We start from the raw sequence: 72,089 nt of genomic DNA on the forward strand, positions 1-72,089 counted from the left end.
AGCGCCCGTTGTATCCTTCCTCAACGGGCCATTTTTCTCGTATAATATTAGTGGCAATTTAAAAAAACAGGGACATTTTGTAAAATGAAACTTTTGGCTCTTCGTCTCAAAAAGAAAGCCGACCCCTGAGTCTAAGATCCGTGTAGATTTGTCCCGTTTGTAAGGGATCCAGAAATTTAAATAACAAGGAATATCACGGAAACTGTGGTTGAGCATATTTTAACGCTACTTAAATAATGATTCTTGAAAAAAGCTAATGTGTGTCTATTTTAAGTAGACATATGGTACAGGTTGTATTTTATTTTTATCTATAACTAATACAAAATTGTTTGCATAATGTACAATCGCATACATTTTAAAATTAAAACATTAAATACAGATGGTGTATTTTGTTATGAGTTATTGGATTCGTATTTGTTTGAGCTATTTTATTAAGTTATTTCCCTTGCCTTGCAAAAATATGTCCCTTCTGTAAGGGCTATAAAATTATTTTTAAATAAAGGGATTTTCGCGTATTTATGCATCGTATTATTTTACATGAAGATTATTTAACATTAAAAAAAATAAGTAAATGTTTATTCTGAGTGAAAACGGTACACATGACAAAGGTTCTGGATCCCTGACATAAGGGACACAAGTGAATTTAATTTTGTTAGTACTAATTAGTTACATTATGTATTTAGTTGGGAGCTAAAGTGTCGAGGGTCACAAAGTCATTTTATTAAAGCCAAAGGGTAGATGACGTTTTGTCATGTTCCTCTATCTGGTCAGACATGTGGAATAGTTTTGTGGTGTAAATCTATCTCATTAATCAAGTATTGAAAGAAAAACTTAGCAAAAATGCTAGTGGTGTGGATGCGAATCTTTTTTAATCAGAGTTCTTTCAAACATTTATCTCTATGTGGCAATTGAAACTTCCACGAGAGGGGGGAGAAAGATTTGACCAATCGCCTAAAATAATATTATTACGACTCGCTTATTAAACCCTTAAAGTTTAAAAAAAAAAAGCGAAATGTTACAGGTTTATCTCTTCAAGCAAAAAAATAAAATGTTTTTAGAAAAAGATAAAAAAAATATCAAGGGCAAGAAATGTATACACTGAAACACTGTGAGTAATTTAAGTAACAGTTTCCTAATACTAAATCTTTTTCTTTAGATATTAAAATTTTAGTTTGGAAATCAAAATACGCAACGGTAATGTATTATATATATATATATATATATATATATATATATATATATATATATATATATATATTGCTAAACATATTCTTGCTGCGTTACTATATTAACCATTTTTAAATTATATTTGTCCCTTTATTGTAAGGGATCCAGAAATATTTTATTGGAATTTGGAAAATTGCCCTCGATAAGCATATTTGAACCGTACTTAATGTACAATTCTTAAAATAAAGCTATTGTGTCTTATTTCTAATTGAAAATAAGATACACATTGTACCTTTTTTAAAATTCTAAAACTAATTCACATTTTATGACTACTAGAGGATTGGCGTTATTAAATAATTAAGTAGATAATAACTATGGAATATTTTTAAATTTTGTATTCTTGAATCTTATATTTTTAAGTTCGTTTTAAGTTATTTCCCTTGAATGTTAAACATGTTTTTTAACAAATCGAGGGTGATAATACATTCTGTCTTAACCCGCGTTTTTTTCTAGCATTACACTTAAAAAGGGGGGGGGGTGTTATTTGTTACCTTTAGAGTTTCATATGAGATGGCTTTGTTATGATTATCATGACCAAACAGTTTAACAAACCATTGGGTCAACTTGTATAATGCACAATGTACAATTTACGATTAATGTAGGTACTTACTTTATTAGTCAACTATACCTGGATGTTTCTAATTTACATCTAAATGTAAGTATTTTGTAATTTTAAAAAAATTCTTTACGCTGCTATAAGCGTAAGCATATGGTTTCCTCAATATGTGTTGTTGACATCATGTTGTACTACCTAATTTATACAGATGACTATGTTTTAAAGGTGGACCCATTTGATTACGTTACCTGCCCGTACATAATAAAATTTGAAAAACGAGGTAATTTATTTGTTTTAATACCAGTGTAATATAATGATTGTTACTGGTTGTAACGACGCCATTGCTGTCCACTAATTGTTACACATTCCCCATCCTTTCTCACCTCTTGTTCAGTGGTTCTAACTACCTTTTCATCTAGACCAGCAGTAGCATGTACCGTTTTAACTGAATAAATGCGCTCCATAAAACCCTCAACAAGAGGGGAAACAATCGAACCTATGTATCATCATACAACTTTCTAACGCTAACACAGTGGACACAGACGACACCTGAACAAAAACATATTAGTGGAAATAATATTTTCCGTAGGCCAACCAGAACAAGCCGTCGCCGTTTTGAGGGTTGACAAAGGGAACAACTGGACGTAGGATTGTTGCTCTGTCGTCCACACTAAAATACATTAACTATAATTTAATTTCCCTTTTTCAAGGGAGCCAGAAATATGTACGTTAAGTAACAAAAATCACGCAAAGTTAAACGTCCACTGATGTCATGTGATGGGGTCCACCTTGTGAGGCTAAAGATCTGTACTGTATCGTAATACAAAAACTCTAGACGATAGTCATAATATCTATAGAGTCGATGGGCCCGTTGTTTAAACGACTGTACATACGTCTGGCCTTTCGCTCAATAAGTTTTAAAAAACGGTAAACAATAACGGCCTCGTTTTAAACAGCTGCATTCATTGGATATTTATAAAATATCACAATTTTGATGTACTTACAGGTAAAAAGACGTGCGGTTATCTAAAGTGTATGATACCTTTTAAACTGCTTAAGGGTCAATATTTCAGTAAAGAAGGTTTCAGTACTGTCGTGAAAGGGTATGGCTGAAGGGACAGAATGAGTTCAAGTCAGTGTTCTTTGAATTGACGCCTAGTCAACCGCCCTTCACTATGTAGTTTATCATATTGCAGGTTAACATGTGCATTCTGCCCGTGTCTTCGCGTGGTACTCGAGTACTTAGTTGATTTAAATATATTCCAGGTATAGAAGTAGCATAAGAACATCCCGCGATTGGAATACAGTATTATTTAATACGGTGTAGATACATATTTTATCTACCGTCGATGCCGGCTTCTATGAGTGAGAAAAACTAAGACAACTATAATTTCTTTATCAAGTAATTCATTGTCATAATTATAAGATCGTTATAAACTGTTACAATTATAGCGTCGTTGTAAACGGTCACAATTATAGCGTCGTTATAAAGTGTTAAATTATAACGTCGTTATAAACTTCCGTTCGTGTGTTTTAAAACGACACAGACGAATAACGTAAGGTTTGGGAGTGTGGGTGTGCTTCCCGCTTAAGGCTATGGAGATGTGTTTGGTTTTCTGTTCAGTAAATCGAAATTTATTCGACTTCAAATATATCGTCCCTTTTTTTTAACTATACGAGTCTTAGTGTACCCCACTGACAGTGGTGTGTGTAGGATTTTTTTTTAATAAGAGTTAACCGGGTATCTCTAAATAATCTGTGGTCGAGAAACACGTAAACTCTACTTCATCTTCACGATGTACTTTCGTGTCTAAAAGGAGAACGTAATTACGAGAATGTTTTTTTTTTCTTTTTATTATTGGTGGTGACCTAAGAGTAGTGGATTGCCTCCTCTTGTATTAAAAAAAAACATTCTTACATTGCAGGGGAAATTACTTACTTAAAACTGCTACTTAAACTTTTGAAAAATAATGTATATGTAGATAACTTAAACTATATGTTAGTTTTATTCAAAAATAAAAATTAATTTGTTTTTAAAACTTAATAAGGAGAAAAACTAAATATTTTACGTTGAAAATTTTCGAGATCGGTCTCATACAATCAGTCGTGTTTGTAACACACGGTAACAAGTAGTTATAGTGTTATAGTTTAGTTTTTCTTCATCAACCCCCCCCCCCCCTTTTTTTTTTCCACATAATAATCACAAATAACATCGAGCAGAAAACAGTGGCTACTATAGTGAACTAAACTCTACTAACCTGGTATTAGGAAGTTACTAGACTGAGACCACGTGACCGAACCCCTATTATACCCGTACAATAAACAAGAACAAACAGGAGAGGTCAACGTGACAACAGACATCACATAACACGAGGGTTGAACATGAACAATACGGACAGGTAACATAAAACACGAGGGTTGGACATGAACAATACAGACAGGTAACATAATATAGCACGAGGGTTGAACATGAACAATACAGACAGGTAACACATAACACGAGTGTTGAACATGAACATTACGGACATGTAACATCGTTTAATGAACGTTTATCCACCCGTACTATTCACTACAAGAATACATTGATCTACAAACTCAAGAAAACAGTGGCATCTAATCACACCAGATTATCCTACAATACTCGCACTATATAATATGGACTGACTGCTAGCATAAATATTGGAGTGCAGTGATTAGTTCATATTTATCGCTATTTATTTCAAATAAAATATCAATTGTATTTAACTAATCCTTATGAAATACCAAAATATTGGAAAACGAGCCGACCCGCTGCGTATCATACGCCGCTATTTAGTTTTTTTTTTCTACTTTTCAGTAATGTATAATTTGTGAATTCGACAGTACCAATGCTGCCACTGAAAATATTTGCTTAAAAACAATACCCCCCCCCCCCCACGTGAAAGCAGCATCCTTAGTTACCTCCTCTAAGTTTAAAATCGTCGTTTCAAACTAAATTATCTGCCCCTAATAGCCGTCACCAAACCCGTCTCTGTGATTGTAAAATGTAAACATAGTGAACACCGCTCACCAGATCATGTGGGGGTGGGGTGGGGGTGGTAGTGATAGTGATAGAGAGGAAGAGAGGGGACTGCAAAGGCGCGCTTGCAGCTTGTTTTCTAACTGATCCCAGAAGAGAATTATATATATAGATAATATTAGTGGTTATTTAAATACTGGGAAATTTTGTAAATTGTAGCTTTTGGCTCCTCGTCTCTAAAGGTAGCCGACCACTGGGATAAGATCAGGCAAGATTTGTCCCTTTTGTAAGGGATCCAGAAATTTATAATGAAATACATTGTTATAAATGTTGTTCCTCATATTTTAACACAACTTAAATAATGATTCTTAAAATAAAGCTAATGTGTCTCTGTTCTAATTGAAAATATGGTACAAGTTTTGTTTTATTTTTATCTATAACTAGTACAAAATTGTTTGTATACTGTAAAATTGCATACATTTTTAATAAGTAAAACAATAAATAGAAATGGTGTATTTTGTATGAGGTGTTCGATTCGTTTTTATTTGAGCTATTTTGTTAAGTTATTTCCCTTGCATTGTAAAATTGTGTCCCTTCTGTAAGAGATATAAATTTAATATTAAATAAATGGATTTCCGTGTAGTTATGCATCATTTTTGATTACTTAAAAAGCATTTAACATTTTAAAAAAAATAAGTAAATGGCTATTCTGAGTGAAAACGGTATTTAAGATAAAGGTTGAAAAACTTGATATTACTGTAGGACATTGTGATTTGTATATTTGTTTTTTTTTTTGTTTATCCTTGTTTTCAATTTTTTTTAAGTTTTCTGAATTAATTCGCGTGAATTTTATAAAATTGTGTATACAAAAGATGTAAAGTAATATGTTAGTCAGAAAAGTGCTAACAAACTAGATATAATACTCTTTATCGGGCAGCAGTAGTAAATTTATTTTAAATTTCGCTATCTTTTAACAGTACATATCGTACTTGAAAACAGGTCGTATATTATCGTAGTAATTCTTCTGCGAAAACACGACAGTAGCGTATTTTCGTTTAGGCATAGCTTTAGTTGTACACAAATACTATCATGGTTTCTAAAGACACAAGCCATCTGTACCCGTTACACGTCAATTATAGTAATGCTGAAGTGATTATGTTGATAGTAGCATTGGTTTATCACGATATTTTTTTTTCAGATTTTTCGAGATAAAGTAATTTCTACCGCTCTCCGTGTCTTCAACAAAATGAAGTATTTTTTCAAGCAAGGCGAAGGCTAGGTTTTCCTTTCATTGCATTTGTACATTAAACTCGTTTTGTTTCTTTGCGATATCCACCATGAAGTTGAATGTTTCAATTTGGAATAGACAAGTTAACATTAAGTAGGTCTTCATTGAAATAGGGAGTAGCTAAATATTCTAAAAGAATAGGAAGTGTTATATCATTGTATCGTTCACTACCGAGTGTTGCAGAACAATATTTTTGTGAGTTTTGAAAATAAAATTAAATAAATATTAATATGTGTGCGTGTAGCTGAAGAGCCGCATATCGACATCAAAAGAGCCACAGGCAAGCCTCAGGTTGCCGACCACTGGGCTAAGATCAGTGCAGATTTGTCACTTTTGAAAGGGATCCAAAAATACTCAAAAGCAAGTATAGAGCGCATTTCATGAAACAAATTTTAACATTACTTATATAAAGAATCTTATAATAAAGCTAATGTGTCTCTATTCTAAGTGAAAATATGGTACAAATTGTATTTTTTTAATCTATAACTAGTACACTTTTTTGCCTACGGTACAATTGCATACATTTTATAAGTAAAACAATATATAGAGATGGTGTATTTTGTTATGAGTTGTTCGATTCGTATTTCTTTGAGCTATTTTGTTAAGTTATTTCGTTTGCATTGAAAAACTGTGTCCCTTCTGTAAGGAATATAGATCTAGAATTATTCTTAAATAAAGGGATTTTCGTGAAGTTATGCATCGTTTTTTACATACATAAAGGACCATTTAAAAAAAAAATCATTATTCTGAGTGAAAACGATATATAAGATAAAGGTTGAAAAATCGATATTACTGTAGGGCAGGGGTCGGCTAGTGGCTACCTTTTGAAACGGAAGAGACAAAAGTTACAATTTTCAAAGTTTTCAAGTTTTGTAAAGAGCAACTAATATTTTTATATCAATATTTTATTTGATTAGAATTAGTTTAATACATTTTTTTTTAAAAATTGCCTTAAATATGAAATTATATTTATTCATAAAAAAAACAGAACATGTTTCGCACAAAACATTAGTATTTTAGTTAGCTCTGTTAGAATAATAACATTTGTAATTAAATAATATAGCTTTAATACTATCCCTATCCACTTTAGAAGGTAATAACAAAAAAACAACGTCACTCCGGTCAAACTAAAGCATACTGACGGATAGAGATATCCATTCTAAATTCAAAAAAATTCCCCATTTAACGATATTCGAAAAAAATTCGGCGCTTTGGCTGTGGCAGCCATGGAATTGTAGACCGGGGCTGGTCACTACACGACTGTGGTGCTGGGTCTGGTGCCCAAGCGGCTGTCCATATACTTTCTACTGCACCTATTCTCACTGTTCTCTGATGCGTTTTTCTCTTCTATTTAAACTTGAGTTTCCTTACAGTTTAGTTTTGAAAATGAAATAATATAACTATTAATATGTGTGCAAGGATCTGGAGAGCCGCATCTTGACATCAAAAGAGCCGCATGTGGCTCTAGAGGAGCAGGTTGCCAACCCCTGATCGTAACCATCCTCTACCTCCCGCTCTAAGACCTCCATGTGATGCTTGGAGAGACAGTCCAAAATCAAACAACTGCTGCCTTGTAGTTTGTTCTTGGTTGCACAAAGGCTATGGAAGCAAAGCAAAAAAGGAAAATAGGGTGAAATTGGAGTCAAATGCCACAATGGCGCATAATCTGTTGACATGTATACTTGTGTTGGAGGTGATCCCTTCCAACACTAAAATGAACGAAGAAGAAGATCACGGAGTTTCTTAACAGCCAATCAATGTTTTTGTCACGAAAATGAAACAAACAGTTATAACATGGGCTTGATGAAAATAAATAGAAATGTAACCTTAAACTCAAACAAATCTTTACAAGTTATCTGGATTTGCAACTTTTAAAACATTGATTCTATAAATATTAAATTTCTAAATTTCTTTTTGGCATACGTTTTTATTTTTTTTTTATTTTTTTTACTGCCTCTATGAAGTAAAACAAAAACACATTATTCATTTCAACAATGTAATAAAACGATTCTCGTCAACTTTGAGGACTCCGTTTTGTACTAGAAGTCAGTCTACTACAGAATAGTGTGAGTATTGTAGGAATGGTATTTGAAGTTAAGTGCCACTATTGTAGATCAATCTATTATCGTTGATAGATATATATTATAGTTGATGTTAAAAATAATACATTACCCTATATCATGATATGAGTGAACTATGTGAGATAGTAGAAAGTCTGGGCAGTTGAAGTAAAGGGTGAGCGACCACTCTATATGTTGTTTCCGTGATTTCGCTCTTTGATTTAAACAACCTTAGTTTTATTTTAATACATTAAAATCAACAACAACAGAAAACAACACTATTTACTCTCAAGTGCAATATTACTCCGAAATCAGACACGCTGATTTTATTGAAGTTTTAATTTATAAATAATGTTTATTCATGTTATTAGAGCCAGAAGTTGTCAAAGCCAACAGTTAAATATTGCATCAAAAATGGGACAATGATTTGATAAAGAAATACACATAGGAGCATCATTGTAAAGTTTAACCCAAATTACAACAACCCGCTACCAACCCGTTCTCAGATGTCACATCATCGTGGCCCATAGGCTGAGATTTATACTGCCTTTGGCCACCAGTGTTGTGGCCCAATGTGTTTGGGCCATCATGTCGAGTCAGACATGTCAAGTGGCCAGTGAACAAAACTAATATCTTTAAAATGTTGAAAGTCAATAATAGCGATGTGTTAATCTTTAGTCAGTGATTAACACAGAAGGTTCTAGCATTGTTTTCTCTAATATCAGCTCAATCATTCTAGAAGTCATCCTCCCCAACAATTCATGAGTTTTTCAATTTTAGTTGAATGCATTTTGGAACTTCAATTAAAATCTACGTGTGTATATGTTTTTTTTTTGCTTTGATGCGATCCACCCACCCCCTCCTCCAAGCGTGTAACGCTACAATGTCTGGTTATATTTAATTTGACAAAATGATATTTGTTTGTGAACTTTATTTAATTTTAAAAAAGCAAGAACATTTGGGAAAAGTAAATTAATCTTTTAAAAAAATTGATATATTCTGAAAAGTTCATAGCTATTAAAACGCAGTACAAATTTCATTGGAAAAGTAGTAATATAATACGATGTTATTTTTTATGTTTCAAAATTTTAATTTAGATAATTTTATATAAATCACACTTTTATGCAATATCGATCGCTTAAACCTTTATCTTATATATCGTTTTCACTCAAACTAAACATTTACTTTATTAAAAAATAACTACACGAAAATCCCTTTTTTAATATTAACTAGAATACCCGTCATCCGTTGGATAACTGTGGGTTTCGGGGGTCATCCATAAAAAAACATCACGTCTGTCACTCAGAGGCATAGCGACCCTTCCCGGCGCCCGGGGACAAACTTTTCGATTTGAACCCCCCCCCCCCCCCGCAAGATTTCGATTTGCGACCCCCCCCCCCTCAAACTTTTGATGTGCACCCCCCCCCCCACTCAAACTTTCGATTTGCACCCCCCTCAAACTTTCAATTTATTTTTCCAAACCATTTTGGCGCCCCAACATATGTCCCCCCCCGCCCCCCTCCACCTCCCCTCCCCCCCGCCTCCCCTCCCCTCCCCCTCCCGCCCCCCCCCTGCTCGCCACGCTACTGCAGTGTCACTTATCGTCACAAAAAACAGACCCCACATTCAAAAATATGTTTTTTATCTTTTAAAAACACCGAAAACACCGATTTCGGACTATCCCTTCACATACTGACCTACTCAACTCTACTTCACCTGCCCAGTGTCCCGCCAAGTCTCAGACAACATGTTTTAATCGTTTAAAAAACGATTCCAGCCGAGCATGTCTCTGACCACACGATCCTTTCATATGCTTAGGACAAAGAAACAGATGAACTCTACTTCACCTGCCCTGTTTCCTGCCAAGTTCAGATAGGCAATTTTATCATTCACGTCTAAAAAAAAAAATTTAAAAAAAATATCATTGACATATTGGTCTAGAACCTGTGCCACCCGCATGAGAGCCGGCTACACTACCAACTTAGCTATTTACTCGTGACGTCACAAGTGAATTTTTATACTATACTTTGAGTCTCCTTATGCAACTTGATTTACGCGCATAGATCTAGATCTAAGTCTAGTAGTAGTAACTTTCAAATTAAATTTTATCTTAAATTAGCCAAACAAAGATTTATATAAAATAATTAAGGCCTGAAATAGATTCTAGATGTATTAAGGCCTGAAATAGATTCTAGATGTAGAATTTACATTAAGTCTAGATCTAGAATTTACATTGAGTCTAGTGACCTAGATCTAGGCTAGATTCATAACTTTCCTTCGACAGCTGATCTTTAGATCTAGAGAAATTTATTGTAAAACTAAATGAAAAAAGACAGTTTAAAATTGATATAAGTGTTGGAACGTAATAAATACAGCAAACGGACGTATTGTTAAAGTTAAAGCCGAAAATTAGCTTTAGAACGCGTTAAACATTGGAATGGGAACACAATCTTCTTCGATAGGCTGCCATTATCGATGTAAAAAAATAAACACATCATGTGACGTCACTGTTTCCGTCGAGTCTAGTGGCTTTTCAAATCCTTTTAAAAAATTGTGGTTAATATACGTATGAATAAATCAATAAATTAATTAACGTCTTTAAATAAATGTGTGATTAACAATCTGTCTGCATTAAAAAAATTATTCTCTACCTACATACTATTTTACAGCTCTCCAGATAGAGTAGAACATATCACATCACTCGATCGGACAAACAAAAAAAACAAACAAAAAAATATTCAAACATGTAAACAAACTTGGCTTTTAGTAGTATATAGATAGATAGATTATGTACCCCTTACAGAAAGGACACAATTTTTAAATACAAGGGAAATAACACAATAGCTCAAACAAATACGAATTGAACAACTCATAACAAAATGCGCAATTGTTGATAACTGTTTTACTTATAAAATGTATGCAATTATTCTGTAAGCAAAAAATTGTGTACTAGTTATGGATAAAATAAAATACAACTTGTACCATATTTTCACTTATAATTAATAAACATTAGCTTTATTTTAAGAATAATTATTAAAGTAGTGTTAAAATTTGATTTATCACAAGTTAGTTATTTCTATTTTGTTTATTTCTGGATCCCTTACGTAAGGGACACATTAAAATAAAATAAACGGCATCGCTAGGTTTGTGTGGAAAACATACCACTACACATTTTATTTGTTTTATTAAGCTTGATCAAAAATATTAAAACAATAGAGTACACTTGTGTATTTTGGGTATTTAGTGACTTCAGCATTTTCTGACATTATCTTTTAGAAACGGTATTTGCTCTTGTCTTTATTCTTTATGAATTTTACAACAACCTATTTGCGGTAATGAACAAGAAACTAAGTTTAAAGTCAAAAGAGTCAATTTTTGCATTCTTGCCCAATGTGTATGTATGTGTGTGTGCGTGTGTATGTGTGTGTGTGTTTAAACATGATGAATTCCGTGCGTTTTAATTATATATTTAATTATACATATATAAAGAAATGCGTGGGTCACTTTAGTATCTATTGGATACCTTTACTTTATATTTAGGAAGAGACCCACGCTTTTCTTTATAGTAATTTAAATAATAGTGCATAATTTATTTTCTACTTTTGAGTGCATTATTACATAAAAGCTTGTAATTAAAACGTTTTTTTATGATTTTTTTTTTCATCAAGACCCGATTTGGGAAAGCTGCAACAGCTAACACAAAAAGTTAAATTTTCCCTTAGGCTTAGCCTGGACAAAATGTATTACTTCCCCTTTGTATTTGGGAAAAACTAGATAAGGGATACAACTTATAAAAATTGATAATTAAAAATAAATGAATAAATAACTAGTAAAATTTGCCTGACATATATATTAATTAAATAATTATTTATGAACACATTTATAGAAAACTGGAATAATGCAATTTTAAATATGTTTTTGTAAACAGATTGAATATTTTATACAACTTTAAATAGTAACAACTTTAGCTTTATTTTAAGACTAAATTTATTTTTAGGGTAATTCTTTATTAGAACAAATACAGACATAATACGAACATAGACAAATTTTGGCTCCCTTTAAAAAGGGACAAATTAAACTAATAAATCGGTATCGTTGGGTTTGTTGTGAGGCGACGTGTAATAATTTTATTTTTATGAAGCCATTTTATTCTCAAGTCTGTACTAAGTCAATTTATGTAGAAAAACATGAATGTCATTAGGCAAGAGCTGCCACCTATATTATATGTTTAATTAAGCTTGATTAAAAATATTGTTTAAAGGTACAGATAATGTGTCTAAGTATGGTATGGTAGGTAGTACGGTTTTAGATAACAAACATTGGGTTCATATAGTACACTTGTGTATGTTGGGTATCAATTTCGATTTCAGCATCTTTCTGTCATTATCTTAAAGAAAGGATATTTACTCGTGTCTTTCGTCTTTATCAATTTTACGATTATAGCCAATGAAAAAGAAACTAAGTTTGACGATGAAATGTAATGAATCAAAACGGCCCAGTTTTGCATTCTTGCCCCATATGTGTATTTCTGTATGTATGTGTTTTTAAACATGATGACTTTTTACTTAAGTGGACACATGGACATGTCTAGTTGATCACATTCTCATTAGAACGATACATCAATAAAAAATACAGCGAAACTAATTAGAAGCCGAAAATACAAAGCTTACAGATGCAACAACATATTATAAATTTTACTTTTGTATTTATTTGTTTTACATTGATAGCATTTAAGGTACTTTGGTATATACAACGAATATGTAGTTGGACAATCAGTAATGGAAGAAAATCACAATTTTGTGTTATCAAACTCAGAGTTGTTTGATTGGTCTGTAGGCGGGATGGGTGCGTCACATGCGTCAAATATAAGTGCCTCAACTCGCGACATTTCTTTTAGAACTGTGCACTTGCGAAGTGTAACTTGCATGCTTTTCTTAACCTCTAACTCTTCCAACTTGCTCTTGAGTTCTGTGAATTTACAATTCCACAGACATTTGGTTTTCAAATCCAGCGTTTGCATTTGAAGCGAACCAACATCAATCAGAGTTTCTTCCAGGCATCTCTTCGGGGGGGGGGGGGGGGGGGCGAAGTTCCCCCGAAAAATTTTTACCGCCCCCCCCCCGGACGAAATGAAATTTATATAATTTATATAGAAAATATATACTTTTAACAGTGTCCGCCCCCCCCGAAGAAAGTCTACCGCCCCCCCGAAAATTTCAAGTGCCCCCCGGAGAAAAAAAGTCTGGAAGAAACACTGACATCAATTCCAAATGGTTCAATGCTTATTTTTTTTGTTTTTGTGTTGAGAGGATTTACTATGAACGCCATCTGTTTTCAAATGGTCAAATCTCTCAGCGAAAACTTTCTTCTTTTTGGTATTATTAATGCTGAAGTGATTCATGTTAACAGTAGCTTTGGTTTCTTCACGATATTAGTTTTCAGATTTGTCCGTGTCTTCAACAAAAACAAGTATTTTTTACGAAACAATCCACGTGTTCCAACAAATGATAGCCACCATGATGTTGAATGTTTTTAATTTTGGATAGACACTTTCACTGTTTCTTCCAGACTTTTTTCTCCGGGGGGGGGGGGGGGGGGGGGGGGCACTTGAAATCTTCGGGGGGGGGGGGGGCGGTAAACTTTCTTCGGGGGGGCGGACACTGTTAAAAGTATATATTTTCTATATAAATTATATAAATTTCATTTTGTTCGGGGGGGGGGGGGCGGTAAAAATTTTTCGGGGGGGCAAAGCCCCCCCGAAGAGATGCCTGGAAGAAACTCTGGACACTTTAATAGGAAGTACATTGAAATAAGGAGTAACGAAATGTTCTAAAAGAATAGCGTGTATTTATTGTTTATATGCATTGTTATATCGTTCGTTATTATATGGTTGCAGAATAATATTTTATATGCGTTTAGAAAAAAAATAATATTATTATTAATATTTGAATATGGGAACATCTTGGCATCTAAAGAGCCGCATGTTGCCGACCCCTAACATACACTCAACATAAGTAATTTTGTCCCATTTTAAGTTTTTTTTTTTTTTTTTTTTTTTTTTTTTTTTTTTTTTCTTCTTTTTTTAATTTACAGCGTCAGTTGTGTGTGTTCGCTTTAGTATTACAGTTTTCATCACCGGCTTGTGAGGACTGACACAGATTTACAATAGTAATATTTCTTTCTTACTTGTAGCCTACTTTCATTCATTTAAGATGGTTTACTTATACATAGATCTAATACCAAACGTCTAAATATAAAGAAAAAAAATAAAAATTAAAAATTTAAAAATTTTAAGGGATCCAGAAATAGCTATAACTAAATGTACAACCTCTGTGGTTTTGCAAATTTTAACACGTCTTAAATTACAATTCTTAAAATAAAGCTAATGTGTCTTTATTTCTAAGTGAAAGTATGGTATAAGTTGTATTTTCTTTTTATTTATATCTAGTACACAATTATTTGCTTACTAAATAATTACATACGTGGTATTAGTAAATGAGTAATAGAAATGGTGTATTTTGTCAAGAGTTGTTCGATTAATTTTTCTTTTAGTTATAATACAAAGTTATTTCCCTTGCATTTAAAAATTGTGTCCCTTTTGTAAAGGTTCCAGAAATAAATGTAAAAAAAAAAAATATATTGTTGTTTAGTCATGCATCGTTTTTGTTAATGAAAGAAATTTTTTTAAAATAAAGTAAATGTTTATTCTGAGTCAAAACAGTATAAAAGAAAAAGGTTGAAAAAAATCGATATTACTGTATGATATTGTGATTTATATAAAATTATGTAAATTAAAATTGTTAAACATAAAAAAAAAACCACATTGTATTAAATAATTCCTTTTAAAATGATGTCTATACTGTGTTATAATTAGTATCCCCCTTTTTGAATATAAAAGGTTTTAAAAAAATGAAAAATAAATTTTTAAAATACGCACAATTTACTTTTACCAAATTTTTCCTGCAGTTATGAAACCTTTTAAAATTCACAAACGAATATCTTATAGTCTTAAAGAGTGTGGGTTTCAAATTAAATTTGACCATACATGGTAGCGTTACACGTTTATAGTGGGGAGGGGGGGGGGGGGAGTGGTTGATCGCACTAAAGCACACACAAAAAACTTATACACACATATCCATTTGAGTTCATATATATATATATATATATATATATATATATATATATATATATATATATATATATATATATATATATATATATATATATATATATATATATATATATATATATATATATATATATATATATATATATATATATATAGTTACAAATAGCCTTTGGCTAAAGAAGTCCACTTTGGCATCCAGACACAAACCCTTAACTAACAGACTTTTCTTTCATCCTCAAATTAACTTCTTCAGTCTTGCCGTCAAAGGGAAACAAATGTGGATATACCACGAAAGCCAAAAAAGTATTGTTTCTTTCCCTTTACTGATGTAAACTTTCCAACTCCCAAAGCATTATCGAATGTAAATTGTATTAGGTCACCCCATCTCATTACATATTTATTGTATTAATTACTTTAATTATTCGCCTATGCAATTACTTTTAGTTTTGCTTTTTACGCTTCAACAAATAAATATAATGAAACGTTTAAACATGTTAAAACGAAAGATGTGGAAGGACATTGATCAGAATGTAAAAAAAGGATACGTTTGTTCGTGTTTTACCTAAACTTTTTTTTTTTTATCAGTCACATATCATGTACCCTTTCGATTACAGGAAAAAAGTATATCCATAATATATTAACCTGATAAAAAAATTGTCCCGCTGCAGCTACCCCCCCCCCCCCCCCCAACCAGCAATAAAGTTTTAAATTAATACTAATAATTATTACTAATTTTGCAAAAATGGCAACATTGAGATCAAGCGATACACAGTGTGGGCTCTAAGTATAACTAAATAAAAACTCATTTGAAAATTGTTATCACTTTATGTTGATTTCGTAACTTATATACATGGTTTCATTCCATACTATTAACAATATATATATATATATATATATATATATATATATATATATATATATATATATATATATATATATATATATATATATATATATATATATATATATTATACACATGTAAAAAATATAGAAGTAAATTCCATCATTATCATACCCAACGAAATATAATACAAGTTACGGACAAATTAATAATAGACAATTTACCCGATATAATGTATGGGGCTGAATAATTTCAACCATCGGCTCGCCATAGCCGAATCACTCTCCCTAACAAACTGTGTGTTTTAAATAAGGCCTTAATAGTTATTTTTACCACGCTGTGAAATCATGATATTATGTTGACAATACCCTGGCCACTTGACATGCCTGACTCGACATGATGGCCAAAATACATTGGGCCACAACATGGGCGGCCATAAGCAGTATAGCTCTCAACCTATGGGCCACTACATGATGGCCCAAACACATTGGGCCACAACATGGGTGGCCATAAGCAGTATAGTTCTCAACCTATTGGCCACGACATGATGGCCCAAACACATTGGGCCACAACATGGGTGGCCATAAGCAGTATAGTTCTCAACCTATGGGCCACTACATGATGGCCCAAACACATTGGGCTACAACATGGGTGGCCATAAGCAATACAGATAGTTTGCCTATTGCCTAATGGTGTACTACCTAATCTCTACAGATGACTATGTTTTAAACGTGTAACCATTTGATTACGTTACCTGCCCGTACATAATACAATTAAAAAAAAAACCAGGTAATTTATTAGGTTTAATACCAGTTTAATATAAAGATTGTTAGTGGTTTTAACGACGCCATTACTGTCCACTAATTGTTACACATTCCTCATCCTTTCTCACATCTTGTTCAGTGGTTTCATCTAGACCAGCAGTAGCATGTACCGTTTTAACTGAATAAATGCGCTCCATAAAACCCTCAACAAGAGGGGAAACAATCCAACCTATGTATCATCATACATTTTTCTAACGTTAACACAGTGGACACTAAACGACACTTGAACAAAAACATATTAGTGGAAATAATATTTTCTGTAGGCCAACCAGAACAAGCCCTCGCCGTTTTGAGGGTTAACAAAGGGGAAAATTGGACATTGGATTGTTGCTCTGTCGTCCACACTAAAATACATTAACTATAGTTTAATTTCCCTTTTTCAAGGGAGCCAGAAATAGCTTATTAAAACGATATAGGCACCCGAATATTAAGTGAAGTGCACAAATTATAATTAGTATTTTAAAAAAAAATGATGTAGTGTTTGTAATTTATAATGTAAAATTATGTTATATTACATATGTAAAACTTTAAGAAAGTAATAAAAGTTTCATTAAAAATTTAAAAGATGTAAAAATTGTCTTCACTAGTTGTAAATGTTTATTGACTGCTATATTAAAGCAATCATTTTTTTAAACCGATGGCAGGTGGACGAAATATTTGTGTGTAAGTATTAGCTCATATACATGTTTCTATCAAGTTTTGGGAGATTTTCGGTAACTGGAAGTGGTGTAAGTTACCGGTTAAACGTCCACTGATGTCATGTGATGGGGTCCACCTTGTGAGGCTAAAGATCTGTACTGTATCGTAATACAAAAACTCTAGACGATAGTCATAATATCTATAGAGTCGATGGGCCCGTTGTTTAAACCACTGTACATACGTCTGGCCTTTCGCTCAATAAGTTTTAAAAAACGGTAAACAATAACGGCCTCGTTTTAAACAGCTGCATTCATTGGATATTTATAAAATATCACAAGTTTGATGTACTTACAGGTAAAAAGACGTGCGGTTATCTAAAGTGTATGATACCTTTTAAACTGCTTAAGGGTCAATATTTCAGTAAAGAAGGTTTCAGTACTGTCGTGAAAGGGTATGGCTGAAGGAACAGAATAAGTTCAAGTCCGTGTTATTTGAATTGACCCCTAGTCAACCGCCCTTCGCTATGTAGTTTATCATATTGCAGGTTAACATGTGCATTTTGCCCGTGTCTTCGCGTTGTACTCGAGTAGGCCTACTTAGTTGATTTAAATATATTCCAGGTATGGAAGTAGCATACGAACATCCCGCGATTGGAATACAGTAATATTTAATACGGTGTAGATACATATTTTTTCTACCGTCGATGCCGGCTTCTATGAGTGAGAAAAACTAAGACAACTATACTTTCTTTATCAAGTTATTCATTGTCATAATTATAAGATCGTTATAGACTGCCACAATTATAGCGTCGTTGTAAACGGTCACAATTATAGCGTCGTTATAAACTTCCGTTCATGTGTTTTAAAACGACACCGACGAATAACGTTAGGTTTGGGAGTGTGGGTGTACTGCCTGCTTAAGGCTATGGAGACGTATTTGGTTTTCTGTTCAGTTAATCGAAATTTATTCGACTTCAAATATATCATCCCCTTTTTTTAACTATACAAGTCTCAGTGTACCCCACTGACAGTGGTGTGTGTAGGATTTTTTTTAATAAGAGTTAACCGGGTATCTCTAAATATTCTGTGGTCGAGAAACACATAAACTCTACTTTATCTTCACGATGTACTTTCGTGTCTAAAGGAGAACGTAATTACGAGAATTTTTTTTTTTCTTTTTTATTATTGGTGGCGACCTAAGAGTAGTGGATTGCCTCCTCTGGTATTAAAAAAGAATACATTCTTACATTGCAGGGGAAATTACTTACTTAAAACTGCTACTTAAACTTCTGAAAAATAATTTATATGTAGATAACTTAAACTATATGTTAGTTTTATTCAAAAATAAATATTAATTTGTTTATAAAACTTAGTAAAGAGAATAACTACATATATTTTTTTTTAAATGTATAGAAATATTTTAAAACATGGTTTCATACCGAATATAGAAAATGAGTTTTATTTTTTTTTTTTAATTTTGTTTTTTTTAAGAGTCTATTACCTTGTCATGTTTGAGAAAGTTATAAGCATTTAATTTTTGGCTTCTATGCTATTGGAGAAAAAATATGAATGGAGACTAACAGAAGTTTATTTCTTCTTTAATGGGCAAGTTGTAAGTAAAGTATTCTAAACTGTCAACTATCTAGAACTTTTTACACTGCACAATTATCAAGGTTGCTTGTTTTGTAAACTTTCATGAAGTAGCATGGCTCTTCTTCTTCTTCTTCGTTATTAGAGTTGAAGGGGATCGAGATTTATCTGCCAGTGGGTTTGAACTCGAGACTTTGTTCGAATTTATCAACCATGAGCTTTTTGCCGACTCGACCACGCCTCCAACACAATTAAGCGGTACGTGTCAACTGGTTATGCGCCATTGAGGCAATTGACTCCGATTTCAGCCTGCTTTTCTTTTTGGATTTGCTTCCATAGCCTTTGTCCAACCAAGAACAAACTACAAGGCAGCAGTTGTTTTAATTTTGGAGTTGTCTCTCCAAGAAGAGTGGCTGTCCTCAGCTAACGAGCCTCATCTGCCCGAGGGTTCGAACTCGAGACTTTTCGGTTTAGCAACCATGAGCTTTACCGACTCGACCACGTCGACCCCCAGTAGCATGGCTGAACGACCAGAAGATTTAAATTTGCCCAATGCAGTGGTCACTCGAATAATTAAAGATACAATCCCAGAAGGTGTTAATGTTTCTAAGGAAGCCAGGCTAGCTATATCTAAAGCTGCCAGTGTATTTGTTCTGTATGCTAAATCGTGTTTCAATAACTTTGCTGTAAAAAACAAACGAAAAACAATTAACGCTCAGGATGTATGAAGTGCTATGGAAGACATAGAGTTTGAGCAGTTTATTGAGCCTCTGCAGCTGTGCCAAGAAGATTTCCGTTTTGAGAAATCTGAGAAAAAAAAAAGACAAATCACCCAAGCCAGCTCCAGCTGCCCCAGAGATCATAGAGGACAGTGACAAGGACGTGGTGGAAGTCAGTGATGAAGATGACACAGCACATGGCCAGTCTAAAAGCGCAGACTTTGAAATCACATTAAACAATGACACCAGTGAGAGCAGCCCAGATATTGTGGAGGATGTGGATGATTGATGTGGGTGTGGTAGGAATGAGTGGTGTGGGTTTTTTTATGTTACAGCAAGTTGAGGTAATGTTACTGTGTGGAGGGGGGAGGGGGGGGGGGGCTTGTTGACAGTTTGAACAAGAAATATGTGCGAAAACTAAGACATTTTGAATTGCATGAATGTATGCTAGGAATTTACATTATTCATACCATTTTGTTTGTATTGTATCCGTGTAATTAAATGTAATACTACGGAGATAGTATGTTCAATGTTATTCAATATTTCGACTTTTAGTTTAACCTAAATTCGTGTTGAATATAATTAGAAAACAGTCCATATTTCTTGACCTTTCCGATAAAAATGATAATATAATAGTATTTATATATATCTATATATATAATTCTCTTCTGGGAGCCATTAGAAAACAAGCTGCAAACGCGCCTTGCAATCCCCTCTCTTCCTCTTTATCGCCACCACACCCCCCCCCCCCCCTCACATGGTCTGGTGAGCTGTAGTTCACGCTAAATGTTTACATTTTACAATCATAGAGTCGGGTTTGGTGACGGCTATTAGGTGCAGATAATTTAGTTTGAAACGATTTTAAACTTAGAGGAGGTAACTAAGGAGAGGCTGCTCTCACGGGGGGGGGGGGGGGGAAGGGGGTTTAGTGTTTTAAAGCAAATATTTTCAGTGACAGCGTTGGTACTATCGAATTCACAAATTATGAATTACTGAAAAGTAGAAAAAACAACAACTAAATAGCGGCGTATCATACACCGCGGGTCGGCTCGTAGTATATATTTTTTTTTTATTTTACAGGTAGTTTCTATAATAACATTAATGTTTTTTTTTTCTACGTCCTGTTTTCGTGATAAAAGAAATCACACAATATTTTACGTTGAATTTTTTTCCCGAGATCGGTCTCATACAATCAGTCGTGTTTGTAACACTCAGTAACAAGTAGTTATATTGTTATAACTTAGTTATTCTGATTTTCTTTATCCCCCCCCCCCCCTTTCCACATAATAACCACTAATGACATCGAGCAGAAAACAGGGGCTACTATAGCGAACTAAACTCTACTAACCTGGTATTAGGAAGTTACTAGACTGAGACCACGTGACCACACCCCTATTATACCCGTACAATAAACAAGAACAAACAGGAGAGGTCAACGTGACAACAGACATCACATAACACGAGGGTTGAACATGAACAATACAGACAGGTAACATATAACACGAGGGTTGAACATGAACAATACAGACAGGTAACATATAACACGAGGGTTGAACATGAACAATACGGACAGGTAACATATAGCACGAGGGTTGAAAATGAACAATACAGACAGGTAACATATAGCACGAGGGTTGAACATGAACAATACGGACAGGTAACATATAGCACGAGGGTTGAACATGAACAATACAGACAGGTAACATATAGCACGAGGGTTGAACATGAACTATACGTACAGGTAACATATAGCACGAGGGTTGAACATGAACAATACAGACAGGTAACACATAGCACGAGGGTTGAACATGAACGATACGGACAGGTAACATTGTAAAATGACCATTTATCAATCAATACTATTCACTATAAGTATACTTTGATCCACAAACTCAAGAAAACAGTGGCATCTAATCGCCCCAGATTATCCTAAAATATTAAAACTATATAATATATACTGACTGCTAGCATAAATATTGGGGTGCAGTGATTAGTTCATATTTAACGTTATTTATTTCAAATCAAAAAATCTTAATTTATTTACCTAATCCTTATGAATTACCAAAATATTGGAATATAATATTAGTGGCTCTATAAAAACTGGGAAATTTTGTAAATTGTAACTTATGACTCTTCGTCTCAAAGGGTTGCCGACCGCTGGAATAAGATCAGTGCAGATTTGTCCCCTTTGTGAGGGATCCAGAAATAATAGAATTTTAAGCATCAAAGTCGTCAGTTAAAATATACTTTAACACTACTTAAATAATGATATTTAAAATAAAGCTAATATATCTCTATTTTGAGTGAAAATATGGTTAAAGTTGTGTTTTATGTTTTTCTATAACTAGTACAAAATTGTTTGCATACTTTACAATTTGCATTCATTTATAAGTAAAACAGTAAGTAGAGATGGTGTATTTTGTAATGGTTTGTTCGATTCGAATTAAATTGAGCTATTTTGTTAAATTATTTCCCTTGCATTGTAAAATTGTGTCCCTTCTGTATGAGATATAGATTTAATAAAGGGATTTTCGTGTAGTTATGCATCGTTTTTTCTTACTTAAAGAGCATTTAACTTTAAAAAAAAATAAGTAAATGGTTATTCTGAGTAAAAACGATACATAAGATAAAGGTTGAAAAATTCGATCTTACTGTAGGACATTGTGTTTTATATACAAAATGTTTAATTGGTTTTTACTTTTTTAATTCTTGTTTTATTTTGAAAGTTTACTGAATTAACTCGCTTGAGGTTTATAAAATTGTGTATACAAAAGATGTAAAACATTATGTTAGTCAGAACAAAAGTGCTAACACACTACACAATACTCTTTGTTGTAAATTTATTTTAAAAGTCATTTCGCTAGTTTTTAAAAGCACATACCGTACTTGAAAAAGGGTCGTTTATTATCGTAGTAATTCTCCTGCGAAAACACGACAGTAGCGTATTGTCGTTTAGGGAAAGGTTTAAGTGTACACCAGGGGTCGGCAACCCTTTGAGACGGAAGAGCCAAAATATGCATTTTACAAAATTTACCAGTTTGTTAAGAGCCACTAAATTTTTTTTTCAATATATAGGAATAGTTATATATATATATATATATATATATATATATATATATATATATATATATATATATATATATATTCCGTGATTTCGCTCTTTGATTTAAACAACATTAGTTTTATTGTAATACATTAAAATCAACAACAACAGAAAACAACATTATTTACTCTCAAGTGTAATATTAATCCGAAATCAGAATCGCTTATTTTATTGAAGTTTTAATTTATAAATAATTTTTACTAATGTTATTAGAGCCAGAAGTTGACAAAGCCAACAGTAAAATATTGCATCAAATCTATACATGGGACAATGATTTGATAAAGAAATACATTTAGAAGCCTCCTGGCAAAGTTCAACCCAAACTACAACAACCCGCTACAACCCGTTCTAAGAGGTCACATCATTGTGGCCCATGGGTTGAGATCTATACTGCCTTAGGCCACCCGTGTTGTGGCCCAATGTGTTTGGGCCATCATGTCGAGTCAGACATGTCAAGTGGCCAGTGAACAAAACTAATATCTTTAAAATGTTGAAAGTCAATAATAGCGATGTGCTAATCTTTAGTCAGTGATTAACACAGATGGTTCTCACATTGTTTTCTCTAATATCAGCTCGATTGTTCTAGAACTCATCCTCCCCAACAATTCGTGAGTTTTCAAATGTAGTTGAACGTATTTTGGAACTTCAGTTAAAATCTACGTGCGTATATGTTGTTTTTTTTTTTTTGCTTTGATGCGATCCACCCACCCCCTCTTCAAAGCGTGTAACGCTACAATGTCTGGTTATATTTAATTTGACAATAAGATATTTGTTTTTGAACTTTAGTTAATTAAAAAAATTGCAAGAAAATTTGTGAAAACTTAAATTAATCGTTTTAAAAAATGATATATTAAAAACAATCATAGCTAATTAAAACACAGTACAAATTTCATTGGACAAGTAGTAATATAATATGATGTTATTTTTTTATGTTTCAAAACGTTAACTTACATAATTTTATATAAATCACAATTTCGTGCAGTAATATCGATTTTTTGAACCTTTATCTTATATATCGTTTTCACTCAAAATAAACATTTAAAAAATAACTAAACGAACATCCCTTATTTAATACGAGAAAAATGGCCCGTTGAGGAAGGATACAACGGGCGCTAGGTTGATAGTGCTGTCTATTTTCTCGGTACTTTAATTTATACAAAATATAGTCATAGGCATATCCCTAAACCAAGCACCTAATCTCATTCATGACAAAAGCCCCATTTAGAGTTTCTTTCAGGCAACTCTACTTGGGATAAATTAGCAAAAATTACCTGGGAAAGTTTATTGACGGCTGAAGGTAATATATTCGGTGATGTCAGGTCGGTAAAGCTCATTGATGTTAAACCTAAAAGTTACGAGATGAGGCTCCATAGCTTGAGACAGCCACTCAACTGATGGAGAAAACTCCAAAACTCAAACAACTGATGGTAGCACGTCAACAGAATGTAATGGCCATGGTATCAGTATAGAACAGTGTTTTATTCAGGCAACACTCCGGGTAATGATGACGTCTATGTTTACAAAATTAATACCTATATAGTAATCGAACAATGAAGGAAATAGGAAAAGGGTTATGATACCGATGTGAATATTTTACTATTTTTATGATTTAATCATTGTTTTATTATTTCTATTGTTAACTATGTAAAAATGAAAAACACATTTTAAAACTAAAAAGATCATTATTTAGAGCTGTTAGTGCACTTTTAAATATTTTTTTCCTCAGACTTTATTCTTCTTTAAAATAAATTCATCATATATTTCCGGAAAGAAGAAATTACTATAAAATAATTTTTATTATAACAAAAAACAGAAAAAATATGATAGGAAGAAGAAAATCGATGTGACAACAGTGATTCAGATGTTTCAATTATTGCGTTCTTGTACGTATATGTTGATAGCTGTATGTGGCGTTGTCTTTGAAATAAAAACAGCGCTTTATGTATCATCATACAACTTTCTAACGCTAACACAGTGGACACAGAGGACACTCGAACAAAAACATATTAGTGGAAATAATATTTTCTGTAGGCCAACCAGAGCAAGCCTTCGCCGTTTTGAAGGTTAACAAAGTGGACAACTGGACATAGGACTGTTGGTCTGTCGTCCACACCACTTGGTGGTTGACATAGAGGGTGATACACACACCCTCCTCACCCAGCTCAATGGTTGACATAGAGGGTGATACACACACCCTCCTCACTTAACTCAATGGTTGACATAGAGGGTGATACACACACCCTCCTCACCCAGCTCAATGGTTGACATAGAGGGTGATACACACACCCTCCTCATCCAGCTCAATGGTTGACATAGAGGGTGATACACACACCCTCCTCACCCAGCTCAATGGTTGACTTAGAGGGTGATACACACACCCTCCTCACTTAACTCAATGGTTGACATAGAGGGTGATACACACACCCTCCTCACCCAGCTCAATGGTTGACATATAGGGTGATATACACACCCTCCTCACTTAACTCAATGGTTGACATAGAGGGTGATACACACACCCTCCTCACCCAGCTCAATGGTTGACATAGAGGGTGATACACACACACACTCCACACCCTCCTCAATGGTTGACATAGAGGGTGATACACACACCCTCCTCACCCAGCTCAATGGTTGACATAGAGGGTGATACACACACCCTCCTCACCCAGATCAATGGTTGACATAGAGGGTGATACACACACCCTCCTCAATGGTTGACATAGAGGGTGATACACACACCCTCCTCACCCAGCTCAATGGTTGACATAGAGGGTGATACACACACCCTTTCATCCAGCTCAATGGTTGACATAGAGGGTGATACACACACCCTCCTCATCCAGCTCAATGGTTGACATAGAGGGTGATACACACACCCTCCTCACCCAGCTCAATGTTTGACATAGAGGGTGATACACACACCCTCCTCACTTAACTCAATGGTTGACATAGAGGGTGATACACACACCCTCCTCACCCAGCTCAATGGTTGACATAGAGGGTGATATACACACCCTCCTCACCTAGCTCAATGGTTGACATAGAGGGTGTTACACACACCCTCCTCACCCAGCTCAATGGTTGACATAGAGGGTGATACACACACCCTCCTCACCCAGCTCAATGGTTGACATTGAGGGTGATACACACACCCTCCTCAATGGTTGACATAGAGGGTGATACACACACCCTCCTCACCCAGCTCAATGGTTGACATAGAGGGTGATACACACACCCTCCTCATCCAGCTCAATGGTTGGCATAGAGGGTGATACACACACCCTCCTCACCCAGCTCAATGGTTGACTTAGAGGGTGATACACATGCCCTCCTCACCCACCTCAATGGTTGACATAGAGGGTGATACACACACCCTCCTCACTTAACTTAATGGTTGACATGGAGGGTGATACACACACCATCCTCAATGGTTGACATAGAGGGTGATACACACACCCTCCTCACCCAGCTCAATGGTTGACATAGAGGGTGATACACACACCCTCATCAATGGTTGACATAGAGGGTGATACACACACCCTCCTCACCCAGCTCAATGGTTGACATAGAGGGTGATACACACACCCTCCTCACTTAACTCAATGGTTGACATAGAGGGTGATACACACACCCTCCTCACCCAGCTAAATGGTTGACATAGAGGGTGATACACATGCCCTCCTCACCCACCTCAATGGTTGACAGGGAGGGTGATACACACACCCTCCTCACCCAGCTCAATCGAAGGTGGACAGGTTGTTCCCTATGTTATATAAGCAAACACGGTCATGTTGCCTGTAGAAATGTGTTCATATGTGATAGTGACAATACAGTAAGAGATTAAGATAACAACTAAAGCGAGGTCTTAGAGCAGGTAGAGTCAGGTTAATTATTTAAGAACCATCCAAAAAAAAAATATCATTAAACGGAATTTATATTTTTAATTTTCCCTTTCAAAAGGGAGCCAGAAATAACTCTGATACATAATCCACCCATGATTAAGCGAAGAGCAAGTTTATAGTTATAGTGTAACTTTTGAAATAAAGCTAGTGCTTCTTACAATATAATTTAACCTTTATTTTTTAATAGGTATGCACAAGTTTTAAAGTTTAAACATAAATCAATAACAACATTTTAAACGTCTAAATATTATTATTTAAGAAAGATATTTGTATAGATTATTTAATTAATTACTTATTTAGTAGTTATGGTAAAAAACTGACATAAGTTTTCTCCCTTACTGGTTCTTTCTTCATATTTACAATGGGCGGAGTAACACTTTGAGGCCAAACCTACTTGTATTATCCGCTGATAAAAAAAAAAAGATGAACATTTTACAAACAATGAAACATTTTTTAAAAAATATTATCGATCTCAAATTAACAAAGTTTGTTTAGATTGAATGCATAGGCGTCTTGAAATTAAACAATTATTTTTTTTTAAACTGAACAAATGTTGCGTAGAGGGTTTGTAAGTAAGCAATCCGTTTTTCAATAAGAAGGCAGTTAGGTGGACGAATTGTTTTTGTTGATATTTATTAGCTCATATACGTGTTTCAAGCTATGGGACCTGACTGTCTATGTGGGTAATGTAGTAGAGCTCATCTGTCTCTTTGATCTCAGCTGTTGAAGGGATAATTTAACCAGCTCTGTGATGATCCGTCTTTACGTTGACGTTGTCTAGCATAATTCAGGTACCCAACAGACAGAGCTGAGTAGACTCCGACCTACCGAGTCATACACGGAATCCGAACTCGAGATTTTTCTGTTATCAGTTACAATCTAGAATTTATAAACAAAATTATAATTACATTATTGCCCCTGCAAATGAAAACAAGACTTCAACTTATAAAACCAAACTCTTTATGTATGAATGTATTTATTTGCCGATTTATTATTATATTTATGTCTGTATTTATGATAAAACAAAAACTTATTTGGATAAATTGTATTAGACTATTAAATATGTATTACTGTAAACTCTTATAACAAGTAAAAGGCAATTTAAACCCTATTCCCACATCCTTTCCAATTTTACAAAATAATAAACCTACGTATCAAACACCCCCATCCCCACACTGATATAAATCATCTCTTTCAAAGATACCATCATGGAGGGAAAAAAAACATCGTGAACGATAAAAGGGAAATAACTGCTTAAATATTCCACCGTCCCATCATTACATCGGTTATATCCCCTTATCAAACGAGTATCTAAAATTCGAATCACTTCTTGTTTACAAAAAGATACAGAACCTTGAAAAAGATCGACCCCAGCTCCAAACTACTTAAACTAGATTTCTGGTCTGATGGTTACTAACATTGTACTTATAATATCAACAAAACATATTTCAACACATTGTATTAAACTGTCAAATTATGCATTACTGAAATCCTTTTTACAAGTGGAAAATAAACCCCGTTGTAATATCTAGCTTTATAGACTGCAATCTTTACAAATATACATGTATTCACCCTTTTACTCCTTTCATGATCTTGATGTTTATTTCTCTTTTATTATTATAACTTAATTTTTTGCCCTACACATTAGATCAGACATTGTTAAACTAGTTTCTTTTCCTTGTGTGTAAATAGAATACTAGTTGGTAAACACGTGGTTTATCTATCTATGCTGTGGTGGCCATAGGTGCAACTAAAAGACGGCGTGTTTGATTGGGGATTGTGACCAGCTCGGTCATAGAGTACCTTGAGTGCAGCACTCGCAGAGAACAGTGTCAGTAGATCGTGAGATACGGAGCGATACAGTCGGTGTGTCTTCCAGACTTTTTTCTCCGGGGGGGGGGGGGGGGCACTAGAAATTTGGGGGGGGGGGGTCGGTAGACTTTCTTCGGTGGGGGGGGGGGGGGTGGACACTGTTAAAAGTATGTATTTCTATATAAATTATATAAATTTCATTTAGTTGGTGGGAGGGGGCGGTAGAATTTTTCGGGAGGGGGGGGGGGGGAGAAACTCTGGATACAGTGTGTGGACTAGTGACATTGGAGGTTTATTGATTTTCATGTTATTTTTGGAATTGATTATTCATCAAGAAATAAAGTGTTGTAATCTCGAACCTGCAGTCAGAGTGTGATTCTTTAGATGAGGTGGATGTGTCAATGCCGAATGAGGTGTCCACAGCCTAGCGACAGAATTCCTAAGTCGTGGACGAATACCTACACGACAGGTGGTAAGACACCTCTGTCGCATCTAGGTGCTGCGAGAAGGTGTACAACACAACCTATCAAGGTACGTCACACGTCTGTCACATTTGGCGTCGTCGGCAGCATGGAAACGAGAAACACACACAAACAACCAAGAATCATAAATCAATCACAACAACACACAATCGGTTACACATGTAAACACATTGGTATAAGGAAGGCGCCGTGATACAATATATATATATATATATATATATATATATATATATATATATATATATATATATATATATATATATATAATTCTCTTCTTGGAGACGATAGAAAACACCAAGCTGTAAGCGCGCTCCCTACCACCCCCACCCCTAACTGTGGTTCACGCTAAATGTTTACAATCGAAGAGCTGGGTTTAGTGACGGCTATTAGGGGCAGATAAAGTAGTTTGAAACGATTTTAAACTTAGGGGAGGTAACTAAGAAGAGTTTGCTTTCGGGGGTGGGGGTGGGGTGGGGTCGTAGGGGTCGGCTCGTATTCAATATTTTACCTCCCTTTAATATTTTGTTTGTTATTACAGGGGAGACTATCAGATTACAATTTGCTATTTTTACAAAAAAACTTGTAAAAAAAGTAAATTACAAAGTATACCATTTGTCGCTCTCTTCACACAAAACGTTATTTTATCAAGTTTGTTTTAATCGATATTATGTGTAATTTATTTATTTTCAAATAGTTATTAATTTTATCTTAATTTAGTTCCGATGATAAAAACTTTAATATTATTTTTTAATTGGTAATATTTATTTCAATAGCTTCTCAAAATGGTGTGTGTAAATTAAAATTAATTATCAAAATTTTGGATCCCTTAACGGGACAAATTTTAATCAAAAAAAAAGAGAGGTGTGGGAGGACTCAACAGATACAGATATACATACAGATGTTTAAAAAGGAAGATTGATTGATCTGTTGTGTCTCATTGTACTCTACATAACATACCAGCTGCTTATAAAAATTAAAACATTTATTTCAGCTCTACTTTTAATTACACATTTGCAATTTTAGGTTAAAAAATAAGATTGTAATTAGACGTTTTGTATTAGTTCTTTTATAAGCAAACCATCTTAAATGAATTTAAGTAAGCTACAAGTAAGAAAGAAATATTACTATTGTAAATCTGTATCAGTCCTCACAAAACGATGATGAAAACTGTAATACTAAAGCGAACATGGCAAGGCAAACTGACGCTGTAAAATACATGTCTGAGGCAAAAAAGAAATTCAAAAGGGACAACATTCACTATAACTTTCAAATATATTACACTTAACTAAAGGGATAAGGTTACCTTAATTAACTGATGTTGAACTTTGTAGCAATTACCAATAGCTCAAATTTTTCGAGTAACGCCACAACCGCTAGTCTGGTGCAGAGGCGTTGCACCCTTACCGTCGCCCGGGGAAAAAAAAATTATTTGCACCCCCCCCCCCCTCAAACTTTCAACTTGCACCCCCCCCCTCCCCATATATTTTTTTGTATTTGTAATTCTAAACTGCTGCTAGAATCAGATTTTAATTTGTTTTTCCAACCCATTTTGGCGCCCCCTAAGGTCGGCGCCCGGAAACATATACAACCCCCCCCCCTCGCTACAACTCTGGTCTGGTGCTGCTAACGAAAATAAACCATTACGTCATAATCCCTTCGTGTATCTACTTCTACAAAAAGTTTTTATAGTTTACCACTCCTCGTGTTACCAGACTGGAAATAAACAATAAGAAAAGTTACCCTTGTACGAGCATTCAGGCTATTCTTAGAAACAAGAGACACAACACAAACAAAGCTTTGTCTAAAAAAAGAAAATTATCCAGTTTCTTACAGGCATCTCTTCGAAAAAAAGTCTATTCCCCCCCCCCCCCCGACGAAATAAAAGTTATATAGAAAATGTATACTTTTATACTTTTAACAGTGTCCCGTGACTTCCCGTTGGGTCGCCAGGATCAGTGCTGTGTAAAGGGCATAATATAGCACCGATTCTAGCCGGAAAAAGATATGCATGCGCGATGGCGATGTTTTCGATGGTAATGCGCATGCGTGTGTTTTCAAACAAACCGCAGAACCATAACCCTCTCCCTAACCCTAGCCCTAGCCCGAACCCTCGCGCAGCTATGAAGGCCATTGCGCATGCGCAGAACTATTGTGTTTTTTGTCTTCAGCCGAAAAAATATTTTTCCGAGTAGTCACTTCTTATTTATTAATTGTACACACTCCACCATTCAAATCATGTAATACATCATTTGATATTGAGCCTTATACTGTGTTTTAATAATGTACAGCATTTTATGTATGTTCTCTCGTTGATTAACTGGCGATTGAAAAAGAAAAGATAGTTAATGAATAATAATCATTAAAAAAGTTTAAAAAAACCCACGTTTTCTGATTGAACTAAAAAGTAGAAAATAAATACTATACATCACAATAATGCAAGCGATCACTCTACTATAAGCTATCAAAAACGTGGGGCGCCGAAGTAAAAGTTATATTACTATTGATTAGGTAATACTATTGACTTTTATTAGGGAGCTTGTAGAGAGTCAACAGTATTAGAAACTGTAAGAAAATCACGGCGCCCCACGTTTTTGATCGCTTATAGTAGAGTGATCGCTTGCATTATTGTGATGTATAGTATTTATTTTCTACTTTTTTAGTTCAATCAGAAAACGTGGGTTTTTAAAAACTTTTTTAATGATTATTATTTTCTACTTTTTAGTCTTTGTCTGTTTGCATTAAAATCTTGCTATCGATTTTATCTTTTCACTTTTTTTTGGGTAAACGAAGACAACTCGTAAAAAGACAACTCGAAAAAAAATCGTTGTGTGAATACGTTACTGACTAGAACACACAGATTTGAACCCGTGTCGAGTGGGATAGCAATCGTGTGCCCAACCACTCCCCCAAACTGGCCTACATCCTGTAAGTTTAAACTCGGTTCAAAGTAAATTATTTGCCCCTAAGCCTGTGGCAACGTGGGATCGTTCGCTTCACTGCGCGCGAGGTACGCGTCGCTGGTTCTTTTTTCTAATGGCTCACAGAGGAGAATTATATATATAGATTATATAGCGGTCTAAAATGCTCAATAAAATGTTTCCATTGATCAATTAATAAGTAATAATAACAATTGCATATTCTATGGTCATCCAAAAGAAAGCTTCCCTGAAAATTTCAGCGCGCTAGCTAACTGGGAAGTGCCAGAAATTTCGATCGCAAGATTTGATTCGAAAGACAAACACAGAAACACAGACAAAGCAAGTTAAAGAAAACGTGGGAAAGAAAAAACATATAATTATATGCCGATTTAATTAATAGAACCCAATTTACTACCCATACGATATGATGCATGCAACGCATGCTTTTTTAAAAGATATTAACGCGCTATCTACTAGGTATTGTTAAATTGTACTTTAGCGAAAATATGACTTTAATGAGCAACACCCAAATATCAGATTCGTATTAGGAAAAAAAGGAAATTGCCCCCAGTGAGGATTGAACTCACGACCCCTGGTATACAAGACCAGTGCTCTAGCCACTGAGCTATGGAGGCTTTGTTGTCTGAAATAATAAATTCCATTTGTACACTAATACCATATACAAATATTGTTCATTTGATTTTGTTGAAAATGTGCCGAAATAAAATGTAGATTTAAAACCTGAACTTTAATTGAATTCGTTGTTGAATAATTAAGGTAAACTTTAAGGATAATCCTCTATAATGCTTTATTTTGAACTCAGATTTTGTTTTATGTAAATGTAATATGATAAAGTAAAACTAAAACCTTAACACTCCCCACAAGCGTGTAGTATGAGCTATGTGTTAAGTACACAGAAACAGTCTATTGTCATCGATTATCCGCTAATCTCATTCAAACAATTTTATCGCTTTTAAACTTGTAACTAGAATAGTAATTTTTTTCAGAACTACTTTGGTTTACTTTTGGATTGCTTTATTTTTTAAAATAGTTTTTTTCACCAAGTTATTTATAGTTATTTAATATCCTTAAAAAATCTGAATATAGTTACGTTTTAATAACTTCGTTTATGATTAGGTTAGTTATATATATTTAATGAGTTAAATAACAAATGATTTAAGCAAAAATAAGACTAAATTTTACTAGTAGCCTACAAGTTACAACACACATGTATTATTTTATTCTTGAATCTGTAACGAACAGCACATTTACTTTTGTTCTTTATTTCATCAACAAGAAAGGCGTAGAGACAAATGGATAAAAGGTTAAAAGTGCATGCTCAAAACGCTGTAACAATTTTCAGATAAAAGGGAAATAACCAAAGAAAATATTCAGATTTAGTTTAAAATCTGTTATTTCCGCAGTTTATAGAGCTACAGTTTATAGAACTTCAAATGCTTTAAACAGTTTGTGTGGAGTACATATATCTAACATAATGTCCATAATTTATTGATTTTGTTTTTAATTTAATTAAAGAATAGCTAGTAGTATGTTATCACCTTCTTGTAATAAACATGTTGAGTTAGAGGGGGGGGGGGAGGGGCGAAGTTGTAAAGAGGTGGGGCGGAGAGGAAAAGGTATTTCCCTTTCCAAAGCGAAATTTAAAAAAAAAAATGATATAGAAAATATACATACCAGACATTTTGAAAAGAGCAATTATTGTAAAATGCCAAATTTTACTTAAAATAGAAGATTTTTTTTTTACTCATTAAAGTCTATTGTTAAAATTAGTTTCGTGTTCATTACCGCAAAAAAATGTTGTTGTAAAATTCATAAAGAAGAAAGACAAGAGCAAATACCGTTTCTAAAAGAGAATGTCAGAAATATGCTGAAGTCGATATAATACCCAAAACACAAGTGTACTCTATTATTTAAATATGAGCCGACCCGCAGCGTATCATACGCCGCTATTTAGTTGTTTTATTTTCTACTTTTCAGTAATTCATAATTTGTGAATTCGACAGTACCAATGCTGCCACTGAAAATATTTGCTTTAAAACACTACCCCCCCCCCTTTACCCTAACCCCGACCCTACATCCCCCCCCCCCCCCGTGAAAGCAGCCTCCTCTAAGTAAGTAAGTTTAAAATCGAACTAAATTATCTGCCCCTAATAGAAACCCGGCTCTACGGCTCTACGATGTGTAAACATTTAGCTTTGTAAATATGACAACAGCTGACCAGACAATGTGGGGGTGGGGTGGGGGTGGTAGTGATAGTGATAGAGAGAAAGAAAGGGGACTGCAAGGAGGCGCTTGCAGCTTGTTTTCTAAAGGCTCCCAGAAGAGAATTATATATACGAGCCGGCCCACGGCATAACATACGCCTCTATTTAGTTGTTGTTTTTTCTACTTTTCAGTAATTCATAATTTGTGGATTCGACAGTACCAACGCTGACACTGAAAATATTTCTTTAAAACACTATAAGTAGCTCGTTAAGGACCATACCCCCCCCCCCCTTCCCCCCCCCCCCCCCCCCCCCCCGCCCACGTTTAAAATCGTTTCAAACCAAATTATCTGCCCCTAATAGCCGTCACTAAATCCGACTCCACGAAGGTAAACATAGCGTGAACCACAGCTCACTAAGACCATGTAGGGGTGGGGATGGTAAGGAGCGCGTGTACAGCTTGTTTTCTAGCGTCTCCCAGAAGAGAATTATATATATACGAGCCGGCCCGCGGCATAACATACGCCGCTATTTAGTTGTTTCTAATTTTCAATAATTCATAATTTGTGAATTCGACAGTACCAACGCTGACACTGAAAATATTTCTTTAAAACACTATAAGTAGCTCGTTAAGGACCATAACCCCCCCCTTCCTTCCCTCCCCCCCTCCTCCTCCCCCCCCCCCCCCTACGTTTAAAATCGTTGGCTCTGCTTGTAAACATTTAGAGTGAACACAGCTCACTAAAACCATGTAGGGGTGGGGAGGTAGGGAGAGCGTTTGCAGCTTGTTTTCTAACGGCTCGAAGAAGAGAATTATATATATAGAAGATAGATAGAAGATAGATTTTTGATCAAACTTAATAAAACAAATATAATGTTTAGTGGTATGTTTTCCACACCAAACCTAACGATGCTGTTTATTTTATTTTATTTTAATTTGTCCCTTACGTAAGGGATCCAGAAATAAACATGTAATAACAAATATTATATGTGCTTAACAAATTTTAACACTACTTAAATAATTATTCTTAAAATAAAGCTAATGTTTATTAATTATAAGTGAAAATAAGGTACACTTTGCATTTTCTTCTAACAATAACTATGCACAATTTTTTGCCTACAGAATAATTGCATACATCTTATAAGTAAAACAGTAATAAACATGGTGCATTTTGTTATGAGTTGTTTGATTTGTATTAATTTTGTTTGAGCTATTTTGTTAAGCTATTCCCCTTGTATTTAAAAATGGTGTCCCTTTAGTAAGGGGTACAGAATTAATATTAAATAAGGGATTTTCGTGTAGTTATTTTTTTATTACAGTAAATGTTTATTTTGAGTGAAAACGATATATAAGATAAAGGTTGAAACAATCGATATTACTGCACGAACTTGTGATTTATATTAACCCTTTATCTACTGACGGTACTTATAAGTACCACTTTAATTAAGCGCCTGTATTATTTTTAATTTAAGACGAATTTTAAAAATTATTGATGTAATTGATAGTATGATCTCCCTTGAGTCACAGGTAGGTGGAGGGATCAATGTTTTTTGAAAATTTATGGTGTGGCCCCATTTTCAATCTCTACCTGTATCGGTAGTTCACAATTGTTCTGTACATATCTCACATGTGTTCCTGATTTCCCTTTGTTTTACCTTATTCTTCACGTTTTCAACACCGAATATTTTTTATTGGCATTTTCAATAGTCAGGCAAATGCATTTAACTTCTAGTTATACAATTTTTATCAAATTGTCTTTGTAATAGATCGATGTTTACAAGTGGACTTATAAGTACCGTCAGGGCACACGGACATGTTTTTAGGATTTCTTGGAAATTGCTGATTTTCGATATGGAGTGACATAAATATTATTTTGATAAGTAATTATCGAAATGTACTTAAAAACATATATTTATGCATTGATAAGAAGGTTAGCATAGGGTTTTCCGCAGAAATATTGTAACTAATTGCAGATTTCTAGTAGTAAAAGAATAACAAGAATATAGATGGCAGTTGCAGGCTTGTTTACTAGGTTTAGTATACGTTATTTGTATACCAAAATCTAGTTCTAGAAGTAAGATTTGTAAGTTATATTTGTTGCAAAAAACTGTCTTGCCTACAATAGCTAGCGTGTACGTAATGTACACATGTAGACTAGTAATAGTCCATACATCTGCATGTAGTTTAGATCGTTTTGTAATTTTGAATCAGTAAACACAAAACAGTAGGCCACTACGGCTATTCCAAACACATTGAGCTCACTTCTATTTATGAACTTTACACTGTAGTGTAGACTTGTCATAACATTCTAGTAGGCTACAATTATACTAGTATTACTAGTAGTAGTGTAGGCCTACTGAATGAATAGGCTTTTGTTTTCAAAATATTTGTTTATGCGGCTCATTGTAATGGCTATTGGAAGCCTCTAGCAAAAGCAGGTTCAGTCCGGCAACTGTTACCACACCAGAAATACGACAGACAAGAATGTCTAAGGAATGAGGAATGAGGGAGCATGACATGTCGGCATTTTTTGCTGTGTTTGAGGTCTAAGATGTGTTCCGATAGAAAATCCAGTAAAAATCGTACTCAAAATATACTATTGTGCTGGGTTTATGTGTGAAAATTACAAAAAAATGATTGTTATAATGATTGCCATGTTATTATTAAATAAGATGTATCGTTTTTTCCTATTTTGTAAATTTTTTAATTTTTGGAAAAAATGTCCTACATTCCTGACGGTACTTATAAGTACCAATACATGTTTGGGCCCTTAAAAATTTATGAAACAAAATTTCCTTCGACATATGCTTTAAATGTGCCAAAAGCAATATGATAACACATTGTTTAAGAAAAAATATCATTCGGAACCTAATTCCGTAAATAAAGGGTTAAACAATGTAAATTAAAATTTTGAAACATAAAAAAAGAACATCGTATTATATTACTACTTTCCCAATGAAATGTGTACTGCGTTTTAATTAGCTTTGAACTTTTTTGAAAATATAAATTATTTTTAAACGATTAATTTACTTTTCCCAAATTTTCTTGCAATTTTTTAATTAAATAAAGTTCACAAACAAATATCTTATTTTCAAATTAAATATAACCAGACATTGTAGCGTTACACGCTTGGAGGAGGGGGTGGGTGGGTCGCAGAAAGCAAAAAAAAAAAAAAAAAAAAAAAAACATACACACGTAAATTTTAATTGAAGTTCCAAAATGCATTCAACTAAAACTGAAAACTCACGAATTGTTGGGGATGATGACTTCTAGAAGGATTGAGCTGATATTAGAGAAAACATTGCTAGAACCTTCTGTGTTAATCACTGACTAAAGATAAGTACATCGCTATTATTGACGTTCACCATTTTAAAGATAATAGTTTTGTTTACTGGCCACTTGACATGTCTGACTCGACATGATGACCCAAACACATCGGGCCATATCATGAGTGGCCCAAGGCAGTATAGATCTCAACCTATGGGCCACGATGATGTGACCCCCGAAAACGGGTTTGTAGCGGGTTGTTGCATGCCTATAGGATGAACGGTGTCACTGCAATTCACTTTTATTATTTTTATATATAGAGGAAATCGCACCCTCCCGTGGCGCCGCCCTTGCGAAATTAAAAATATTTTTTTTACAAAACCCTTCCTTAGAGTGTTATTATGAACTCCCCAAAGTCTCTTGGCTATCAGATGAACGATGTCAAACCAAAATCGACTATTTATTTTTATATACCGTATATAGAGAAAAACATCTGGAGTGCTGACGATCTTTAGGTCAACATATTCGTGCAAGCAAGAGTTCTCTTACATGAATATAATAAAAAAGCTAACTAACAAATACACATCTAGAGGTGTGCTTGAAACTTAAAACAAGAAGTTATGAACCAGATTTAAACAAACTTTCAAACGGCATGCAAGGTCAATGCTTTCATTGATGTAACTAATAGAAATATTCAATGATTATAGTTATATTTTACGATTACTAATGTTATTATTCTATTAGAGCTAGCTAAAATACAATAATATGTTTTGTGCGAAACATGTGTATTTAAAAATATTATATGAATAAATATAATTATTCCATATTTAAAGCTATTTAAATTTATAAAATCCTAATCCTAAATATTGGAAAAAAAATGTTAGTGGCTCTTTAAAAACTGGTAAATTTTGTCTCAAAAGGTTGCCGAACTCTGAGCTACCCTAACGACTAATACGGTGGCTGGGCATAGTGCTGACAAAACTATGTATGCCAACTACATTGAAAAACATAAGATGCATGAAAGAAACTCTGCAGGCAGAGACTTATTTAAGATTAGAGAAATTAATTAGGTGGTAATGCTTGTGTCTTTATTATCAAGTATCGATGATGTTATTAGTATTGTGTGTGCTTTTCAGTCCTTAGAATATTTCCTATATGTTCCATTTCATGTCACATTTTGTTTTCCGTTTGACGCTGAAAGTTTTTAAATGTGCTCGTGTTTCTCTATACAGATTGGTTGCCTATTGCCTAATGTTGTACAACCTAATCTATACATATGACTTGCCTATTGCCTAATGTTGTACAACCTAATCTATACATATGACTTGCCTATTGTCTAATGTTGTATTACCTAATCTATACATATGAATTGCCTATTGCCTAATGTTTTACTACCTAATCATTACAGATGACTTGATTATTGCCTAATTTTGTTGTACCTAATCTATACAGATGACTTGATTATTGCCTAATGTTGTACTACCTAATCTATACAGATGATTTGTCTATTGTCTAAAGTTGTACCTAATCTATACAGATGACTTGATTAATGCCTAATGTTGTACTACCTAATCTATACATATGACTTGTCTATTACCTAATGTTGTACAAACTTATCAATACAGATTACTTGCCTATTGCCTAATGTTGTACTACCTAATCTATACAGATGACTTGCCTATTGCCAAACGTACAACCTAATATATACAAATGACGTGCCTATTGCCTAATGTTGTACTACCTAATCTATACAGATGACTTGCCTATCGCCTAAAGTTGTACTACCTAATCTATACAGATGACTATGTTTTAAACGTGGAACCATTTGATTACGTTACCTGCCCGTACATAATAAAATTTGAACAACGGGGTTATTTATTAGTTTTAATACCAGTGTAATGTAAAGATTGTTACCGGCTGTAAGGACGCCATTGCTGTCCACTAATTGTTACACATTCCTCATCCTTTCTCACATCTTGTTCAGTGGTTCTAACTACGTTTTCATCTAGACCAGCAGTAGCATGTACCGTTTTAACTGAATAAATGCGCTCAATAAAACCCTCAACAAGAGGGGAGACAATCCAACCTATGTATCATCATACAACTTTCTAACGCTAACACAGTGGACATAGACGACACTTGAACAAAAACATATTAGTGGAAATAATATTTTCTGTAGGCCAACCAGAACAGGCCTTCGCCGTTTTGAGGGTTACCAAAGGGGACAACTGGACGTAGGATTTGTGGTCTGTCGTCCACACCAAAATACATTAACTATAGTTTAATTTCCCTTTTTCAAGGGAGCCAGAAATAGCTGTTTAATACAATTAATTTCTACTACTTGTTTAGTGAAGTGCACAAATTATCATAAGTATTTAGAAAAAAAATGATCTAGTGTTTGTAATTTATAATGTAACATTAAGTTATATTACATATTTAAAACGTTTAGAAACTAATAAAAGTTTCATTTAAATTTAAAAAATGTAATGATTTTCTACACTAGTTGTAAATGTTTATTGACCGTTGTATTAATTAGATATGCATATATTTTTTACAAGCCATTGCTAAAAGTTGTCTCCCTCGTTAGGTTTTTTAAATTAAAATATTTAACATAGGGGAAGTAATGCATTTTGTCCAAGCCAAGTTAACTTGTGCTTGCCGCTGCTTTTTTAAAAAAAAAGGGGAAAAAAAGAAAGATAAACATTTTATAAATGGATTAAACATTGTCTTAAATAATCATTATTTCAACTGAGCAAATGATGTTTTGACAGAATGCTTAGACACTTTGTAAGTAAACAATCAGTTTTTCAAACCTATATCAGTTAGGTGGACGAAATATGTGTGTGTAAGTATTAGCTCATATATACATGTTTCTATCAAGTTTTGGGAGATTTTCGGTAACTGGAAGTGGTGTAAGTTACCGGTTAAATGTCCACTGATGTCATGTGATGGGGTCCACCTTGTGAGGCTAAAGATCTGTACTGTATCGTAATACAAAAACTCTAGACGATAGTCATAATATCTATAGAGTCGATGGGCCCGTTGTTTAAACCACTGTACATACGTCTGGCCTTTCGCTCAATAAGTTTTAAAAACCGGTAAACAATAACGGCCTCGTTTTAAACAGCTGCATTCATTGGATATTTATAAAATATCACAATTTTGATGTACTTACAGGTAAAAAGACGTGCGGTTATCTAAAGTGTATGATACCTTTTAAACTGCTTAAGGGTCAATATTACAGTAAAGAAGGTTTCAGTTCTGTCGTGAAAGGGTATGGCTGAAGGGACAGAATGAGTTAAAGTCCGTGTTCTTTGAATTGACCCCTAGTCAACCGCCCTTCACTATGTAGTTTATCATATTGCAGGTTAACATGTGCATTCTGCCCGTGTCTTCGCGTGGTACTCGAGTACTTAGTTGATTTAAATATATTCCAGGTATAGAAGAAGCATAAAGAACATCCCGCGATTGGAATACAGTATTATTTAATACGGTGTAGATACATATTTTATCTACCGTCGATGCCGGCTTCTATGAGTTAGAAAAACTAAGACAACTATAATTTTTTATCAAGTTATTCATTGAAATAATTATAAGATAGTTATAAACTGTCACAATTATAGCGTCGTTGTAAACGGTCAAAATTATAAAGTCGTTATAAACTTCCATTCATGTGTTTTAAAACGACACCTACGAATAACGTTAGGTTTGGGAGTGTGGGTGTATTGCCCGCTTAAGGCTATGGAAATGTATTTGGTTTTCTGTTCAGTTAGTCGAAATTTATTCGACTTCAAATATATCGTCCCCTTTTTTTAACTATACGAGTCTCAGTGTACCCCACTGACAGTGGTGTGTGTAGGATTTTTTTTTAATAAGAGTTAACCGGGTATATCTAAATATATTGTGGTCGAGAAACACATAAACTCTACTTTATCTTCACGATGTACTTTCTTGTCTAAAAGGAGAACGTAATTACGAGAATGTTCTTTTTTCTTTATATTATTGGTGGTGACCTAAGAGTAGTGGATTGTCTCCTCTGGTATTAGCCTTGACAATGAGGTAACTTTTTCGTATATATATATATATATATATATATATATATATATATTCTTACATCGCAGAGGAAATTACTTACTTAAAACTGCAATTTAAACTTCTGAAAAATAATGTAGGCCTATATGTAGATAACTTAAACGATATGTTAGTTTTATTCAAAAATAAAAATAAATTTGTTTTTTAAATTTAATTAGGAAAAAGACTACATTGTTTTAAATATATAGAAATAATTTAAAACATGGTTTTATACTGAATATAGACACATGAGTTTTATTTATTTTTTATAAATTGTTTTATTTAAGAGTCAGTTACATCCGTGTCATATCTGAGAAAGTTTAGAGCGTGTAATTTTGGCTCCCATGCTAATGGGACAACAATTCAAATTAAATTGTAAATTCAGGAAGACGCGGCCATGTACGGTAGATCTGTGACGAAGTTTAATACTACGGAGATAGAAGGTTCAATGTTATTCAGGATTTTAACTTTTAGTTCTAACCTAAATTGTTGTTGAATATGATTAGAAAACAGTCTATATATATATATATATATATATATATATATATATATATATATATATATATATATATATATATATATATAGTTGAACTTTCCGCAAAAAAATGAAAATAGAATAGAAGTAGTGTATCCACATTTTATATATTAGATTATTTAAACTAAGCTGTGACTATTACATAACTTGTGTACAGTGTTTCTCATTAATAATTATCCAGGATACTCATATTTTTTTTTATTTTGTGAATGTATCAAACCTTTTTTTTCCATTTTTTTCTACTTTTTTTATTGACATCCCGTTTACGTAATTAAATAATTCACAAAATATTTTACGTTGAATATTTTTCCCGAGATCAGTCTCATACAATCAGTCGTGTTTGTAACACAGAGTAACAAGTAGTTATTTTGTTATAGTTTAATTATTCTGATTTCTTCATTAGTGGTTATTATGTGGAAAGGAGGGGGGAGGGAGATGAAGAAAATCAGAATATCTAAAATATAACAATATAACTACTTGTTACTGTGTGTTACAAACACGACTGATTGTATGAGACCGATCTCGGGAAAAAAAATTCAACGTAAAATATTGTGTAAATTATTTTAATCACGTAAACAGGATGTAGGAAAACACACTAATTTTAGTATAGAAACTACCTGTAAAAAATATTTTCCTTGTCTATAAAAAAAAGTTTTATAAAAGTAAAAAAAAAAAGTTTAATACATTAAAAAAAAAAATAAAAGTCTTAGTATCCCTGCATAAATTAATGGGAAACGCTGAACACAAGCTATGAACTGTAATAGTCACAGCTTGGTTCAAATAATCTAATATATAAAATGTAGATAAAATGTAGCCCGCGGCTAGTAATGTACGAAAAAGTTACCTCATTGTCAAGGCTTTAATTGAAGTAAATTGTGATATATTTGTGTCAAAAATATAGATAAATCAATAATAAACCTAAATCAATGGCTAAATATATCAATATAGGCAAGAAATTAACTTTAAACAGCAGAGTTTGCGAGCAAGATTTGCTATATAAACAGCAGCTATTTGTAAAATATAGTGGCTTCCCTTGAATCTAGCGCTATAAGTTTACAAAAAAAAAAAACTTGAACAAGATGGCTGCTATAGTAAATGAACATGGTTGCATCTGTTGGAAACATCGCTAGTCTTCATTTATTACTGAAAAGTTTTAATTCGATTGTTTAAAAACATACATAAATGAAATAAACCGGGAGTGATCTCCCCTAAACTTTCTCGAATATTCTTATATAAGATAACAGGGAATGGGAACTCGGGCTATAGACATGATTTTTAATCCATTTTAAATACTTAAAGTTTTAAAAATAGAATAAAATCTCGTAGACAAATTAATTGCACACCAAGTGAACGCGAAATAAAAAAGCGCATAATAGTGCGCAATATTATTATTACTTTTAAAATTTACATTAGTTTTTTGAGAAATCGGAAGTAGCGTAAAGTACTACTTCCAGTCAACGGAAATGACTCAAAATTTAATATAAGGTAGAGAATTAGATCTTTTACTTACGTATGAAATTTCATTTATCTATCTGAAATAGTACTCAAGTTATAGGCTTTTGAAAAATTCAAAGTAGGAAAAGTACAACTTCCGGTTATCGGAAATCGCTCAAAAGTTGATACGGATCTACGATTTTGATTAAATACTTATATATGAAATTTCATCAACCTAGCTGTAACGGTACTCAAGTTATCGTGTTTACACACGGACACACACACACACACACACACAGACACACAGACATACGGACAAGATTGCAAAATTATGTTTTTCCGTATCAGTGAGATGCAAAACGTCGAGATTTGCAAAAATCTCGATTTTTTTTTTTTGCACGATTACAAGACTTTCTCTATACTTCGTATATACGAGAAAGTAAAAAGGAAACATGTTTGTGTTTTTCAAAACATAAATCCTCCCCAAAATGTGAAATTATTATTAAATTTAAGGAGTCACCAATTTTTCGCAATACTAGTCGTGGGCGACTTTACGTACCTAAAACTATAGATTACATTTAATTTGAATAGTTGTCCCATTACAATGGGAGCCAAAATTACATGTTTTAAACGTACTTAATTATGACACGGTCGTAACACTCTAAAAATAAAACAATTTATAAAAAAGATAAAACTCATGTGTCTAAATTCGGTATAAAACCATGTTTAAAAATATTTCTATACATTTGAAAACATATATGTAGTTGATTTCCTTAGAAGGTTTTAAAAACACATTGATTTTTATTTTTAAATAAAACTACCATATAGTTTAAGTTATCAACACATACATTATTTTTCAAAAGTTTAAGTAGCAGTTTTAAGTAAGTAATCTCCCCTGCATTGTAAGAATGTTTTAGCGCAATTTCCATTCTGGAGAATTGCGTTTATTAATTCGTCATTTCTGGGAAGGGATGGATGGATGGATGGATGGATGGATGGATGGATGGATGGATGGATGGATGGATGGATGGATGGATGGATGGATGGATGGATGGATGGATGGATGGATGGATGGATGGGTGGATGGGTGGATGGGTGGGTGGATGGGTGGGTGGATGGGTGGGTGGATGGGTGGGTGGGTGGGTGGGTGGGCGGGTGGGTGGGTGGGTGGGTGGATGGATGGGTGGATGGGTGGATGGATGGATGGATGGATGGATGGATGGATGGATGGATGGATGGATGGATGGATGGATGGATGGATGGATGGATGGATGGATGGATGGATGGATGGATGGATGGATGGATGGATGGATGGATGGATGGATGGATGGATGGATGGATGGATGGATGGATGGATGGATGGATGGATGGATGGATGGATGGATGGATGGATGGATGGATGGACGGATGGACGGATGGACACCTACAACTTTCCCTGAACGACAAAACGCTACTGTCGTGTTTTCGCAGAAAAATTACTACGATAATAAACGACCTGTTTTTAAGTACGACATGTGCCTTAAAAACTAGCGAAATAAATTTTATAATAAATTTACTACTGCTGCCAAACAAAAAGTATTACATGTAGTGTGGCAGAACTTCTTTTTTACTAACATAATGCTTTACTTCTTTTGTATACACAATTTTATAAAGACGCAAGTGAATTAACTCAATAATAAATTAAATGTATATGCCTGTTTATAAATCATATACATTATTTCTATTTAGTATTGTTCTATATTTCTGGATCCCTCGCGAAGGAACACAATAGAATATATTTTATTGTTTGGTTTTTATTGTCGTGTGTAGGTTTATCAAAAAGTTGCTTAATGTAACTTTTAGTTGTAAGCTATTCTGTTTGCCATCTTTTTAGCCTTAATTTTTTCCAAAGCCATAATGTTGGGATCGTCCTCTCATAGCCTCTATCTAGTCAGACTTGTGGAGCCCTTATCAGATGGCTGGTGTAGAGTTATGGTATATGATACTATGTGGTGATTGGTGTAGATTGTTGTTATCTGATAGGTGATTTGTTTTGAAATAATAATTACTGCAGCGAAAACTATTTTTGCTATTTGATTGTTATTTAGCTACAAAACAAATTTTTGGGTGTACTTAACTGTGACGAGTATCTACAAGATCCATAATCAGCTTCATAAGAAGCACTTGGTTTTTGTAGCTTTTACATTTTTCTATTGTTTTGTTATTTTAACGTTTTATATTTTTGTGGCTTTTTTAAAAGTTTTCTTTCGTAGAGTTTTGTATTTGTAGCGTTTTGTTTTTGTAGCGTCTTGCATTTGTAGCTTTTCGTGATTTGCACACACTACCCCCAGTAACAAGTAATTAGTTAGGTAGCTATTATAATAACATCGCTTTTTGTTTTCTTGTAATCTTGTCGTCTGTTAAACTAACTCTATAACTTGTCAGATAGAATCCACGGTCAGGCTGAAATGCCTGGAGGAAACTCTGACAGTGATGTAGATGTTTCAATCATTTCGTTCTTGTGTGTACATTTTAATAGTTGTGTGTGGGATTATTTGATCCTTTAATTGCTTCCGCCCTTGAACCTCCGCGTGTATAAGATTTCAAGCTATCTTCTATAATATAAGCGGGCTGTGTCTGTCCTTCTGTCATCGCTATAGATTTTTTTATTTATATCAACTGATATATAGTATTCGTTCATTTTCCCTGAAGCTACAGGTTAAGCTTATGTTGATGTTCGAATATATCTGCTAGGTATGATAACCTCTCCAACCACTCTATGTCGTTTTAAGTTTATGTCTAGTTTCCTTTGCACTTCCAAGAACAATTTGATTTCAGATTTCAATTCAAAAACACGATTCACAATATTTCTATTGACAGCCAGCGTAATGTACTATAGAAAAGCAGATCCTCGTGATCTTTATTAAAAGCCAATGGCTAAAATTATTTTGTTCCATACAGTATATTGAAATGGGTTTCAATTAATACCATATTCGTAAGTTGTCTAATATTAAATTGGGGTATGATGAGGGTATAATTAGCTGCAATATATTTATGTATGTTTCATATTAAATGTTGATGTTGTGTTATATTAATCAGGCTGTTAGCGCAAGCTGTATATACGTGTCGATAACCAATGGTATGGATATAGAGTGCTGCTGTATAAATTTGCTTTTTTTATCTTTATAGGCTGTCATTGCGATATATGTATAGTGCTGTCTATGGTATAGATGAAATTTGTTGGTGTATACATGAGTGTGCTTTTGTTTTTACTTTCATGTCTACGAATATTTTGCAAAAGGCCATTAACACTCATTAACCTATCTGAACTACTGTATCGTTTCAGTGGCTATGTATAAGGTCAAATGGTTAGAGTGGCTAAATTTAAACACGTGTTTCTTCCACTGCAACCAGACAAATCATGTAGCTTTTAGATAACCTGGTCAATGTCATTAGCGCTTATTATAAATACAACTGTATGTACAAGACAGTAAATTAACTTAAGCAAACGTAAAGTAAAATGTGTTGTGAATCAGCCGACTTAGTAAAGTAAACATAATGTAAGAACACGCGTACATGCAAGTATATAAGTTAGACATACGTTCACATACTTCTGTTTTGATTGTTTTAACATCAAAATATGAATAAAACTAGAAAATAAAATTTAAATTTAAAAATAAAATAAAACATAAATACAAAATAAAGATATAAAGGTGGTGAGTCTCATATGTTGGGCACACCAACACCAACACCAACACTTACATATAACAGTCTCATATGTTAGGTACACCAACACCAACACTCACATATAACAGTCTCATATGTTGGGCACCCCAACACTCACATATAACAGTCTCATATGTTGGGCACACCAACACAAACATATAACAGTCTTATATGTTGGGCACACCAACACTCACATATAACAGTCTCATATATTGGGCACACCAACACCAACACTCACATATAACATTCTCATATGTTGGGCACACCAACACCAACACTTACATATCGGCAAAAAAAAACCCCACTAATGCACTTACGCACATAACATGATGCTGTAATTTGATTTAATTGAAAAAAAACAACTTTTTTTTTGAAATCCCGAACAGGCCAGCAATGAGTATCTTATGTTCGTATTTTGTGTTTGTATATATATATATATATATATATATATATATATATATATATATATATATATATATATATATATATATATATATATATATATATATATATATATATATATATACATACATATATATATATATATATATATATATATATATATATATATATATATATATATATATATATATATATATATATATATATATATATATATGTCTTAATTATAAGATCATCTGGCTAGGGACGACCGGCAAAAGTCCGAATTAGAAGATCATGAGAAGATTTTGGTTTTTTTTTTATGCCGTAAGGATCATGAAATTAAGTCTTTATTGATTATTATTTAAAGTAAATGACAGAAACATTCACATTTTTATTGTACTATAGTCTCAATCAATCAATATTATCATTAGTTACAACAAGTTGAACTTTTATGGCATTTAGAATTACATAGCAGCTTGTTATTTTTACATTTGCAGCGATTTGTTGTGCATTTAGTTGTGCAATTGCAGCGAGTGTAGCCTTGGCCCCCAGTCAATGATTGTGAAGATGCGATGGTTCGTAGTGAATTTTCCTCAGTGCCAACTGACGACAATAAGAGCAGTTTTTCGAGAGGAATTGAAAACTCACTTCTAGCATACATTTGTTTTAGAACACCATGTTCCGTTCCTAATTTTTAGAAACCGCCCTCGACGCTCATGACAACTGCAATCACGCTTCGGGGATAACCGCGACCTCTGTCAACATCTGGAACACGGATGCGTACATTGTCACCCACTTCAGGTTGTTTAAATTTTGTATTTGATGTTTTAAGCATCTTAGCACCTTGAGTTTGCAAGCCAGTATGAGCTGCTGACCTGTGTTCCATGATGTCTTATTTGTTGTGACACAATCTGCAGGTAATGATCCCTCCGTACCCTTCGTCTGCTTCATTGATTTTGTTCTTTGATGATTGTCTCACCTCGTCATCATGGAGGAGGCTGTCACATACAGTTGTAGCCCAAATATGGAAACTAACATGGATTTACATTGTTTTCTTTTGACAGCCATCTGCTATGTCTGTCTCTTGGTCTGACGGCCCTTTTGATCCATGTCGCCTTGCTATACAAACAAGAGCTAAACAACACGTTTCTCATGATGAAACCGCACCCAGAATAATGAAAACACGATCACAACTTAGTCTAGATAGAACATTGGCCAGTACATCCCGGCCAGTGCGCGCATTGGCCGGCCAATGTACAAAATACGCTGTCAAGTTTAAGCGCTTCGGACTTTGGCCAGTACGTCCCGGCCAGTGCGCGCATTGGCCGGCCAATGTACAAAATACGATCTTAGTGCTAAGTTCTTCGGGCTTTGACCGTAACATATGTATATATATATATATATGTATATACATATATATGACTATATATATATATACATATTATTCATATATAGGCCTATATATATATATATATATATATATATATATATATATATATATATATATACATATATATATATATATATATATATATATATATATATATATATATATATATATATATATGGTGACCCGTCAAAAGAGCGCACGACAAAAGAGCGCCGACATAAGAGCGCCGACATAAGAGCGCATCAATTTGCCGACAAAAGAGCGCCGACATAAGAGCGCAAACTAAAAATCGAAAAATCATATTTAATAAATAGGAACAAGAAAATTAACTCAGATCAGACGTCATCGTTTGAAGCTAACTCTTTATTGTTTCATTAAAAAACTAATTGTTCAGTTTCTTTAACTAAAAGACTGATATAATCAACATGAAGTCGAATTATTCAAAACGCAACGTAGTAACACATACAAAGATTTTAGGCCTTTGTTAGGCCTAAAGTGAGAATATAAACTGAAATGAAATGTAACAAAATGAAAATAGGTTCAGATTAATAAAATGTTTCTTTATAGTTGCATTTATAAAGCTAAGTTGTGGGCTATACCCCGTAGGTAGTCCATCATTGAATCATTAGCATAGGTTGAAGCAATTGTCTGCAATCTTCGGTTCAGCTGAACATATTTGTTCTTTTCGTATAGCCGAAACGACTTTCGCTGCTTCGTTTTTAGCCGGATCAGGAGCGTGATTGTGTTCCGATGATGACAGAACAACATCGTTCATCATTTTCATCCGTCCTCGAAAGCCATCTTTCTTGCAGCTTCTCCAGGTCGTACTTCCATCAGCATTTGCTTTGTCCTTTCGATATCTGTAGCCTTCGACCAAAATAATTACCTTCCCTTTCTGTGATTCGATCTTCTCCATGTTAATTGGGCTAGAAATATTTTCAAACTGCATTTATACCATATCAACCACAATATATAAATAAACACATCGTACCGACGATTGTTTAATGCCATATTTGTTTAGCTTACAACATGTGTTTTATAATTGACTGTGCTCTTTTGTCGGCGCTCTCATGTCGGCGCTCTTTTGTCGTGCGCTCTTTTGACGGGGTGCCATATATATATATATATATATATATATATATATATATATATATATATATATATATATATATATATATATATATATATATATATATATATGTGTGTGTGTGTGTGGGGGGGGGGGGGGGCGGGGCAAACAATTTGATTTGCGGGTGACCCTTTTTTTCTAGTTCCGCCACTGGTCACATTCGTCAAATATATGTGCCTCAACTCGCGATATTTCTTTTAGAACTGTGTACTGGTGAAGTGTAACTTGCATGCTTTTCTTAACCTCCAACTCTTGCAACTTGTTCTTGAGTTCTGTAATTTACAACCCGACAAATATTTGGTTTTCAAATCCAGCGATTGCATTTGAAGCGAACCAACATCAATTCCAAATGGTTCAATGCTGATCTCATTTGTTTTTGTGTTGAGATGATTTACTATGAACGCCATCTGTTTTCAAATGGTCAAATCTCTCAGCGAAAACTTCCTTCTTTTTGGTGATATTAATGCTGAAGTGATTCATGTTAACAGTAGCTTTGGTTTCTTCACGATATTAGTTTTCAGATTTTGTCCGTGTCTTCAACAAAAACAAGTATTTTTTTTTTTCGAAACAATCCACGTTTTCCAGCAAATGATAGCCACCATTGTGTAGAATGTTTTCAATTTTGGATGGACACTTTAATAGGAAGTACATTGAAATAAGGAGTAACTAAATGTTCTAAAAGAATAGCGTGTATTGTTTATATCTATTATTATATCGTTCGTTATGATATGGTTGCAGAATAATATTTTATATGAGTTTAGAAAATAAGTAATATTATTATTAATATTTGCGTATGGGAACTCGAGAGCCGCATCTTGGCATCAGAGGAGCCGCATGCTGCCGACTCCTGACATATTCTCATAATAAGTACTTTTGTTCCTTTATAAAGTTTATATGGGATGCAGAAATATCCAAGAACGGAAAAGCATAGCATATTGTGGTTAGGCAAATTTTAACACTTCTTAAATTATAATTCTTAAAATAAAGCCAATGTATCCTTATTTCTAAGTGAAAGTATGGTATAAGTTGTATTTTCTTTTTATCACTAACTATTACACAATTATTTGCTTAATGAATAATTGCATACATGGTATTAGTAAATGAGTAAAAGAAATGGTGTATTTTTTAAAGAGTTGTTCGATTTGTTTTTCTTTTGAGTTATTATGTAAAGTTATTTCCCTTGCAGTTAAAAATTGTGTCCCTTCTGTAAAGGATACAGAATTATATTTTTTAAAAAATGGTCGTTTAGTCGTGCATCGTTTTCTCTTAATTAAAGAACTTTTTTTCAATAAAGTAAACGTTTATTCTGAGTGAAAACAGTATAAAAGGTAAAAGGTTGAAAAAATCGATATTACAGTATGATATTGTGATTTATATAAAATTATGTAGCCTAAAATTGTGAAACATAAAAAACCCACATCGTATTAAATTACTACTTTACAAATGAGGTCAATACAGTGTTTTAATTAGTATCCCCCCCCCCCCCATTTTTGAAGATAAAAGATTTTAGAAAAAAAAAACGCATAATTTACGTTTTACACATATTTCTTGCAAATTTGAAACCATATAAAGTTCACAAACGAATATCTTATTGTATTAAAGATTGTTGGTTTCAAATTTACTTTGACCATACATGGTAGCGTTACACGTTTGAAGTTGGGGGTGGGATTGATCGCACTAAAGCAAAACAAAATACAAAAAAAAAAAACATACACACATCAATTTTACTTGAAGTTCAAAATATATTCAACTAAAAGTAAAAACTTACGAAATGGGGGGTGTGTGTGTATGGGTGGGGAGGGGGGGATGATGACTTGCTTTATTAACATGTGTAAACATTACTTACAAGATAAATGTCCGTTGATGGAGAAACAAAACAATTGCTAGTTTAATAGTTTGTCTTTTCCCCTAAATCGAAACCTAAACCAAAATCACCACTTTAATTTCAAATTTAACCATGTGTGCACTAGTTGTTTTATTTACTACTTTACAGTAATTCACAATTTGTGAATTCGACACTACCAATGCGACGACTGAAAATATTTTGCTTTAAAACACTATCAGTAGCTCGTGAAGGACGAGTATCCCCACCCTCCCATTCCCTTGTAGTGAGAATTCAACTCACGATCCCTGATTTTCAAGACAGCGCTATAAGGTGTTAATTATTTATATTAAAACTGCTAACCCGACGATTAACGCAGTAATCGATTGTAATTAATTGGCAGCCCAGGTTTGTGATGGCAGATTGTGGAGGAGTTCGTGAGATTAACGGATGAAATTATAAAAATCACGACAGGGATAAAACGACACACATAGGACCTAAACACTTAAGTACAAATAAATATATACCCCCACACACACACACACATATATATATATATATATATATATATATATATATATATATATATATATATATATATATATATATATATATATATATATATATACCTAATCCTACATATTGAAAAAAAAATTAGTGGCTTTAACTAACTGGTAAATTTTGTAAATTGCATATTTTGGCTTTTCCGTCTCAAAGGGTTGTCGACCCCTGGTTTTCGCAGGAGAATTAGGCCTACTACAATAATAAACGACCCGTTTTCAAGTACGATATGTGCTTTTAAAACCTAGCGAAATGACTTTTAAAATAAATTTACAACAAAGAGTGTTAGCACTTTTGTTCTGTCTAACATTATGTTTTACTTCTTTTGTATACACAAATTTATAAAACTCAAGCGAATCTATTTCAGTAAACTTTCAACAAAAAAAAATTGAAAACAAGTAAAAACAAAACAAAATATTTTATAAATCACAATGTCCTACAGTAATATCAAGTTTTTCAAGCTTTATCTTATGTATTGTTTTCACTCAGAATAACCATTTACTTATTTTTTTTTAAAAGTTAAATGCTCATTAAGTAAGAATAAAACGATGCATAACTACACGAAAATCCCTTTATTTAAAATTAAATCTATATCTCTTACAGAAGGGACACAATTTTACAATGCAAGGGAAATAACTTAACAAAATAGCTCAATTAAATACGAATTTAACAAACCATAACAAAATTCACCATCTCTACTTACTGTTTTACTTATAAATGTATGCAAATTGCACAGTATGCAAACAACTTTGTACTAGTTATAGAAAAAAAAAATACAACTTGAACCATATTTTCACTTAGAATAGAGATACATTAGCTTTATTATAAGAACCATTATTTAAGAAGTATTAAAATTTACTTTAAGAATTGAGTTATTTTTAAAATTCTATTATTTCTGGATCCCTCACAAAAGGGACAAATCTGCACAGATCTTAGCCCAGCTGTCGGCAACTCTTTGATACAATTTACAAAATTTCCCAGTTTTTAAAGAGTCACAAATATTATATAACAATATTTTGGTATTTCATAAGGATTAGGTAAATAAATTTCATTTTTGATTTGAAATAAATAGCGTTAAATATGAACTAATCACTGCACTCCAATATTTATTCTAGCAGTCAGTTCATATTATATAGTGCGAGTATTGTAGGATACTCTGGAGTGCAGGTTAGTAGAGTTTAGTTCGGCAGAGTAACCACTGTTTTCTGCTCTATCTTATTAGTGGTTATTATGTAGAAAGGGGGGGGGAGGGGGGTTAATGAAGAAAATCAGAATAACTAAACTATAACAATATAACTACTTGTTACTGTGTGTTACAAACACGACTGATTGTATGAGACCGAACACGGGGAAAAAATTCAACGTAAAATATTGTGTGAATTATTTAATCAAGTAAACAGGATGTAGGAAAAAACATTAATGTCTATAAAAAAAAGTAAAAAATAAAAAAAAAAATAATAAAAAAATGTTGCAGACGTTCACAAAATAATAAAAGTCTGGGTCTCCCTGGATAATTTAATGTAAAACGCTGTACACAAGTTATGAACTGTAATAGTCACAGCTTCGTTTAAATAATCTAATATATAAAATGTAGATAATAAACTATTTCTATTCTATTATCATTTTTTTAGCGGAAAGTTCAAGCAATATATAGAATATATAAAATCTTGAATAACATTGAACCTTCTATCTCCGTAGTATTGAACTTCGTCATGGATCTATAGTACATAGCCGTGTCTTCCTAAATCTACATTTAAATTGGTAATCTACCGCTTTAGGTACGTAAAATCGCCAGCGACAAGTAATGTACGAAAAAGTTACCTCATTGTCAAGGCTTTATTAGAAGTATATTGTAATATATTTGTTTCAAATATTATAGAGAACTGAATAATAAACCTAAATCAATGGCTAAATATATCAATATAGGCCATACATTAATTTTAAACAGCAGTGTTTGCGAGCAAGATTTGCTATATAAACTGCAGCCATTTGTAAAATAGAGAGGCTTCCTCTGAATCTCGCGCTACAAGTTTACAAAAAAAAAAACTTAAAAAGATGGCTGCCATCAGTGGCGGAACTAGAAAAAAAGGGCCAGCCCGCAAAGAGACTTTTTGGGCCCCATATATATATATATATATATATATATATATATATATATATATATATATATATATATCTATAATAATAGTTTCGCTGTCTATCTATCTATCTATCTATCTGTCTGACAAGAACGCTCTAGAGAAAAGACAAGCAATTTAAAAACATGCACAGTAATTCGAAAAACGAAGTATGACGTCGACACATTTAGCGCACAGAGTAGAAAATAATCTCAAACCCAGAGAGTGCACACAGTTATATGACGTCATTGATTATCGAGTAAACATATTCAATACAAAGGCAATTTGGTCTAATCTAAGTGGTTTGCGTGAAGAGTTTCTTGCATACAATTCTTCGGGTAGGGGCGAAGCCCCACCCCCCGCGTAAGAACGTCTGAGCCCCTCCCCCTCCCCAACTCAAAAGAAATTTCCTCATCGATACTCTATAATAAAATTAATGTGTCTAATCTAAAAAGGGGTTTTCTTGCAATGGGACGGTAGACATGTTTTTTTTTGGGGGGGGGGGGGGGGGGTGGAGGGGTTGGGGGGGGGGGGGGGGTGGGGGGGGGGGGGGGTGGGGGGGTGGGGTTGGGGGGGTGGGGGTGGTGTGTGGGGGGTGGGTTGGTTTCAGTGTTTCTTTCAGACTTTTTCCTCCCCGGAGAGGGGTGGGGGTACTTGAAATTTTCGGGGGCGGGGGTAGAATTTTCTGGGAGGGGGCGGACACTGGAAAAAGTATATAATTATATTTCGTTGAATGGGACGGTAGACATGGTTTTTTTTTGGGGGGGGGGGGGGCGGTGGAGGGGGGGGGGTTGGAGGGGTGGGGGGGTGGGGGTGGGGGGGCGGTGTGTGGAGGGGGTGGTGTGTGGGGGGGGGGTGGGGGTGGGGGGTGGGGATGGTGTGTGGGGGTGGGGGTGGTGTGTGGGGGGTGGGTTGGTTTCAGTGTTTCTTTCAGACTTTTTCCTCCCCGGAGAGGGGTGGGGGTACTTGAAATTTTCGGGGGCGGGGGTAGAATTTTCTGGGAGGGGGCGGACACTGGAAAAAGTATATAATTATATTTCGTTGAATGGGACGGTAGACATGGTTTTTTTTTGGGGGGGGGGGCGGTGGAGGGGCGGGGGGTTGGAGGGGTGGGGGTGGGGGTGGGGGGGCGGTGTGTGGAGGGGGTGGTGTGTGTGGGGGGTGGGGGTGGGGATGGTGTGTGGGGGGTGGGGGTGGTGTGTGGGGGGTGGGTTGGTTTCAGTGTTTCTTTCAGACTTTTTCCTCCCCGGAGAGGGGTGGGGGTACTTGAAATTTTCGGGGGCGGGGGTAGAATTTTCTGGGAGGGGGCGGACACTGGAAAAAGTATATAATTATATTTCGTTGAATGGGACGGTAGACATGGTTTTTTTTTTTGGGGGGGGGGGCGGTGGAGGGGGGGGGGGGGGGGTTGGAGGGGTGGGGGGGGTGGGGGTGGGGGGGCGGTGTGTGGAGGGGGTGGGGTGTGTGGGGGGTGGGGGTGGGGGGTGGGGATGGTGTGTGGGGGTGGGGGTGGTGTGTGGTGGGGGGTGGGGGTGGCGTCTGGGGGTCGGGGGGGGGTGGGGGTGGGGGTGGTGTGTGGGGGGGTGGGTTGGTTTTAGTTTAGAGAAAAGAGACAGCACTATCAGCCTAGCGCCCGTTGTACCCTTCCTCAACGGGCCATTTATCTAGTATATATATATATATATATATATATATATATATATATATATATATATATATATATATATATATATATATATATATATATATATATATATATATATATATATATATATATATATATATATATATATATATATATATATATATATATATATATATATATATATGTGTGTGTGTGTGTGTGTGTGTGTGTTTGATTGTAGGAGAAAGAGGACTCGGGATGGTGGCTATAAAATAAAGATAATCAACAGCAGCTACAGTATTCTTTTTACAAAACAACCATCAAGTCAAAAATGAAAGAAAATAATTATTTTTTAACTGTAAAAAAATTGATTATGGTCGGCAATGGGCCCCTAAATGGCGTGGGCCCCCCCCCCCCCCCCCCGCATTGCGGGTTCTGGCGGCACTGTAGTTCCGCCCCTGGCTGCCATAGTAAATGAACATGGTTGCATCTGTTGGAAACATCGCTAGTCTTCATTTATCACTGAAAATTTTTAATTCAATTGTTTAAAAACAGGTACATAAATGAAACAAGGAACATTTTTGTATTTTTCAAAACATAAATCCTCCTCAAATGTGAAATTACCTGCTTTTCACAATACTAGACGCGGGCGATTTTATGTACCTAAAACGATAGATTACCTTTAATTTGAGTAGTTGTCCCATTCATGTGTTAACATTTTTTACTTTATATTATATACAAAATATAGAGAAAGTCTTGTAATCGTGCAAAAAAAAACGTTTTACACCTCACTGATACGGAAAAACATAATTTTGCAATCTTGTCCGTATGTCTGTGTGTCTGTGTGTGTGTCTGTCTGTCTGTCCGTGTATAAACACGTAACTTGAGTACCGTTACAGCTAGGTTGATGAAATTTCATATATAAGTATTTTATAAAAAATCGTAGATCCATATCAACTTTTGAGCGATTTCCGATAACCGGAAGTGGTACTTTTTCTAATCTAAATTTTTCAAAAGCCTATAACTTGAGTTTGTTTAGATTGAATGCATAGGCGTCTTGAAATTAAACAATTAATTTTTTTTTTAACTGAACAAATGTTTAGACTGAATGCTTAGAGGGTTTATAGGAAAGCAATCATTTTTTCAATAAGATGGCAGTTATGTGGACGAATTATTTTTGTTGATATTTATTAGCTCATATACGTGTTTCTACCAAGTTATGGGACCTGACTGTCTATGTGGGTAATGTAGTAGAGCTCATATGTCTCTTTTATCTCAGCTGTTGAAGGAATAATTTAACCAGCTCTGTGATGATCCGTCTTTACGTTGACGTTGTCTAGCATAATTCAGGTACCCAACAGACAGAGCTGAGTAGACTCCGACCTACCGAGTCATACACGGAATCCGAACTCGAGATTTTTCTGTTATCAGTTACAATCTAGAATTTAGAAAAGAAATTATAAATACATTATTTCCCCTACAATAAAAAAAAACAGAAAAAAAGAATCTACATGGGAGGTAATTTCTTTTTGTCACCGCCTCCGGGAAGTAACTCGCTTGTATCACCCCATTTTTCTCTAAAGCTTCGTTGGAAAGGAGACTATACATTAAACAAATGTTTGAAAGCAGTAGTTAATTAAAATGTATTTTAAAATGACACATCCGTTTTGTATTACGGCTTTAAATTTGAATGGCATACTTTAAAATTTAGGTCACAATTATAAAAAACAAGGTAATTAAAAAGTCTAGTGACAAATTTAGCGCAATTTCCTTATGTTATCTAAAAATAGCTCTGTCGTAGCGTAAATCAAGAGCAGGGTTAGTAAAACCATTGGCTAGTTATTAAAACGTTTTTTATTAATTTTGTTTCCAGTATTTTACATGTTTTATTTACAATAGAGTTACATGACTAAAAACCATTGCGCGCCTAGCTACCGAACGTGATGTCGCAGCCATTGAACGTGATGGCGCAGCTATTGAACGTGATGACGCGTGTGGTGTGGTTGGATAAAAATGCCTACTAATTCGGTCCAAATTTTAATTAATTCAATTTTTTTTGTGCGACCGAACGAAAGGATATTTTTGAAAACTTTCTTCGGAAATATTGTTCTAAATTATGGCAGGCATCGATTGGTACATGTTTCAAGTCGCTAAGTGGTCTGGTTGCCGAGATATAAGCCAAAAACTGCATTTTTTCGAGGGTTTTTTTGGCTTTTCCGGGAAATCCATGAAAGAAATCCGGAATTTTTTTGGCCTATGTTCATCCTCGTAACTTGCTTAACATAATTGCTTTAGAACTAGTCCGAGATATTGCTTCGTTGAGGAGGAGATACGACTTAAAGCTGCGGACACACATTCATACATTCATCCATACATCCAGAAATGACGGGTTAATAAACGCAATTCTCAAGAATGGAAATTGCGCTAAAAATTCATAAAAAACGTTTTAAAAACAAACGTTATGTAATAATGCACTAAAAAGTAGAAAATAAATTATACACTACTATTTAAATTACTATAAAGAAAAGCGTGGGTCTCTTCTCAAATATTAGTAAAGGTATCCAATAGGTACTAAAGTACTAAAGTGACCCACGCTTTTTTTTATAGTAATTTAAATAGTAGTGTATAATTTATTTTCTACTTTTTAGTGCATCATTACATAAAAGCTTGTTATTAACCCATATTCTGCTAGCGTCCCACTTTATGGGACGCTTGTAAAAACAAATTGCTAAAATTTATTAAAAACTAGTTAAAACACAAATTATGTTTTACTGTATTTGAAAATGGTTAGACTATTGAATTTGTGTGTGTTTTGTGAAAAAAATTAATTTAGAAAAATGTTATAGTGCCGGATTTGCAGGACTTGTCAAAATGGCGGAAAAAAGAAAACATGCGCACAGGAAAATGCATATCTTCTAAAATATTAACATTTTAAGTGCAAAATACATTTGAAACTTGTAGCAGTACCATATTTCTATCTGATAAAAATTAGGAATAACATTTTTTTTTACTACTTCGTTATATCAAGTGTACAATAAGCGTCCCGTAAGTGGGACGCTAGCAACGAATGGCCCCATGTAGATTGTTACACTTTGGGGTGTTAAGTACTATTTATAGATATTTAATTATGACCTTGACCTATATTTATGCAGATTGTTACAGATTTGTTAACTGTTGACTTTAGAGTGTTAAGTAGTATTTATAGATATTTAATTATGACCTTGAGTTATATTTTCTTATATATTATTGTATTAAAAAATTGCAAATATTGAAAAACTTACATTTTATTTTTAAGTTTTCAGAATTACGCTTACTGAAGTATTTAATACCATTGAATACAAACAAATTTAGAATTGCTGTAAATTTACTAGCGCGTTATATTAAAATTATAACAAACCAGAATAATAACAATGGCCACTATTGAGGTGAAATGATTCAGTCAAGGGGGTTGGTTAACTCTCTTCATATAAGAGCTCAAGCTACATATAGCAGAAATATGAATTAGCTGTGTACTAGTGTCATGCCCCAATAATATTCCCATCCAAAGGTTCCCGATACTAGTTTTACTTCGTTAACTTTTTAAGGAGGTTCCTGGTGTTAGATTGGGAGCTGTACGCATAGTGAAGTGCATACATGGATGAGAGCCATGAACACTCAATACAAGCCCCCAGAGACGGATCCGTGCCCTTGAAATAAGATGTCTGATGTCCTAATGTACGCCTGTGAGGGTGTGGGGGGGGGGGGGGGGGAAATAGCGAGGGTAACAAAAGAGAAGATGGCTAGATGACATCTGGGACTGGACCGGATCATCTTTTGCAAATTCACTGAGGGCAGAGTTTCTTTCATGCATCATTTCGGAGAGGGGTTGGGGGGGGGGGGCTCTGCCCCCAGAACAAAATGTAATTTATATACAAAACATACTTTTACCAATGTCCACCCTTCCCATGAAATTTAAGTCCCCCCCCCCCCCCCCCTGAAAATTTCAAGTACGCCCCCCAAAAAGTCAATTATTTATATTTAATTATATTACAGTTTCGATGAATAATAACAATATTTGTGATCATGTGTGTATAATTAGATGTACTAGTCACAGCTTTACTTATTTCTAAGTGTTGCTCACTTTGATGGATGCTAGATTGAAAGAAAACTAGACTTTTGAACACAATTTTTGCATTTTAGACCATGGTATGGCTAACCCAATTGATCATTATCATTATTTTTAGCTGTCCTAAACAATGTAATCATTGGTCTAACAATACAAAATCAGTATACAGCTTAATTTTCGCGTGATTAGCCATATGTCGTGATAAATGATTTTATTTTTTCCCACGTTTTCTTTAACTTGCTTTCGCGTCTGTTTGTTTGGTTCTCCAATCAAATCTTGCGATCAATATTTCGGGCACTTCCCGGTTAGCTAGCGCGCTGAAATTTTCAGAGAAGCTTTGTTTCCGATGACCATAGAATATTCAATTGTTATTATTACTAAATTGATCAATGGAAACATTTTATTGAGCATTTTAGACCGCTATACAATTGTAGTAAAAACGTGGGGAAAAGGGGACATAACCCAGTAACTGTAATTTGATGAAAACAAGGTTCGGTACTTTCCCTCTTTTTACTGAGTAGTGTTCACGCGGTGGTAACAACTGGTGGCCAGTATGGGGGAGACGATATGGTCGAGTGGTTGGGCACACGATTGCTAACCCACTCGACACGGGTTCAAGGCACGTGTTTTTTACGAGTTGTCTTCGTTTACCCAAAAAAAAGTGAATAAGAAAAGATAAAATCGATAGCAAGATTTTAATGCAAACAAACAGACAAAGACTAAAAAGTAGAAAATAATTATCATTAAAAAAGATTTTAAAAACCCACGTTTTCTGATTGAACTAAAAAGTAGAAAATAAATACTATACATCACAATAATGCAAGCGATCACTCTACTATAAGCGATGAAAAACGTGGGGCGCCGTGATTTTCTTACAGTTTCTAATACTGTTGACTCTCTACAAGCTCCCTAATAAAAGTCAATAGTATTATCTAATCAATAGTAATATAACTTTTACATCTTATATTAACAATGACCGATAAAAAAACTTTTACTTCGGCGCCCCACGTTTTTCATCGCTTATAGTAGAGTGATCGCTTGCATTATTGTGATGTATAGTATTTATTTTCTACTTTTTAGTTCAATCAGAAAACGTGGGTTTTTAAAAACTTTTTTAATGATAATTATCAATAAATGAACATGGGGCCGTTCGTTGCTAGCGTCCCATTTATTGGACGTTTTTTAAAAAATCGATATTTAAAAAAGTATTGATTTTAAAAACAAATCCATAGCCACTCCTTCATTCAGAGCCCAAAAGCTAAACCATATCAAAAAATTATAAAAATTTGAGACCTTGGGATAATATGGGTTAAAACGTTTTTTATGAATTTTTTTCAGTACTTTACATGTTTTATTTACAATAGTGTTACATGAGTAAAAACCATTGCGCGCCCACTGAACGTGATGGCGCAGCTATTAAACCTGATGGCGCAGCTATTGAAAGTTATTACGCATGTGGTGTGGTTGGATTGGCATGCCTACTAATTCGGTCCAAATTTTAATTAATTCATAAAAAATTAATTAGGCATCCAATTAAGTCAAATTTAGTTTCAGATTGCATTGTCTTCATGTCTTGACTCACGTGCCAACTGTGAATCGTATCGGTCAAGTAGAACTGTCCGAATTTTCACTCCTACGTTTCGATCTAGACTGACGACAGACTGTCGACTGACGACAGACAGAGGAAGTGAGTTAAATAAAAGCTTGTAAAAAGTACATTTCAGATCACTAATAATTGGAGCAAGTATTTAAATGGAGCTACTACAAACGTTGTGTACCGTTCCAAGCATAACCTTCGTATAATGACTTTTCATAATACTATAATGAGAAAAACGTTAATAAAAGATCCTTATTGTCATATCCACACACTGTGACATCAACCCTGACAACAAAACCAAAACACAAAGTTACTAATTTAAAAAAAAAACAGGTTTGTATATAATAAAATAAAATAGACAATAGACAATAGAGAAACCTTGACAATATACCAGATTTGGATCAAACCACAAGAAATTCTCAGGCATCCCCAGTTTGGTGGCTAAAACACAATTTCTTGAGGAGAGTTTATTCTTCCATGTCTACGTATAGTTAACTTCTAATTGTTTTACTTGTGTGTTTTTTTTGTTTGTTTAAAAAACAAATTTATTTCTTAACATGTTTCATACATCATATGCATAGATTAGATACATTTTCTACGTATTAGTTTTTGCTACCGTAGTATAGACACCACGAATACTAAGCTAAACGTCATGATGTGTCATATGTTCTTTTTGATAGGAACATGTGGTCAAAACTTTCTTAATAAATGTTTACCTCATAGTCTCATATGTAGCATTCACCAACACTTACATATAACATGTTGGACTCACCAACACTTACATATAACATGTTGGACTCACCAACACTTACATATAACATGTTGGACTCACCAACACTTACACATAACAATCTCAATTTAAAAGAATTTAACAAACAACACAAACAATACAAACAACTGCAAGACAATTCCTGGATTCTATACAGAAGGAACACAATTTTTAAAAGCAAGGGAAATAATTTATAAAATAAGTACAAAAAAATTACTAATTGGACAATTCATAACAAAATACAGCATATCTATTACTACTTTTTAAAGATATTTATACAATAAAACGTTGTCAAAAATTTAGTAACAGTTTTGATTTTTGAAAATTATGTAACGTATATTTTATTTTAAATTAGAATCGTGACACTTTAGCTTTATTTTTAAAATTGTCCTATAAATAATGTACAAGTTTGCTTTGCGTTATGTTTATTCTAGTTAAATGTGCTAATTTTGGATCCCTTGATTAAGGGCAAATAAAAAAAAAAGATTAAGGGACATTACATAAGTAACATGTGTTTACTCCCTTCACGCATTGTCAACCACAACGAACCACCCCAGTGGCCACCATGACTCATATCCCTGATACCACGATGACCCATATCCCTGAAACCACCATGACCCTTTTACTTGATCCAACGATCTTAACTGCCCCACCCTCCTCCGCACCCACCCAACATAACCTTGGATACGTTCGTTATTTGTTTCTTTTCTTCTTGTATTTTTTAATGTACACGATGTGATGAAATATATGTAAAATTACTATGTTTCTGACTATTCTACTATGTATAGATGTTACCACATACAATAGCTTTCACACATATGTTTGATGTTAATTGTTTTGATTGAAAATAAAAGTACTAAGAAAAAAAAAACTCACTTAAGGTTCAAAATCAATGAGACGTCTATGAGTCCACCCAGTTTGATAGTTAGCTAACTAACATTAGGGAAACAAATATGGCTGGGCATAGTGTTGACTACACTAACCGTTCAAATACCGAGGTATGCCACATGTATGTTAGACTCGAAGGGAATCTGATGATGACATAGACATCGTTTACATAATTTCAAGCATCGAGTGAAACGGAAGGATTTTACAGCTGTACATAATCGAATATTTACATACAAAATAATATAAAAAACGGACCTATATAATCATTTACAACGCTACATCTTTATTACTTTAGCCAAAACAAAGTGTACATTATGCAAATGAAACATACTAGAATATGGTCAAGCATCTACCTAAACTTCCCCACTAAACAATGAGGCAGACTTTAGAGACCAAAACATTAACACGAAACGAGAAATTCGACGTGGAAATAGCGATAACACTAAACAAACTACACAAAGACAGGACAACACTAGAAGGAAAACTCAGAGATAGTTGCGATCTACAGACAAACTATTTGGACAGACTGACTCAGAACCCGGTTTGTTAACAAACAGATGACGTCATAGACTTTGGACTTCCACATACGACTCGACAAACAAGCCACCTAAACACACACACACACACACACACACGCACACACACACAATAAACGTACAATAAATAAACACGGTAACACCCCACACATGCAATGATGCCCCGGGTACTTCTTCATACCCTACCAACCCCTTAAATCCATGAGTTTTTGCCCCTATGACCCCAACTCTAGACTGGCTATGATCTATTGTCAACCTGTACTATATATATATATATATATATATATATATATATATATATATATATATATATATATATATATATATATATATATATATATATATATATATTGGTATCATATTGTCGTGTGTAAGTTTATCTAGACGATTCTGGAGTGAACACTTTAGCTGTGAGCTACTGTGTCGCGGGACATTTAGTTTTTGTCTTGAGCCAATATGTTGGGGTCGACTTGTCAATGCCTCTATCTAGTCAGACATGTGGAGTGCTTATCTGGTGGTTGGTGTAGAGTTATGCTATCTGATAATATGTCGTGATTTTTGTAAAGTTATCTTGAGATATTGTGAGATATTTTGTCTGAGATCTTTTGTCCTGTCAACCTAATGAAGTCATCTTCAATAAGACTCGCATTATCCAATTTAAGAATATGAAGAAATAAACTATGTCAATCAAATGTGCTTTAAATCTATAGAATAATACAAATAATACAAATAAATTGGTTTGAAAAACAGCATAAATACAATTGAACAGCCGGGTTTTTAGTGGAATTATTTAAGTCTCTTAATAAGTGTGTGCATTTAATAATATTAAGTTAATGTGGTGTTGTGTTGACTAATTATATTTATAATTTGGTTTTTATAATAAATATTGGTACCGATGGCTTGTGTCTCTAGAAACCATGATTGTATTCGTGTACTCCTAAAGATTTCTCTAAACGAAAATACGCTACTGTCGTGTTTTCGCAGAAGAATTACTATAATAATAAATGACCTGTTTTTAAGTACGATATAAAAAAACTAGCGAAATGACTTTTAAAATAAATTTACTACTGCTGCCCGACAAAGAGTAGCCTATTTCTGACTAACATGTTTTACTTCTTTTGTTTACACAATTTTATAAAATTCAAGCGAATTAATTCAATAAACTTTCAAAATAAAATAAAAATTGAAAACAAGTAAAAACAAAAAATAACACTTTTATATAAATCACAATGTCCTACATTAATATCAAGTTTTTCAACCTTTATCTTATATATCGTTTTCAGTCAGAATAACCATTTACTTATTTTTTTTTTAATGTTAAATGTTCTTTATGTAAGAAAAAAAACGATGCATAAATACGCGAAAATCCCTTACAAAAGGGACATCATTTTTCAATGCAAGGGAAAAAAACGTAACAAAGTAGCTCAAACAAATATAAATCGAACAACTCATAACAAAATACACCATCTCTATTTATTGTTTTAATTATAAAATATATGCAATTATATAGTATCCCAACAATTTTGTATTAGTTATAGATAAAAATAAAATACAACTGGTACTATATTTTTACTTATAATAGAGACACATTAGCTTTATTTTAAGAATCATTTTTTAAGTAGTGTTAAAATATGCTTTATAGTTGTTGATTCCTCACAAAAAAAACAAATCTGCACTGATCTTATCCTAGCGGTCAACTAGCTTTTGAGACGAAGAGCCACAACTTACAATTTAAAAAATTTCCCAGTTTTTAAAGAGCCACTAACATTAAATTCTAATATTTTGGTATTTCATAAGGATTAGGTATATAAATTTGATTTGAAATAAATAGCGTTAAACATTAACTAATGTTGATTCAAATAAAAAAAACCCAGATATTTCGCACAAAAGTGTTTCAGCTAGCTCTGCTATGATAAAAGTAGTAATCACATAATATAAATATAGGACCATCCCAATCCACCTTAGAAGCCAATAACTTGTTTTACTTTCTTTACGGACACCACTGGCTCAGGAGGTGTCTCCCATAGCCAGGCAGGCCTCAACACGGTCAACTTCGACTGCTGGCTTGGGTATCGGTTGGATTACTGTATCGGTCGCTTCTCACAGGGCTTATCTTCCACCCTACTCGTACCCCACAGTCCAGTATCTAGCTCAACTGTAGGAAGCTAATAATTAAAATTATACGTCACTTAGGTCAAACAAATGCATACTGACAGGTAGGGGAATGCCTTTTGTATAAAATAATATTCCACATTTAACGATAATCGAAAAAGTAGGCACTTGGGCAGTGTCAAGAGTTATGATAGATCACAAATATCTATCATGGTGTCTTCACTTCTCCCCCTTCTTGCTATAAATATCTATCATGGTGTCTCCACTTCTCCCCCCTTCTTGCTATAAATATCTATCATGGTGTCACCCTTCTTGCTATAAATATCTATCATGGTGTCTCCACTTCTCCCCCCTTCTTGCTATACATATCTATCATGGTGTCTCCACTTCTCCCCCCTTCTTGCTATAAATATCTATCATGTTGTCTCCACTTCTCCCCCCTTCTTGCTATAAATATCTATCAAGGTGTCTCCACTTCTTGCTATAAATATCTATCATGGTGTCTCCCCCCCCCCTTCTTGCTATAAATATCTATCATGGTGTCACCCTTCTTGCTATAAATATCTATCATGGTGTCTCCACTTCTCCCCCCTTCTTGCTATAAATATATATCATGGTGTCTCCACTTCTCCCCCCTTCTTGCTATACATATCTATCATGGTGTATCCACTTCTCCCCCCTTCTTGCTATAAATATCTATCATGGTGTCTCCACTTCTCCCCCCTTCTTGCTATAAACATCTATCATGGTGTCTTCACTTCTCCCCCCTTTTTGCTATACATATCTATCATGGTGTCTCCGCTTCTCCCCCCTTCTTGCCATAAATATCTATCATGGTGTCTCCACTTCTCCCCCCTTCTTGCCATAAATATCTATCATGGTGTCTCCACTTCTCCCTCCTTCTTGCTATACATATCTATCATGGTGTCTCCACTTCTCCCCCCTTCTTGCTATAAATATCTATCATGGTGTCTCCACTTCTCCCCCCTTCTTGCTATACATATCTATCATGGTGTCTCCACTTCTCCCCCCTTCTTGCTATAAATATCTATCATGGTGTCTCCACTTCTCCCCCCTTCTTTCTATAACTATCTATCATGGTGTCTCCACTTCTCCCCCCTTCTTGCTATAAATATCTTTCATGGTGTCTCCACTTCTCCCCCCTTCTTGCTATACACATCTATCATGGTGTCTCCACTTCTCCCCCTTCTTGCTATACATATCTATCATGGTGTCTCCACTTCTCCCCCCTTCTTGCTATAAATATCTATCATGGTGTCTCAACTTCTCCCCCCTTCTTGCTACCCCACAGGTAATGGTACAAACATGGACCTGAGTCCAGCGGTATCGTAAGGTTGACAGGGTCTCGACCTCAGACTGCGGTCACGTGGTCGGAGCCTGAGTCATGTGACCTGTAGGGTAGGGACGCCACAGTCCGGTCACTCTACCTTCTCCCCTCTACGGAGGTAGCCTGCACGTTTTTTGGTGCTAAGGCACTTGTCATCATAAAATTATACTCATTTGAAAAAAAAAACTTTTTAAATGTATACATTTAATAAGTTAAACAGTAAAATATATGGTGAATTTTGTTCTGAGTTTTTTCGATTCTTTTTTTTAATTTTTAAGTTATTTTGTTAAATTATTTCCCTTGAATTAAGAATTGTGTACCTTCTGTAATGAATCCAGGAATCGCCATGTAGTTATGTATCGTTGTTACTTTCTTGAATAAGCATAATTTAAATAAAGTAAATGATTCTTGTTTCTTTATTCTGTGTAATAAAATATATAATTATATATATCTATATATATATATCTATCTATCTATATATATATCTATCTATCTATATATATATATATATATATATATATATATATATATATATATATATATATATATATATATATATATATATATATATATATATATATATATTAGATGTGTCATTTTAAAATACATTTTAATTAACTGCTGCTTACAAACATTTTTTTTTTAAAGTGTGGTCTCCTTTCCAACAAAGCTTTAGAGAAAAATGGGGTGATACAAGCGAGTTACTTCTCGGAGGCGGTGACAAAACGATATTACCTCCCATGTACATTTTATTTTTTCTTTGTTTGTTCTTAGCTGCAGGGGGAATAATATAACTAAAATATCTTTTGTAATTTTTTATTGTAATTTTAAAAAAAAGCATTATTAATTTTCAATATCAACAAAAATTATTTATAAATCATTTCAAATAAATCTGAAAATAGTTAAATTTTGCTTATTTTTCGTAAATTTTGTTAAATATTTTCATTTTTAGAAAGTATGCACCCCAAAATGTTTTGAGTTTAATTTTAGGAAAAATGTAATTATTCTTTAATGTCTTGTCATTATTTAAAGCCAATATTTTAAAAATTTTGGATCCCTACTGATTGGGGACACTTAAAAAAAAATGAATTCGGTTACTTTCTTGTTCATCAGTCGATGCAAAGTGTGTGCTATTAACACCTCCTTAACTATCCTTATTAAGACAACGCCTACTTAAGAGTTATCTTAGTGAGGGTATTCCGTCAGACACTCAAACTTCCAGTAACGTCGAATAACTATATTCAACGTTTAACTCATGATGTTACCCCATCCCCAGGGTGCCGTGGTTCATGGTGTTACCCCATCCCCAGGGTGCCGTGGTTCATGGTGTTACCCCATCCCCAGGGTGCCGTGGTTCATGGTGTTACCCCATCCCCAGGGTGCCGTGGTTCATGGTGTTACCCCATCCCCAGGGTGAAGTGGTTCATGGTGTTACCCCATCCCCAGGGTGCCGTGGTTCAGGGTGTTACCCCATCCCCAGGGTGCCGTGGTTCATGGTGTTATCCCATCACCAGGGTGACGTGGTTCATGGTGTTACCCCATCCCTAGGGTGCCGTGGTTCATGGTGTTACCCCATCCCTAGGGTGCCGTGGTTTATGGTGTTACCCCATCCCCAGGGTGCCATGGTTCATGGTGTTATCCTATCACCAGGGTGCCGTGGTTCATGGTGTTACCCCATCCCCAGTGTGCCGTTGTTCATGGTGTTATCCCATCACCAGGGTGCCGTGGTTCATGGTGTTACCCCATCCCCAGTGTGCCGTTGTTCATGGTGTTACCCCATCCCCAGGGTGCCATGGTTCATGGTGTTACCCCATTGTGTTACCCCAAATATACTGAACTATACATATGTATATCACTGTCTCTCTAAACCTCAAGAGACTAAACTTTTCTCTAAAAATAACTTTCTGACTGATCTTTTATCTAAAACTAATGAAGACGACACCACACGCGACTAATATGTGCACTTAAAACCTAATCAGTAGCTTATGATCTCATAAAGATATTTATCTGCCCACTCTTAAAGTCCGCTGTTGGCTCTCTGGCGTTACACCAGACAGTCCACAACAACGATGTAATACGGAGGTGGTGTCGTAGTTATGGTGTAACGAGTTTGGTGATAAGGTATCACAACAACGATGTAATACGGAGGTGGTGTCGTAGTTATGGTGTAACGAGTTTGGTGATAAGGTATCACAACAACGATGTAATACGGAGGTGGTGTCGTAGTTATGGTGTAACGAGTTTGGTGATAATGTATCACAACAACGATGTAATACGGAGGTGGTGTCGTAGTTATGGTGTAACGAGTTTGGTGATAAGGTATCACAACAACGATGTAATACGGAGGTGGTGTCGTAGTTATGGTGTAACGAGTTTGGTGATAAGGTATCACAACAACGATGTAATACGGAGGTGGTGTCGTAGTTATGGTGTAACGAGTTTGGTGATAAGGTATCACAACAACGATGTAATACGGAGGTGGTGTCGTAGTTATGGTGTAACAAGTTTGGTGATAAGGTATCGAAGAGTGATTGGCTGCAGTTTTGTAGTGACTTGCTACGGTGAGACTTTGTTCGTTGGGAGTAGAACTTGAAGAGGTGAGGTGGTATTGTAGTGTTGAAATGTTGACTAGTCTTGAGTAATAGAGGGTAGTGTAATTGTAAGTTGAGAGTCGTGTAATCGTAAGTTGAGAGTATCGAGTTAATCGTATATCTTTGATGTCATACGTTTTATTTTAGTAATCGCGATATGAGTAATCGTGAGCTGAGTGTATCGGGTGCATAGAATACATTACTTGAAAAGTGTTTTCGAGTAATTTTTGTTCGTGAATATCGAGTAGTCGAGTTAAACGTTGAATATAGTTAGTCCAGGGGTCGGCAACCTGCGGCTCGCGAGCCGCATGCGGCTCTTTTGATACCAAGATGCGGCTCTCCAGCTCCTTGCACAATTACTAATAATCTTAATAAAAAAATAAAATATTTGAAATAAAGAAAATGTTAGTGGCTCTTTAAAACAAGGGAAATTTTGAAAATTGTAACTTTTGGCTCTTCCACTTCAAAAGGTTGCCGACCCCTGAGTTAGTCGATGTTATTGGAAATTTGAGTGTCTGACGGAATATCCTCACTAAGATGGCTCTTAAGTAGACGTTTTCTTATAAAACTAGTTAAGGAGATAGTAACAGCACGCACATTGCATCCACTGATGAACAAGAGAGTAAACGAATTCATTTTTTTAAGTGTCCCCAATCAGAAGGGATCCAAAATTTAAAATACATTTATCTCCTAAAACATATCAATCTCAATAACATAATTTATATTTATTCTAAAATTAAATTCAAACAATTTTGGGGTGCAAAATTTCTAAAAATGAAAATATTTAACAAAACTCACAAACAATAAGTAACATTCTACTGTTTTCGTATTTAAATGAATTTATCAATAAAGAATTTTTTTAAAAGTTGAAACATGATAACGTTTTTTCTTAAATTACAATCAAAAATTTACAAAAGACATTTTGATTACATTGCTTCCCCTGCTGATAAGAACAAACAAAGAAAATAAAATAAAATCAACAAGGGAGGTAATTCCGTTGTGCCACCGCTTCCGAGAAGTAACTCGCTTGTACCATTCCATTTTTCTATAACGTTTCGTTGGAAAGGAGACCAAAAAAGTGTTTGTAAGCAGTAGTTAATTAAAATGAATTTAAAAATGACACATTTGTTTTGTATTAGGGCTTAACCTTCAAATTTGAATGGCATACTATAAAATTTAGGTCACAATTATTTAAAAAAAAACATTTCGGATCACTAATAAATGGAGCAAGTATTTAAATGGAGCTACTACAAACGTTGTGTACCGGTACAGGTATTACCATTGTATAATGACTGTTCATAATGCTATAAAGAGAAAAACGTTAATGAAAGATCTTTATTGTCATATCCGCACACTGTGACATCAACCCTGACAACACCAAAACACAAAGTTACTAATATAAAATCAAAACATATTTGTATATAATAAAATAAAATTGACAATAGAGAAACCTAGATAATATACCAACCTCGCACTCTACTTCTAGTTAACCGTTTTAACATCTCATACATCTGGTATATAGTGAGTGTCGAGGTTTTATGTATTATAAAACATTTACAAAACCCTTTGTGAACAGAATATGGATTTTTAAAAAAGTGCTTTTAAAAATGGTATTTTCAAAGAAACAATTAAACTAAAAAAAGATTTTAAATATACACTTACTTTTTTTACTTTTTTTTTGCAATATAACAACCAGGCGTGGCCAAGGCGGTAGAGCGCTTGAATGCAAACCCGAAAGTGTCGAGTTCAAAACCGTGTCTATGTCAGTATTACGTACTAACCACACCCTCA

General features: G+C 34.3%; 1 non-coding gene and 1 pseudogene across 1 annotated transcript; one reads left to right on the plus strand and one right to left on the minus strand.

Moving 5' to 3' along the window:
- The first annotated feature begins 19,669 nt into the window (after positions 1-19,669).
- LOC131945055 (DNA polymerase epsilon subunit 3-like) lies at positions 19,670-20,159 on the plus strand (annotated as a pseudogene).
- A 12,490-nt stretch (positions 20,160-32,649) lies between these two features.
- On the minus strand, positions 32,650-32,722 carry Trnat-ugu (transfer RNA threonine (anticodon UGU)). Its single transcript has one exon. It is a non-coding gene; the product is annotated as a tRNA-Thr (tRNA).
- Between the last annotated feature and the right edge of the window lie 39,367 nt (positions 32,723-72,089).

This window comes from Physella acuta, unplaced genomic scaffold, assembly GCF_028476545.2.
Source record: "Physella acuta isolate Inbredline_101_S28 unplaced genomic scaffold, ASM2847654v3 ptg000521l, whole genome shotgun sequence".
In the NCBI taxonomy this organism is placed as follows: Eukaryota; Metazoa; Mollusca; class Gastropoda; family Physidae; genus Physella; species Physella acuta.